We start from the raw sequence: 60948 nt of genomic DNA on the forward strand, positions 1-60948 counted from the left end.
AAGCTATGAAACTCCTTTTCTTTAGAACTTGATTGCATTTCATTTCTTGCACTTCGTATTCTCTTTTTATCACTTCAAACCATCATCAATCATCCAATTCTCTTCTGAATTTATGCCATTTGATGATTGAATCATTAAACCTATAAAAACATGAAGTTTTCACCATAAAAATCCATAGAAATGCAATTTTTACCATTTAAACCACAAAATGCATATTTTTACTAGAATCTTAGTTAATTAGCTATAAAAGTTGTTAAAACACACCAAAACTAAATAATAGAACACACTTAAAACACTCAAAATATGCACTTATCAAACTCCCCCGCACTTGAATCATTGTTTGCCCTCAAGCAATCAACACATCTCCAACAACAATGATTCAAGAGGTGAAACACTATATGCACTTTTTCAAATTAAATTCCTCATAACTTGGTAAACAATCATTATGCACTTGTTCCATTTACACTAAATACTTATAATATCAAGTAAAGGAAAGATAATTATGGCCTAAATTCAACAAGTTAAACTTAATCTCTCACCCTAATTTAATTTCACAAATAAGCAAGTCATATAGTCAATTTATAGCTTTCCTCCTCCCAAAATCATCTCTTTTCTCAAAATGTTTAACAAGAGGGTTTTACGGCCAGATATCTTACTTAAATAGTGAAAACGTCTTTTGACGCAAAGATCGACACTTTTAGGTGAAGAACTCCGGTTACTCAACATTTCACTTATTTAAATTGCTATACATACTCTTAATTCAATTACTTTTTTACGCGAATGTCGACATTTGTAGATGCCGACCCCGGTTACTCGGTACATGAATCATTGGAGTAGAACAAAAAATACTCTTATTCTTCTTTTTTGTTTTTGATTTTTTTTCTTTTTTTTCTTTTTCAAAATTAAAACAGGGACTTTCTTGTGAATGGGATTCATTTGGAAAAGAAATGGGGTCTTATTGGGCAAGTTCTCTTCCCTAAACTCATACACCCTTCTCAGCTAAAGCTATTCTTAGCCTCATGCCAAACATACTAATATATGCATCCAACAGAATCACTTCACCATCCATTTTTTCAGCAACGACCTGAAGTAACAATGACAGAGACTTTAATTTGGACACGAGATAGTGATAGAAGCAATGGAATTGATTGGGGCTAGTGTCACATTTACTGACTCGTATACCTTACATATATAAAGCGTCCAAAGCCTTGTGAACAGTGCAGGATGAGCCGGTTATGCCATTATTTCTCTGGCTTTGAGGGGCCTTTTGGTCCTTTGATGATGGGTGCCAGTGGTTTCGTTGTACATTCTCACTTATGTCCAGGTGGCTCTCTTCTAATTTATGTCCGTGATTCTTGTGACTTTGAGGGGCATTTTGGTCTTTTGGTATTGGATGGCAATGGTTTTGCTGGAAATTCACTTGTGTCGGACTGTCGGAGTGGGTTATCTAGTAATTTTCACCAACTTTGAGGGCATTTGGTATTATTAGTGGGGTAACAAATTTTTTGGAATGGTTGGTGTGCGTTTAATTTCCTTCTTCAGGTGTGCGTTTCCTTTTGCGAGCAAAATTCATATATATCAGACTGGCTTGTGGTTAACTGTCCAATTGTACGAAATATATTACATTAAAATTAGAACCATCAAATTAAAATTAACTCCTCTTACCAACAAAAAAAATTAAATTAACTCCGCTTGCGAAGTTTATTGCATGGAAATTAAGACTGCTTCACAAATTAAGATTAGTGGTGAGTGGGCGATGTAACCTTGCACTTTCTGCAAGCTGTTGCCCGGTTGTTTCTTCAGTTAAAATGGTTAGAGGGTCCACCTGTTTTGCAATATATATATATATAAGGATCCCCATGTAAACACTTTTTTTTTTTTTTGCAAAAGGATAAACTTTCGTCATAAAAAAATGCAATTTAAGCAATGGATTATAGTTTTTGAACTTTTACAGTAGGCCCAACTTTTTTCTTTCGAGCATGAAAAAATGATTCAATAAATACATATTTTCTAACCCTAAGCACGAGTTTATCACCCCATTTGGTAGAATAGTTCCACCAGTTATTTTTTAGCATTTTATTCTAACCATCCTTAAACACAAGTTGATTTGGAATTCACTATTTAAAGTTTCCAACTATCTCTTGATTTTGAATACCACTTTTATTAAAAAAGAAAAGAAAAAGAGAAAATCACCTATTTTAGCACATGATTAGAGCTGTTAATCGAGTCGAGTATTTGGCTGCCGAGCTCGACTCGAGTTTAATTCGAGCCGAGCTCGACTCGAGCTCGTTAAGAAAACGAGTTTTAAAATGTGTTCGAACTCGGCTCGTTAAATGTACATGTGGCTCGAGCTCGAGCTCGAGCTCGACTCGTTTATCACAAACGAGTCGAGCTTCACGAGCTCGAGCTCGAGCTCGTGCAAATTAACATTAATAAAAATCTATAATTTTTAATTTATATAATTTTGATTTCTAAAATGACAAATATACCATTCATTAACGAGCTCTAACGAGCTACTCGAGTATCAAACGAGCCTAACTAAACGAGCATGTTTTGAGCTCGAGCTCGACTCGTTAACCAAAATTAACGAGCCGAGCTCGAGCCTTAACGAGCCGAGCTCTAACGAACTTTCGAGCTACTTGATTGGCTTAACAGCTCTACACATGATTTAAGAACACAAAATAACCTATAATTTTGCAGCTTATGATATAGATTACCAAAAAAAAAATCATCAACCAAGTAAGAGAAAGAATCATCAAATAATTAAGAATTATAAATCCAAAGAACCTAGAAAGTAGAAAAGAAAAATTTTGAGCTCAAGAAATTATTAGATATTGTATATAACTAATCCATTATCTTAGTGAAAATTCAAAGAGCTTCTTCCATACTCCTCGTACTTACCACATAAAGTGTTGCCTCCCATACAAATTATCAAAATCTCCAAAAAAAAAAAAAGAGATAGACAGCCTAAAAAAGGGAAGAAAGAAAGAAAAATAAGAAAATATGTATATTCACCCTTGCAATTTAAAGTTGTTTAATATTGAGAGTCCATGATCATTTTCAATAGATGATGTTCTGTCCAAAGAAACCATTGGCGCTTCCTCAATTCTTGAGCACTTTTAATCTATCAATCAAACAATCATCTGAATTGCAACAAAAAGAATAGGATCCAATATGAAATCTTGATTAGGAGACATGTATAGCCATATGCCTTTTAGTTCTACCTAATTGTAGGCATTAATTACTTATTTATGCTACATTAAGAATGTTAAATAATCATGCCTTTTAGTTCTGTCTAATTTTAGGCATTACTTACTAATTAATGCTATATTAAGAATGTAAGATAACCTGATTTCAAAGTCGTGTTTATTTGTGCAATTAGGAAAAAACACATACTCACACGCATGACTACTATATCTAACAAAGAAAAAAAAACACACAAACATAACAGCAAAATAATGAGTTTCAACTACCTGACGCTATGTGTCAGGGCTAAAAAACTAGTATAATATAAGTTGCCGGAGTTGGAGCTAAAACATATGCTTGGTAGGTCCAGGTTGTGATTTCGTAAGCCATGAAATAATATGCACAGTTTTTTAATGGATATAATTTTCTTCTTCTAATTGAATGAATTGTTCTGAAACAATATTCGACGGATAAGAAAACTGAATAGTTTACTGTTTAGGCTTTGTTTTCCAATATCATGTATGATCATAAATCTTAGCATGTGTCTCAACATTGGATTCACTTAATCATGTTGTCACTAGTTTCATAATTGTAATTTTATGCAGTTAGACTCCCACAGCAAGGCAAATGCCCGGCAATTTTCATTCCCCAGTTGAAACATGTACAAATGATTCGAGTTGTTTGCCAGTAGTAAACAGAATATTTTCTTCTGGACTTATTTGAAACGTAAGCTACACAAGGCATTTTTAGTCAAGAGTAACAAAAACCAACAAGAATTGGTACTTTTGTTTTCTTAATCAATCCCATACTTCTTATTTAATGTGAAAACATACTGATAAACCTTGCAAGGATCAGCGAGGGACTTTTGACACATTATCCCTTTTCATGCACTTTTTAGCCCATGTCACAATCTTGGGGAACTCTGTGACGCCCCCACTTCTCCCTAAGGCGAACCAGAGGGTATCCGTGGGACGTCTGCCCAACTCTCGCCAGGACTCAAGCAGTTCCCATTCAAGCTTAAAGCAAAATCATTCAACAACACTAGATAAGTAAGAAAGTGCGGAAAACTTCCAAACTTAACGATATACATAACGCTTATCCAATCATTACATTAAATTCCCAAAAGGTACATCAATATCCAAAATATACTACATCCGGGTACATCAAATATCCAAACCACATATTAGGTTTCCGAAGTACAACCAGTAAGAGGTCTAGCCTAAAATATATTAAAACCCTAAACCAGAAGTGTATCAAAAGAGTTCCTCCAAGTACCATTCCATGCCAAATTCTGTTAAGGAAAACAAATCTACAGGGTGAGCAAAACGCTCGTGAGGCCAAGGACACACATGCAATCACATAGTCCAAATAACAAGCCCAATTAACAGGTCAAATAATAAAGTACAGTAATTGCCAATTCAAATGAAATGTAAACAGAAACAATTCAAGGATATGGTAGCTTTCAGGAGCTAAGTTCCACTTGCATTGCCAGGGCCATTCGTATACCTTCCCGCGATGACTCTCCGTCAACCGGGTTCGTATTTCCAATCCGTAGTTCTCCACTTACTTCCCTCCATCCATCATTTCACCCCCTCGGATCCGTAACCAACAGGCATGTAAAGGCGATACTATACCAGTATGTCAAGCAAGATCTCAAAAGATCAAGCTTCAGGTCCCAAGATTTACCAAGTTCTCCTGACCAAGACCTCACGATTGGCTGCGAGATTACGAGGTATAACCATTGGGTTTTGGGCGTCCCCACAGGTCAGGTTTTCAGAAACAAATCAAGTTTTAGTCGATGGGATTTTCTTTGCATTCGACTTTAGGTCATGCACATGTAAAATCCATCAATTTCATGTAATTCATGTAGCAAGTCATGTATTGATCCAAGTAAAGGAGATAAAGTGCGGTAAAGTACACACTTTCCCCAACAAGTACAGTTCAAGTAACGACAGGTTCAAGTAGAGTTCATGTAGGCAACAAATCTCAAGCGAAGTGCAAGTAAACATGCACTTGACACTCATCAAGTCAATCAAGAAGAAATGTTACTTGAAGTTCAAGCGTCTACCGTAGGATCCTCTGGAAGGTCCTCGTGCGAGCCTGAGTAATTAATAGTGAAAATCACTTAGAAACCCCATTTATCAAGAAAGTTTGCACCCTTGTGCAATTCTAGAAAATTTTACTAACAATGAGCCTAAATTACTCACAAATTAAGGCTCAAAAGTGGAGTTTTAAAGTGCAAGAGAAATCAAGTTTTCATCTTTAAAATCAAGTATAAAACGTTCAGGTAATATCAAAGGAATAAAGAGTACTTTTAAAAACTCTATTTCCTTGAAATTTGGAAATTTTCAGTTTTGATATGATACATTAGAAAAATCGTATCTCACGTTTTACAAGTCAAAAATTGGAAAAATTGGTACCGTTGGAAACCTCTTCCAAGGTACTAAAAGTTCCTAGAATACACTTTTCTAAGATTCCAAATGGAAAATATTCAAAAATAAGCTCAAAGTCTCTGTTTTGATTTCTAAGGCAGATTTAGGTTGGTTTTTGGCCAACTTTGAAAATTCGGCAAAATTCACTTGATTGGAACTAGCTTTTGAAATTTGGAAATATTTTAGAGTCGCAATTCAAGTTTACAACAAAATAAGCGGAATGAGAAACGGAGTTTTGAGTACTAAGATATGGCAACTCAAAGTTACCAAAATTCCCTTGCGAAACATGGGTTTTCCAAACTCGAGTCATGAAATTTGGTAATTTATTTGAGCCATGAAATGGCCTCGGAATAACACCATAATTAGCAGTATAATACTAACATATAAGGGTTGTCCCTCTATCAAATTTCATGGAGAAATAACTTCGGAAAGGTGGTCAACCCAACAACCCAAGTTTCGAAAATCCTAAGGCAAAACTGTCTTGAGTTGTTTTTTTGTTTTCCATTCCAACCATTTGGCCAAGGAAAATCTTTCAAACATGGTTCATTTGTATAGGAAAAACCTAAAGAACATTCATGGTGCATTTGGTAAGTGTTTTAACTCCAAGAAACTCAATTGGCAAGTCCAAACCAAGTCTATCATCAATTCTGCTCAAAATTTAGGGTTTTCAAGGACAGGGCAGGTTTCGTATTTTGATCACAAATCACTCAATTTTACTCAGAATTGAGCATGGCTGGTGGAATTGGAAAATAGATTCATAAGGCTATAATTTCACAGAAGAAATTATTTTGAAAGTCAGCACACAACTAGCTCAAATTCGAGCCTCAAGTTGTAGCTTCTGAACTTCATTCTAGGAAAACAGAGAAACAGGACAGTCATCTTTAAACGGTTGATACGGGGTACTCGGGTGGAATTAGGGGTTGCATTTTACACCAAATGAAAGCTGGAAATGTCTAGTTTCCAGTGCCACAAATGGCACTCGATTCCGACATCGGAGCGATGAATTATAGCCAAAACAAGATGGCTGTCTAATAGTGACGGGAATCATTTCCCAGTTTTGGCAGATTCTAAAACTCAACATGCACTCACCCAAATCACGTAAAATTTTGAGGAAACTTTAAACACAACCTATATTTCACATTTGCATCAGAAACAAGTCAACTGGACTTCAAGAAAATACACTAAAATGCACGAAAATAGCAGGGCAGAAACGGCATCTTCACATGCAACACCTCATTTGAATTCCTTTTCATTTTTGCCACTTAACTCTACTAAATTAGCACTTAATCAACACAATTAGCATCCAATCCTATCAAATCAGATCATCAAAGTCATTGTGGGATTTCATAGAGCCCACTCACCAATTTACCAACAATTTAAATCTGCCCATGAGAATTCAAGAGCTCATGAGTGTAATTTAGCTTCCATAAACCAAGAATTAAGTAGTGGATCATTACTTACTTTCTTAGAGAGCCAAGACAGAGATTTTCGGTCACTTTGAGCTGGAGGAAAACCGTGAGAGTTAGCTCTTTTCCGAGCTTATCTTGATCACCAAATGATTTGAGGGTTGCATGTGAAATTTGGAGGAAATTGAGCAAGGAATTGAGGAGAGAAGGTGGAGGAATTTTCTGGTCTAGCTCTCCCTTGGCTGCTCAGCTGTTTGTGCGTAGGAAAGGAAGGAAATGCTGATAGCATGAGCTTCTAATGGTAAGTTTAAACGTGTGGCTCAATTGTACTCAAAGCTGTCCACTAACGTAGTGCACGTCCGCGTGCGTTTCGGGCTCGATTCCTCGCGAGTTTATTGCACTAGTGCACTAAACCTCTAATGCACTTGCATTTATATTATTATTATTCACTCTTAATAGTCCCAAAATAATGGCCTAAAGTTCCTCAATTACTCGCGTGCGTAAAGACTCGTATTTCCAATTGAAGCGCGAGATAATGAAATTTCTAAGAAATTCCTATGACGGTAATATAACTAACTAACCTTTGAACACTTAAATATAAAAATACCTATTTTGAGACTAATGCACAAGTCTCCAATTTTTCTAAGGTTATTGTATTCTCGAATCGATTATTTACTCAAGTCGCGTATTTACTATTTTCACTTAACGAGCCTTCATAAATTAAATTTCGAAGCGAGTCACTTTAAAAATATAACTAAACTATGGATACATTTAATTAGGCCTAAAAAGGATAGAAAATAATAATCAGAGCATTTGGCCAAATAAATAATTAAATGGGTTAGAATTTGGAGTTTAAATTAAATAATTTTTTTTTGAGTCTTTACAAACTCAGTCTCTATCTTAAAATTTCCAAGAGTCTGTAGGCATGAAACCAAATATAGAGAGGTATTTGAGCCACATCTAAGTATAAGGCTTATCTCCAAGTTTTCCTTCCAAAATTTTGTAGATCTCTATATGAATTCCTTCTTGGCTGCCTCCTGCTCCTCTCCCTTTGTAGCCCAAGTTATTCTTCCTACATTATAAGCCTGGGCAAATATGAATCTGAGAACAACACTACTAATAAGCTAAAGTTTTTGCCTTAAAAAAAGAAAACTCTAGTGTTTATCCCTACAGTATAAACCTGCGCAAATGTGAATTTAAGAACAACACTAGTAAATGGTAATAGATGTAAATCATTGTGAACACAACATTACCTATCAGAGATGAAAGTAGCTTTAAACACCTCAAATTTGGTGTTATAAAAAAGAAGGGCATAGTATCAGTCAAACAGTAAAAGCTTAGGAACATTTGCTATCTATATGGAAGCTCACAAAAAAATAAAAATAAAAAAAAATCAGTGAGCTATACCATATACTGAACAATTGTACTAAGAGGTTCACAAACGGGCTTTCCATCATGGATCAGAACTGGGATTTTCTTGTGAACAGGATTCATCTGGAGTAGGGCTTCTGTTGTTGGAGTCTTCTCCTCTGTATTCGTACTGCACACCCTTCTCATCTAGTGCTCTTCTGACCCTCATGCCAAAAATACTAGGATAGTCATCCGGAAAGACAACTCCACCAGCCATTTTTTCAGATGATTTGCATCAAAATAAGAGAAGTTACAGGATTGATTTGGTATGAACACTTGCATAATTTGTCAACTGTATAAATTTTAGTTCATATGTCAATTTTATAGGTGATTAGAGCATTACTTGATGGATTAATTTTTTAATTCGTTGAAATTTGAAAGGGTTGTTATCTAGTGTAATTTAAGTAAACTAAAAAAAAAGAGACAGAATACTGGCATCTGAGTACTTAAACTATATTTCAACTACTGTGCAACATTTTGACTAGGCAATTCTCTATCTCTATGGTTAGAACTTAGAAGTTGGAACTCCGCCTTGTCCTTATATGTGCATAAACTATGGAATACAGTACGAGAAGCCAGAGAGTTAGAGCTGTACCACACTAAGATCGCGTTTGGTTCGCACATTGGAATCGGAATCGGAATCGGATTCGGATTCGAATTCGAAATCGGATATCCTGGGTTTGGAATGAGGTCATACATTCCAATACATTAGTTTGGTTCAAGTATCTGGAATGTGTATCATTATTATAGTTGATGTTTGGTTCGTCGACTCTTTCGAAATGGAATATAATAAATTATTATAAACCACATCATAAATGATAGTTATTGACTCTTTGTAAATGGGATATAAGAAATTTTCACTAATTAAATATATCAGTATAAATATATTAGTAAATTTAGTCTAACTGATTAATAATTTCTATTAGTAAATATGTATAATTGATAATATTAATTATATTACATAAATTAATATACATTATATAATACATATAACTAATAATATTATTATTATAAGTTTGTAACTAATTAAATTAAATATTATATATATAATTAAATATAAATATACAAATGTTATAATATAAATATATAATTATAATTATATAATATATACAAATATTAATTATATAAATATAATACATATTACATATTAAATAGAGTTATTATTATATATTATTATATTTAAAATAATAATTATAATTATAATTGTATAACTTATTAATATTACATACATGTATATATTATAATTATATGCACTATAATATACATTTATAAATATACATATATATTATAAATATATTATTATATAATATTAATAAATTTATAATATATATTATATAAGTATAATTATAATATATAATATAATAATATCATTATTATAATTTTGTAACTAATTAAATTAAATATTATTTATATAATTAATTATAATTATATGAATGTTATACTATAAATATATAATTATAATTATATAATATATAAATAATAATTGTACTAATATTTTATATAAATATAATGCATATTAATTAGATATAGTTATTATTATATATTATTATATTTAAAATAATAAATATAATTATATAATTATATAATTTATTAATATTATATACATGTATTTATTATAATTATATGCACATATAATATACATTTATAAATATACATATATATTATAAATATATTATTATATAATATTAAGAAATTTATAATATATATTATATAAATATAATTATATTTAACTAAATAATTATAATATATGTTTATATAATATACTAATATTATAATAAAATATATAATTATAATAAAATTTTATAATTATAATATTATATATATATATATGTATATATTATAATATAATATAAATATAAATATAAATATATAATATATATAAATATTACTTGTACTAAATATTATGTAATTATAAGATTTTGGAATCACGCTTGGGTTTTGGACAAAACCCACCATTTTACTAAGGAATGGAGGGATGCCAAATTTTTAGAAATCATTCCAAAATTTCAATTCCCATACCAGTGAACCAAACGCCAATTATGGAGTTTATTCCATTCCTTCATTCCGATACCCTTTTACCAAACGCCCCCTAATACTTGTTCAAGATATGGGTGATGCATTTCAATTATCTTCCTTAAACTCTTCAAACAGCTGACAAACCGATCGAGTCCAAGAAACTATGCTTGAATCCCTCCTTCTCCCTGCTATTCCAGCCCCTTCCCCTTCCCACCAAAAAAACAAAAGAGCCTAAAATAAAATCCACAAAGTTAATTTTGAATTCTGAACATTACCTTGGACCGAGTTGTGAATTATATAGAAGATAAATGAAAGGCCACAAGAAAGCCGAATTGAAAGTTCAGTACAAGTGCATCTCGACTACAAAACCAGAACATCTTTGGTCTCCCAAATAATTTTCGTGAATAATCTACAGGAAGAAAATGGAACAGTGTGTGGTAATCTATTCGATCCCAAACATCTTCTTCAGAAAAAGGACAGTATCATAAACAGTGTGAGGATCAGAAAGAGACTGGGACACACTCTCCCTCTGCATACAAAATTTGGCCCAAGCCACAAGCTTTGGACATTGGCTCTCAATCTTGAAGTTTCCACAGGTCTCAAAGGCATAAAACCAACTGTATAGAGGAATAAGAGCCACATCCACGAGCCCAGAAGTTTCAGCTCGGTTTTCCCCCAAGTTCTCCTTCCAATATTTTCAGAATCTCTATGAATTCCTTCTTGGCTGCCTCCTGCTCTTCACCTTTTATTGCCCAGATCCCTCTTGCTGGATCAAAAACCTGCATTTTCTCCATTAGTTAGTCAAATTTGTTTCTTCTTGCATAATGTAACTTTTAGTTATATTCCATTTCACACCTAACATTAGTTAGTCAAAAAAATTTTCTTTTAATTCATGCAGAATCTAACTCCAAAAAGAAGACTTTCTCCGGAAAAAAAAAAAGAAAAATATAAAATTCACACAGAAATCTTGCAGGGTACCTTCTTGTCAATAAAGTCAGCCCCGAACCTTGCTTGAGCCCTCTCATAAGGATCAGATGGTTCCATTGGATTCTTGTCATGCCATACCTCATCTATGTACTGGACAATTATAAGGGACTCAAGTATTGGCTTTCCATTATGAATCAAAACTGGAACTTTCTTGTGAATAGGATTCATCTCAAGAAGAAGCAGGCTCTTGTTCGTCAAGTCCTCTTCCTTGAGTTCATACTTGACACCCTTCTCGGCTAGTGCTATTCTGACCCTCATACTGAACATGCTCGGATAGACACTCAACAAAATCACCTCTTCACCAGCCATTTTCTCAGAGGATGGTATGAAGCAGGAGGAGGAGTTCTCTCTCGTTTGCTAGTTTTTTTTAAAGAAAATTGATGGTTGACCACAAAAGAAGTGTGTACAGATTCCTGTTTTTTTTTTAATAGTAGTACATTTAGTCGTCATGGATTTTATTATTTAAGTTGAACGAGTACCATGAAATGGTACCGGATCATTCCTGGAACCTTCGAGCTCCACGCCCCAAGTCAGTGAGCTATTTTTATGAGTTGGTCTAGAGATTTACAGAACATTTTTTTTGCAAATGAAGTGCACATATTGCACAAGTCAATAACTAAGGAATAAAAGGAAGGGAGAGAGTTGAAAAAAAAAAATTATCTAAGGAGATGATATGCAATATATGGGAAAAGAAAGTAGTATCACATTAACATCATTTGGACATTGTACGAACACTCTGCTTAACTAAAGACAGAGACAATTGTCCTATAAATTTGTGGAAGAAATTATACATATAAACAGCCTATCCATGAAATCCTAGTAGTAGTAGTAAACATCATTTACTACCAGTCCAGGATATCAGGAAGACGATGCTAAATCTCTTTTATTCTCCCAAGCCAAGCAAACAAAACTAAAGGATTCTAAGACAGATCTACGAAGCCCAAAAAAAGCAAAGCAATCCCAAATACATATTCATGCGTAGACTTTATTCGATCCTCCATGTAGGCAAAAAGTTGAAAGAGACTTTATTCGATCCCAAGCTTCTTCTTCAAGGACACAACAAATTCGTAAATCTTGTGAGGATCAGCAAGGGACTTGGAAACGCTCTCCCTCTGCATGCATCTTTTGGCCCATTCCACCAGCTTTGGACACTCCGTTTCTGTCTTGAAATTCCCAAAGTTCTCATAGGCATGGAACCAACAGTAGAAAGGAATCAAAGCCACATCCACATATCCAAAGTCTTCCCCTCCAAAGTAAGGCTTATTTCCAAGTTCTCCTTCCAATGTTTTCATAATCCCTATGAATTCCTTCTTGGCTGCCTCCTTTTCTTCTCCCTTTGTGGCCCAGATCCTCCTTCCACAATCATAAACCTGCATTTCACCTTAATTTTCTCAGAAAAAAATTGAACAGAAAAATCCCTCCTTAACATAATATTTTTATCCCATATCTAACTTGTCCTGCTTGCTTATGTTGTTTGCCTAAAATAATCTAGTGAAAATAGGTTAAGAAATGCTTAGTTCCACGACTAGACGATCTTGGTAAAGACAGTAGAAATGCTTGCCCGAATAACTGATTGAACAGCAGTTGACAAAATTAGAGTTTCCATAAGAAAAAAATGTTACCTTTTTGTCAACGAAGTCAGCCCAGAACCTAGCTTGAGCTCTCTGGTAAGGATCAGATGGCAGCAAGGGATTCTTGTCATGCCACACTTCATCTATGTACTGAACAATGATAAGGGACTCGCAAACAGGCTTTCCATTATGAATCAGAACTGGGATTTTCTTGTGAACAGGGTTCACCTCAAGAAGAAGTGGGCTCTTGTTAGCCAAGTCTTCTTCTTTGTTTTCATACTCGATGCCTTTTTCGGCCAGAGCAACTTGGACTCTCATGCTAAACATGCTCCCATATGTACCCAACACAACCACCTTGTCACCGGCCATATTTTCAGATGATATTCGAGCAAAGCAAAAAAAAAGAAAGGATTTTTTCGCTAGAGGTGATGAAAAGAAAGCTGAATTATGGGCAATAGTAGCAGTTTGTTAGCAACTAGCAGGTATAAGAACCGGGGTCTTGCATTTTATAGTGAATGAGAGGCTGGTGATGGCAGCATGAAGGAATAATGGTTGGTAAGTGGTAGATTGTACCAGGACACTTGGGTCCTCTGCCCTTCAGCAATTTAGGCCACAAGTCAAAATGCAGGTTTTTTTTTTTTCAAGCAGTAGGGATAGGATTCAAAGGTAAGGGAAGGAAGATTAGAACCAGAATTTTTAAATCTTGAGAAAATGAAGGGTCTCTTTTTCATGTGTTATTAATTAGATCTTTTTTGACTCTTTAATTTTTTTTTTAAGATTCTTGAAAGCCACTTTAGGAATTTACAACCTATACTAGCACGTTTTTGGTTTGATATATGCTCAAATTTTTAGCATGTAACTTAATTTATTTATAATATTTTGAATACAAAATTAACTTTCCTTTTCCAGTTACTCGCTAGAAATTGATAGAAAGTCCACGAGATGAATAATATGTGCCTAATTGCTGTTTACTCACAATTTTGTGGCCTCCCACCAATTGCTACTTTTAAATCCAGTAAGTACTTATCGCATTCGTGTGATCTAATGGTTATTCAGCTTTCCTCGATTTCTAGAATTCGATTGCTCCTGTACCCCTTTTCCCCCATAGTCGATGTATGACCAAAGAAAAAGAAAAGTTGCAACATTGTCTCTACGACAAAATATTAAAACCTTTTTGGCTTGTTATTTTTAAATTTCTCTAAATTTGAATAAATATTTCGAGATAAATACAATGCCATTTGACTGCCGTCCCCAACCAAATCAAAGGTGGTAGAGGATTCTAGAACTCAACAAATAAATATTATTTATTTGTGCTAGAATATTCGTTGTCTAGAACTTGTTCTAGGATGCTTGTCTTGCTTTCTTGTTCCTAATCACACAAAATTACGCGACAATTTTTGTAGTCACAATTCCGCCATTATCTTCTCCATTAACGAATCAGAAGATTCTGGTAATTTTAAGTAAAATTATTCCCATTACCAGTTATTTCAAACCAAATCAGCGGCCTGGTGGAAATTAAACTGCTAAATATTAAAACACAAACTAAGAAATTAAGGAACAAAAACTTGCGTCCACGGAAAAGGTTATGGTCTCTTTTTCTTGATTGTCTGCTTAGTAGCTGCTGCGGCTGGTCCCTAATTATTAGGTTCCCAAGTTTTTAGCTAAGTGCTTACGCAGAGTCTTAAGGAATTTGACGCCACTCCTTAAGTAATCACATTCAAGCTTTTGTCTTTCCCTCTCTCTCGCTCCTTTTTCTGTTCCTGGTTTGCACATTATTTAAGTTGAATAAGAAAAAATATGAACATAGACAATTCAACTAATATGAACATAGACAATTCAACTAAACCACGAAAACAAGAAAAGAGTACCCCACCACATCTTATGTCTAAATTGGTCCGGACAATGGGTACTAGAATTAATTTTTTTATATACCGCCAGTATATAATTGTTTTTACATCAACAAATTTACATCATATCACATTATATAAATTTAAATTTAAATTTACACTGTTAGCACGTAAAAAATTAATTCTATATATGCTCAAAAGCCATCATTTACCTCTAGCTCTATCCCTTCTATAGGGACAAAAGTAACTCGATTGTAAAGGTCAAAATTATGTTAATGTATCAAAAGGTTGAGTTATGTATATATTTTAAAAATTATAAGGGGATTATATGGTAAAACACTAAACTATAAGAGAGATGTATGGTAAAACATAAATCGTATAGGATTAAAATGTCATGCATATTATGTATATATATTTTAGTCATTTCAACCACTTTAGTTTCTAAATAAGGGTATGATAGGTCACAATTTTGTTATCTATTTTATAATTAATTTCCTCCTATTACCTTATTGAATGTGCATTAATTAGCAGATTTTATTCATTTTTGGCATTTGTGCTTATTGCAGAGAGTTGGAACAAAATATCATAAAAAAGTGCAAATTTGTCAAGTTGTACACCTTCGGGTTAGTCAAATTAATTTTGACGATAGCCAGCATGAAGAGTTGGAGTAGTAAAAGGAAACAAGAGTCCAAACGGAGATGGTATTCCTTATCCAGTGATCAACTGCGCTAGACGAGGAGCAATTTTGGGGGACTCTCCTTTTTCTTCTTTTGGTAGTTTTCAAAAGAGGAGGGAGGTTAACAGAGACTAGGAGTCTTCCCTTTTATTCCCCTTAGTAGCCGGATAGGAAGGAAAATTATGTAGGAAGAGGCGGTCCGACAGCTTTGATTTTTCTTTCTTTTGTTTTCGTACTTTGTCGGCTAGTTCTTCTGGGGGGTTGACTATTCATTGTTTTTGGGGGACTATTCCATCATTTTTTTCATTATATTCAATTGGAGGAAAAATGCCTTCACCATTTACTTCGGCAATTTTGCATAGGATCCCCTCGACAGAGATGAACTAAACTTTTATTTCTAGTCAAGGAACAACGGAGGATTTGGTTCAGGTTAAATTGTGAGATCTAACTGATTTTACTTTTTCCTATTATTTTCTAGTATTCGTATATTTCCTATTTTATTTTTTTATTGTTATTGTATTATTCAAGTATTATGGGTCCAGATGTTAGATTAATTCAATAACCTAAAACCAATTAGAGTAATTAAATCTGTAATTGTTTAATTATTCTAAATTAGTGGTAACTGATATAATCGGGATTATATTAGGAAAATATACGGGCTAATTTGTAAACAACCCTCGTAGCGTGTTGTTTATGTAGAACAGGATTTTTCTAAATCTTAAAGCAATTGTGAAATTGAATTTTACAGTCGTACCTAGGGTTATTTTGCAATTAGGACAATAACTAACGGTCTTACCTTAACTATCGATAATTAAGGAGAAATTGATTGTCATCACTTGTTTGACAATTATAACTTTTTTATCAGTTTATATATGAATTATTCTTGCATCGATGATCAATTAGGAGAACCATTTCCGAAATTGCTTCTTGACTAGAGTTTGTCAAAAACTATTTGAGTTTTTGCAATTTGCCATCTAATTTTTATTTAATTGCAATATTCGATTAGCATAACTTATTGTTAATTTCTATAAAAAAAAAAAAAAACCCCCCCATTGTTTGTTTGAACTTCAAAAGAGGCAAATATCCCCAATCCCTATGAATTCAACCCTACTTATCACTATCTATAGAAATTATATTTTGTTTGAGCAGACATTTATTATTGCACAGGCTCGACAACCTGTCAATTTTTGGCGCCGTTGCCGGGACTGGTGTTAGTTAAATTTGTTTTTTTTTAAGTTCATTTTCGTTTTAATTTTCTGGTACTTTTCTAGTTTATGCTTTGTTCTTCTCGTACAGGTGAATTAATTTTCGATCCTGAAATAAAGAAAACTGCACGCCGAACATGAAAAGAGACCAGACAGCTCAGAGAAGAGCAATCTAGTGCTGCATCTCAAAGACTTGATCCAGAAGTTGAAGCAACAAATTCGTTTGGTGATACTTCGAGTGACTCGGATCAAGAAGAAGTCACTATGGCTAATGCACGAACACTAAGGGTGTTGGCTGCTCCTAATTTAAATCAGCAGCCCTTATGCATTACTTTTCCGAATTTAAATGATAACACTCAGTTTGAGTTAAAATCTGGTCTAATCCATCTTTTGTCATCTTTTCATGATTTATCAAGTAAGAAGCCTCATAAGCACTTGCAAGAGTTCGATGTTGTTTGCAACATTATGAAACCTTCGAAAATCACGGAAGAACAAATAAAAATGAGGACATTCCCTTTCTCTCTTAAGGATTCAGCAAAAGACTAGTTGTACTACTATCTCCAGGTAGTATCACCACTTGGGAGCAGCTGAAGAAAAAATTCCTGGAAAAGTATTTTCCTGTATCTCGAACTGCAAGTCTGAGGAAGGAAATATGCGGTATCAAGCAACATTCAGGAGAGTCGCTCTATGATTACTGAGAGAGATTTAAGAAGTTATGTATCAGATTCCCTCAACATCAAATAAGTGTGCAGTTGCTCATTCAGTACTTTTACGATGGGCTACTTTTCAAAGACAAGAATATTATTGATGCTGCAAGTGGAGGGGCGTTGGCGAACAAGACTCCTCGAGAAGCGTAGTTGTTAATTGAAGGAATGGCCGAGAACTCATAATAGTTCGGTATAAGGAAGGATATCTCGATACGCAAAGTGAATGAGATAAAAACATCCTCTATCCAACAGCAGTTATCCGACTTAACATCTTTTGTTATACAATTGGCTATAGAAAATACACCACAAGCCAAGGTGTATGGAATTTGCACTGCCATGGGTCGTTCTATAGAGATGTGATTCAAGAAAAGAGTGTGAAGAAAGTAAACATAGCTGGTCATATGCCCGCACCAAGAAAGCCATATGATTCGTACCCTAACATGTACAATCCGGGTTGGAGAGATCACCATAACCTCAATTATGGGGGAAATAGACAATCAAATTTTGCACCGAATAGACAGCAAGGATATCAACAGTAATACCAACCTCGACAGCCACCACTTCCTCCAAATTCAGGCCCGTCTTTGAAAGAAATGTTGAAACAATTAATTGCTAGTCAACAAAAGATGAAATCTGACCTATAAAATATAAGGAATCAAATGGGTCAGATGTAAGCGATACAGAGTCAGAGTAGTCAGATGGCAATATCAATCAACCGTCTGGAGTCCCAAGTTCATGAAAAATTGTTGTTTCAACCTGAATTGAACCTAAAGAACGTAAGTGCAATGACCTTAAGGAGTGGAAAGGAAATTTAGGGATTCGAACTCGTGATTCCAAAGGACAAGGATGAAGAAAAGATCGAGAAAGGACTTGAGGCAGAGGACATAAATGGCATAAATCCAGTGATACTCCTTAACCCAATCATTGAACTTAAAGCTAATCCGCTTCCCTTTCCTAGTAGGTTGGAGAAACCAAAGAATCAAGACAAGGAGAAAGAGATCTTGGACGTATTCCGCAAAGTAGAGATCAACATTCCTCTGCTAGATGCAACCAAACAAGTGTCGAAGTATACAAAGTTTTTGAAGGATTTTTGCGTCAACCGAAGAAAATTGAGAGGAGACGAAAGAGTTATTTTGGGGAAGAACGTGTCAGCGGTTCTACAGAAGAAACTTCCACCGAAGTGCGGAGATCCAAGTATGTTCATTATCCCCTGTAAAATAGGTAATACTTTGATTAGAAATGTCATGTTGGACCTAGGAACATCAGTAATGTCTAAATCTATCTATACTTCTTTGAACTTAGATCCGTTAAAAGAAACTAGGATAATAATCCAATTAACTGATCGAACGAATGCTTATCCTGATAGGTTGGTCGATGATGTGTTGGTTAAAATTTCTAACTGATTTTTATGTACTTAACATAAATAATGATCATTCCCCCGACCCTTTACCTTTGCTATTAGATAGACTCTTTTGTTCACAATCCAAACTAAAATTGATGTTAATAAGGGTACCTTGTCCATGAAATTTGATGAAAAAATTATTCATTTCAATATCTTTGAGACCATGAAATACCCCTCGAACTCTAATTTTAACTCTGTTTTTTCTATGAGTGCTATTGACTCAGCGGTGCAGGAAGTGCTTGAAATTATTGGCAGGGATGAGTTAGAAGTTGTTTTAACCAAGTACCTCGAGTTAAACACAACTCATGAGGAAGAATTGAGTAAAGATCTGAAAAATACAATTGGAGCATTGCAATCGTTGCCAGTCAAGACGACGAGGTATGAGCTCGCACTTATTTTCGTGCCCAAATCTCACCAAAGGGTATTACCGTCTGTGGTGCAGGTACCTGTGTTTGAATTAAAATCTCTGCCAAAGCACTTGAAATACGCTTACTTGGGCAAGAAGGAAATGCTTCCATTGATTATCTCGACGCGACTGTTGGAAATCCAAGAAGAAAAATTAATCCAAATTCTTAGAGATCACAAGCAAGCAATAGCATGGACTATCACCGACATTAAGGGCATCAGCCTCTCTGTATGTATGCACCGAATAAGGTTCGAAGAAGATGCCAAATCTATACGGCAAGTTCAAAAGATGCTCAATCCCCTTATGATGGAAGTGATGAAGAACGAAATACTAAAGCTGCTGGATGTGGGGATCATATATGCAATATCAGATAGCCCATGGATGAGCTCGGTACAGGTAGTTCCAAAGAAAGCAGGAGTGACAGTGGAGGCCAACCAGAAGGGTGAACTCATGCCAATACACAAACCCACTGGATAGCGGCAGTGTATCGACAACCAGAAATTAAACGTTATCATGAAAAAAGACCATTTTTGACTTCCTTTTATTGACCAAATGATTGAACGATTAGTTTGTTGAGTTTACTATAGTTTTTTAAATGGGTTTTTAGGGTATTTTCAAATTGCAATCGCACTGGAAGATCAAGAGAAAACCACCTTCACGTGCCCATTTGAAACTTTCGTATACAGGCAAATGCCTTTCGGATTGTGCAATGTTCCTGCAACATTTCAGAGATGTATGGTGAGCATTTTTTCAGAATATGTTAAGAAAATTATTGAGATTTTCATGAACGACTTTAGTATATATGGTGATAGTTTTGATAATTGTCTAGATAACCTGAAATTGATCTTCTTGAAATGTATATAAACTAATCTCGTGTTTAATTGAAAAAATGTCATTTTATAGTTGAGTATGGGATAGTTCAAGGTCACGTAGTGTCTTCTAAGGGTATTGAAATTGATTAAATTAAAATAGACATTATATCTACCTTACCTTACCCCGCGAGTGTGCGGGAAGTGCATTTTTTTCTTGGACATATAGGTTTCTACCAAAGGTTCATAAGGATTTCTCAAAGACTGGAGCTCCTCTGTTCAAACTCTTACAAAAAGATGTGGCCTTTCAGTTCAATGTCGAGTGTAAGAGAGCATTCGACAAGTTAAAGGAGTTGTTGACATCATCACTGATCATCCAACCTCTTGACCGGAATCTCTTATTTGAGATCATGTATGATGTTAGTGATCATGCAGTGGGAGTAGTGTTAGGGCAGAGAATAGGAAAAGCAACTCACGTCATCTACTACACGTCCGGAACCTTGAGTAGAGGTCAATTGAATTACTCCACTACTGAGAAGAAAGTTTTAACAGTTATTTTTGCTTTAGAAAAATTCAGGTCATATTTATTAGGTGGTAAAGTTATTGTATTTTCTGATCATACAACATTGAGGTACCTAATAACCAAGAAAGATGCAAAATCGAGGCTGATAAGGTGGATATTGCTCTTGCAAGAATTTGATCTGGAGATAAGGGATAAAAGTGGTTCGGAGAATTTGGTAGCTGACCATTTAAGTCGCATATCAGTTGGAGAGGAGAACGTGCCATTGAAAGATACATTCCCTGATGAACAATTATTTTCTCTAAATTCTAAATTGCCTTGGTATGTTGATTTAGTTAATTACCTAATAGTTGGCAAATTACATGCAGGTTGGTCCAAAGCAAAAGGGGACAAGTTAAAGAGCGATGCTAAATACTACATATGGGACAACCCGTATCTGTAGAAGCATTGTGCTGATCAAGTAATGCGAAGGTGCGTAAGTGAGAATGAATATCACTCAATCTTAACTTTTTTTCATTCTTTTGCCTATGGAGGTCACTTTGGACCTAAGAAAACAGCTCGTAAGGTGTTAGAAAACGGGTTCTACTGGCCTTCACTATTTAATGATGCCTACATGCTCTGTAAGTCGTGTGAAAGATGTCAAAACATAGGTAATATTTTTCGTAGAGATCTGACGTCTCAAATTTCAATGTTTTTTGTTGAAATTTTTGACGTATGAGGGATTGACTTTATGGGCCCTTTTCCCATGTCGTTTGGTTTCTTTATATCATCTTGGCAGTTGATTATGTTTCTAAATAAGTGGAAGTTAAAGCCACCCGGACTAATGATTCAAAAGTGGTTTCATATTTTATTAAGTCCAATATTTTTGTGCATTTTGGGATGCCAAGAACCATTGTTAGTGACAGGGGGATGCATTTCTACAATAATACCATAGCTACACTATTTCGAAGGTATGGTGTGCTCCACAAGGTCTCAACATCATACCACCTTCAAACCGATGGCCAAACCGAAGTATCGAATCGAGAAATCAAATCTATCTTAGAAAAACTGGTGTGACCCGATAGGAAGGATTGGAGTCAATAGTTGAAAGATGCACTTTAGACCTATTGAACGGCGTATAAGACTCCTATAGGGATATCACCCTATAGATTAATATTCAAGAAGCTGTGTCACCTCCCAATGGAATTTGAGCACAAGCCCTTATGGATGATAAAGCAGTGTAATATGAATTTAGAGGAGACTGGTGCTCATTGAAAGTTGGACTTGCAAGAATTGGAGGAGATCCGGAGAAAAACATATAAGAATGCATTAATTTACAAGGAGAGGAGTAGGGCGTTTCATAACCAACAAATCTCTAGGAAGACCTTGAAGTTGGTCAAAAGGTTCTCCTACACCAATCCAAGTTTAAGCTGTTTCCAGGTAAACTGCGCTCCAGAGGGATTGACCTTTCATTGTTACTCATGTCTTTCATTATAGTGCAGTAGAAATCCAGAGCACTAAGATGGCCAAAAAATTTGTAATGAATGGACACCGTCTTAAACACTATTACGAGAGCTTTGCAAGTGAAGAAGTGAAGGTGATAGATTTGGACACGCCAAATTGCTCCAATTGCTAACATCTAGCCATGTCTAACCAAAGACGTTAAAGAAAGGCGCTTTTTGGGAGGCGGCCCAATTTCTTTCAGTTGTTGTTCAACTTTAGTTGATAACTTCAATATGTTTTCTTAAAGTTTTTCCAAATTTTTGATTTAATTTTTTGTTTCTGATGATTAGTAGGTGTTCCCCTGACATAACGCGCCAGCATCAACAGGGCGCGTGGTAATGTGCAACTCCCAGGTGCTTCATCAGAAAGGTTTCAACCCTCATAACGTGCCTGCGTCAAGTCACCTAAAGAGCTCTTCCTTCGATGTTGGAGCGGACTGACCGACATGCCACGTCCATGTCAACAAGGCACGAGGTAACTTTTAATTCAACGATTCTTCATTAGAAGGGTTCTTGCTTTCATGATGTGCCTGCGTCACCTGGGCGCGTGGTAATGTGCAATCCTCAAAGTCTTCATCAGAAAGGTTTTCACCCTTATGACGCGTCGGTGTCAACCGGGTATGTGGTAACTTTGAACTTAACAGACATTTATTAGAAGGATTCTTGCCTTTTTGACGTGCCATATCATGTTCGAGGGAAAGGCATGTATAAAAAATAAATAAATAAAATAAAATAAATTTCATTTAAATTCAAATCTTTAGATTCATCTCTATATAAAAAAAATTGCAACCTATTTTGGTTCTCTTTCTTCGTTCTTTCTTTTTCCTTTCTTTCTCTTTCTTTCTTTCTTCCTCCCCTGTCTTCCCTTTTCCCTTTTCACCCGAAACCCACAACTGCCGCCACCACCGTCTTTATTGCCTTGACGTCCGTCGCTGTCTTCCTTGTCACAACTACTGCCACTGCTGTTCTCCATTGCCTTGCCCACCATAGCATGGACAACTACCGCAACAACTGCCGCGCTGTCCGCCGCTCCCCTCGTGTACCTTTCTCGTCGCGTGCCTCCACTGTTGTTGCTCCGTTACTGTTGTGCCGCCACGTCTCTCTCTCTCTCTCTTGCGGCATCCGATGCACGCCACCACAGCTTCGACACACATCGCGCCCGACCCATGGCCGTCTGCCGCCTAGCTCCGTCGCACGCCGCTGCACGCTGCTGCCTCAACCACCAACGTGCGCCACTGCCAATCCCTCAACCGCCACACTTCATTATCTTAGAGGTAGAGGTAATCCACTTCTTTCCCTCCTCAACTAACTCTCTGGAGTATCAAATTTTGAAGTATTATTTCTGGAAGTAATTATTTGACTCAATTGGAAAATACTCTGTTGAATTATACCGAATCTGGGAGTCATTTAATTCTTTATTTAAACTGCTGCGTTGTTCGAAAATTTTCTGATATTGTGGTTCGATAAATCTGCATTTGACTATTGAATTGGGAGACACCAGTGGCCCTTGATTTGGTTGTTGAAACCGGTTGAATTAAATTGCATTGTTGGGAGTGTCGCGCCCTATTTTTTGGGAAAAAACTGAAATTACGATTACGGGTTTATAAAAATGAAGTTTTTGATTGATTTTCATTGAAAACAAGTTTTTGATTTTTAGAAAATAAATAAAGAAAATGGGCCTAAATGGGACTAAAAATACGACGATTTTGACCCAAAAATAATAGTTTAAAAAGGTTTTTAATAAAAAATAGGAGCCGCCACTTGGTATTGAGTTAAGGTGTACCAAGTCACCTAAAATGAATTTTCAAAGAAAAAGTAGAGAAAACCCTTTTTAAATGACTTCAAGTCTACAAAAATCAAGAGAAAAGGGGTCGGGAGTCACATTTGAAAAAAGGGAATGCAATGATAAAATCCAAGGCACCCTTTCAACCTAACCAAAGCCAGTTACGTAATTTAATCAAAAACTTTTCTTATTTTAACCTAAGAATTTATCACATTTGGATATCACTATATGGATGCAAAATCTAAATCTAGGAGGATATCGGGGGGTCGGAATATCTCTTCAAAACTTGATTGGTGCAAATCACATTAATTGTAATGCCCAAGAGTGACTCTTCGAAGAGGTCACGAACATGCAAAATATGAGACTCGAAAGAAAGAAAAGAAAAGAAAATAATAATATACATGACCTAAAGGAATGCATCATAACGGGTGTGGGGGCTAAAATTCGTGACTCAATTTTTCCTTTTATAGAGGGAATACGAGCGTGCTAAAACTAGAAAAGTCACACTCGTTCATATCCCATATTCGAGAGATATTTCCTATCTAATCAAGCAAAAATGTACTAACCTAATTCTAATTCTTAAATGGAATGCAAGTCCTAAAATGCCATGTTCCACATATAGAGGTAAGGAATATACATATAGGGAAAATATGGATAAGGGATGTACATAAGGGGGAAATATCATGCAAAAATGGTAAGGACCCTAAAAGATAGAAAATATGTATGCAAATGTAATGATTATCATACAAACATGATTTAGCACGTGAATGGTCCCTAAGGGTCTAGTATTGGACTAACCCATGTCTATAAGTTCTCATTAGCGTTGGACTAGTGAGAAATTAGAAAGGAGGGCCACAACTAATATTGGACTAGTATGGAATCGGGAAAAGAGGCCACAACTAGCGTTGGACTAGTGTGGTGGCGTCATGCATTTATTACAATCAAATAAATCATATAAAACATAATAAAGCAAATAAACATATAAATTACATATAGCACATAGCACATAAGCATGATATCTAGATAAGACCCTAAGAAAGCGAGTAACACATAAACACACAAGTATGTAAAGCACACAAAGCAAATAAAGCAAATAAAGACCTAACTATTACATTCGAAGAGCCCTAACTACAATCTAAAAGGGGGAAGAATTAAATAAAAAGAAATAATAACCTAACTATTAGAATTTTGGCATTTAATGCCTCTTAAATAACCGAAATTAAAAAATGAATATACAAGATTAAAACCAATAAAGTGAATAAATAAATAAAATAAAATAAAGAAACACATTCAAAAGTATGCAATTAGACACATAAAATTACATAGGAACACATTGGGTCAAATAAAATCAAAATAAAGAAGTAGAGCGTACCTCCTTTGAATTGGTTGTCTAATGAAATGTAATTTTCTTATTTAACCTCCAAAACAATAAAACGATCAAGGCGTCACTTTAATTAACAAATAATCACAAGAAATGGAAATAAATACGAAATTGAATTAATCAAATCATTTAAATAAAAATAAACAACCCGTATTCAATAAATTAAAACAAATAAGGACCCAATTGAAATAATTAAAGAAGTTTGAGGGATCAAATTATTATTATTACAAATATTAGGGGTCTAAATGAAAATAATAGAATTAAGGTTTAAGATAAAGTCTATCAAAACTAAATGCTAAAATCTATAAAAATGAATGAAAACCCATTTGCTATAGTTAAACAATAAAATTACCCCAAAATTCTACTAAAATTCAAATCAAGATTATAAATCTATCAAAAAAATTGTTAAGCCTTCAAATTCATCCTAAAATTCACTAAAAATCTATTCAAAAACCCATTAAGTCATATCAAAGAAAAATAACATTTAAAAAGGACCAGATTGGTTGAATTTTTAATTTTATGGGCCATAGTAGAATAAGGAGAAAACTGAGGGGTCAGGCTGCAATTTTGGAAAGCTTTTCATGCATGCTTCGCAGAAGCTATTCTTCTTCTTCGCTGTTTCTGGGTTCATCCGAAACAAGCTTGGAATCTTATGCAGCAATTTTAACAACAAATCCAATCTCAAGTCCTTGTCAAATTCCCAAATCCATCATCAAGATATGATGCTAAACTCATAAAAGGAAAAATCTGAGCTGAGGAACTTGCAAGAACCCAGGTTCGTTCATTGGTTTCAAGTTCTGGGTTTTCATGTCAAAATCAAACAAGCACCAAACTCTCAAGCCAAACCAACAATCAAACCCAAATCTTGTACTTTGCCCTCCTAAGAATTCTCAGACCCAAATTACACACACAAACAGGAACCAAAAATGCAACCTTTAGTTCATCAGATTACATATGTGAGAAACACTATCTGTTCATGGCCTCTCGATTGAATTCTTAGTTCAGATTCACATTAAATGAACAAAGGGCCGGCACCAAGCCTATCAATAGCACAACAACATCCCCAAACATACCCACAGTCATCGTCATCAGGCATGAGCAACAACTAAAAACTTAGAAAAGGAAGAAAATCATGCATCAGTGACTCAAATCTCTATGAAAATTGTATTAAACCAACATTGAGAGGAATCCATGATTACTTGAGAGCACTAAAGCCGCTAGATGATCGTGAAATGCCCCAAGAAACGAGCGGTTCTAGAAGACGCAACCCACGAACTGTTTTTGCAAAAAATTTTCAGCCTTGATGAAGGCGCTACTTTGGGCCGAGATTTCACTTTCTTAGAGCCGTTTCCTCCCAGGGCTTTGTGAACAAAATTTCTCCTAATACCTCTCAAGAAGGTGCAGAACCCACGAAATCACTCAAAAACTAGAAATCAGAATCAGAAGTCAATCTGGAAGAGGGCTGGTCTACCAGCCTAGTACCAGATTTTCTGCAACTTTTTCCTTCTTCCTTTTTCTCCAGCCAGCCCGAAGCTCCTTCCTTCCTCTTGTTTTCATTTTTTTTCAGATTTCCCCCAAGCTCTCTTTTTTCTCTCTTGGTAGCAGCCCCCCTTTCTTTTTCTTCCCTGGTTTTTCTCCTGCCCAGCCCGTAGCCTCTCCAAGCTTTTTCTCTCCCTCCAGCTCTCTTTCTTTCTTTGTTGTTGCTTCCTTATCCCAGAAACCCTCCTTGTTCAGCTGTTCCCCCCTCTTTCTTTCTTTTTTTTTGGATTTCTCCCCATGAAACCTGTAGTGGGGCAAATATACACCTGACACGTGTCAGGTTGGCATGCCGCGCACACCAGGTCGGCAATATGGATCCCGCAGCTCGGTTCACCCCAACTCGGTACAAAGGGGCCTGCTCGGGATAGACAGTCGTCTCACTTTACGATGGGCCTACTGGGCCGCCGCATCCGAACTTTTAGGGGCCGCTATGCAAGAAGACTCCGAACCCTAAGGGGACTTTGACTCCCATAAGGAAACTACAACTCATTTAGTCCTATATATACGACGCTACAAGACTACACAAAGTACGCATACACACGCCAATTACAAGTACTTTATACTACTACCCTACCCACAAGCTCAACTGACTTGACCGTCGGAGCTATTCCGGGGACTCTAGTCCCGTCATTGCTCTTTCTTTACAGGATAACCAGTTCGGTACTCCACTCTCGGTTCGGCTGCACTCATCCAGCTCAGTTCGCAGCAGCTCAGCTCGGACCGCGTTCTTGGCCGTTGCATCAAAACCCTTTTTCTTTTCCTCTCTTAAAACCTCTGTTGCCGAAACCCTTTCTGGTTTTCTTTGCTCCTCCCCGGTGCAGCCTTCCCTTCCTTGTTTCCTCTCTACTGCCCGAAAGCTCTCTAGCTTTCCTTCTTGCCTTTGCCCGTAACTTTTCTTTTCCCTCAATCTCCTATCTCTTCTTGGTTTCTCTTTTTGGTTTCCTACCCTTTCTCCTCCAGCCCGTCACCCTCCGCTCTCTCTCTCGCTTGACTTTTTCTTTCTTTCCTCCAATCCTTTATTTTTCTTTTCTTGTTTCTCCTTCTTGCTCTTGCCTTGTTGCCCATGGCCTATCCCTTTGCCAGATTTCCCTCTTTTTTCCAGAATTTTCCTAAGTCTCCAAGTGTCTTGCCACCTACCCCGCTTTGCATGTGTTGTCAACCAAGAATGAGGACATTTGTCCTATTTACATGCACTCTACTTGTCTAATATCCACCTAATACACTTGTCTAATGATCCTCTAATACACTTATCTTTTTATTTTCATTTATTTATTATATATTTTCCAAAAACAATTTAGGTAAACAAAATAAATGTTAATTCCTAATTGCAAATGCATTGCACAATTTTCATTTGTCTTAAAAAAAATTAAGTCTAAAAAGATTAAAGACAAATTTTGAATTTTTTGTGAGAATTTTTTTCTTTTTTTTTAGAAATTTAATACAAACATACCTTAAAAATAAAAATAATAAACCTAATTTATAAAAATAAAGAAAAATGAACATTAACTATCAATCAAAAAATAAAATAAAATAAAACAAGAATAAAGCTAATATTGAATAAAATAAATGAAATTTTAGTGTCTACAGGGAATAATCTTCCTATTGACTGTGTGTTGCGATTTTGCTTGGATAAATTGTGCAATAATCTGTGCTTATTGAGTTGATTGCTGCATTGGACATAGTTACAACCTCTAGATTACTTGCTTCATATATTTGGTGAAAATTCTTGGTGAAAATTCTGTTTCTCTTGGTGATTGTGCATGGTAGACACTATGGTTAAACAAATATCCACTTCTAAATCTCGAACCCCTAGACCTCATCCCTCTACACCCCAACCTACCATTCCTGTGAATGAACCTACCAACCAACCTTTCTCTTCAGGTGTACGAAAATGCCTCGGTAGGGGTAAAGGAGTCCACGTGGCTATGCCCACACACTTTGAAGGTCATTTAAACTTCAGTAAGGCTACCGATAAGCAGCGATATACTATGTGTTGTTAGCGGCGAATTATCCCCTGCAAAAGTAATGAGAAGCTTACCATGGATGTACTGCGTATAAGGGAAGAGGTTGAACGGATGTTTACCGCCATTGGTTGGCGATCTTATCTTGATATTTTTTGCCCCACCTTTGTAGAACTGGTTAAAGAGTTTTACTCTACTTTTGAGTTTGACCTGCCTACAGGGTATACTGTAGACACCCCAAATGTGATTCACTTTCGACTAATGGGTCAAGAGTTCCATTTCTCCATTACTCAGTTCAATTTGGCATTTGAATTCATTACTCGGGAATATGCTGAGACTAGGGAGTACACTGAGAGTGGTTGTGACTACAAAGAATCATTTTATTCTCACTACCCCGATATTTGGAAGGAAATGTCTGTTGAAAGCGACCGTTATAACCCTTCTAGATCCAGGAGTTCTTATCTTAAGGAACCCAGTTCCCGATATATTCAGCGCTTCTTAGCTTACAGTTACTCGGGTCGCAAGGATAGTTCCGGTATACTTTCGCGCCCTGAGTTCTTCTTTATCTGGTGTATGAAGAACAATATTAAGGTAAATTTGGGGTGTTGGTTGGCATCTCAATTTAAGGCAGTTTTGGCCAAGAAAAACAAACCCTTGATACTTGGGTCGTATATCACATGCCTGGCAATCTAGTTAGGGGTTCTTAATCTCCAAAACCACAATCTCCATTTGGCCTTTGACATGAAATTTCTGGATGACGATTGTCTATTAAAAATGGGAGTTATAAAGCGGGTTCATGATACCCTCTGATTTACACTCCTGGGACTCATTCGAACACCAGGTCATCGCCTCTCTACACGACCAGGGTCCTCTTCAGCTCCTGGATCTACTAATGACACTGTCGGACCTTTCTCTTCTGTACCTCCTCCACTGCTGGCCTCCGATTCTGAGTGGCAATACCTGCGAGAATAGGTTCATCATATGGACGAGCGGGTAATGAATATTGCTGATCAGGTGGCCCAGATGTCTCAGAATTTGGCCGCCTACTTCCACCATGTTGGCTTCACTCTGCCGTTCCCACCTATTCCACAGTCGGTTGGGACCCTCCACTACGTATTCGGGGAAGTTTCATTGTCCTATTTGCTTTATTTGCTTTATGACCTCCATTGAGGACAATGTTGGATTTAGGTGTGGGGGAGCTGTGGTACATCTAGTATTTTTAGTTTTTAGATGTTTTTCCTTTATTTCTTGTTATTTGTTCTGTTTTTCATTTATTTTCTTTTCATATTTATTAGTAATTAGCATTTCTGTGACTGCCAAGGATTGATGATGGTTGGCTGACTCTAATTCTCCTATTATCAAATTTTAGTAATAAAAGTGTATCAAGTTAATTTGGTTAAATCCAAAATATCTCTTTGGTGAATATCGATGCTTTTGTGATGCTTACAATTTTTGGTTAACTTTTCTCAACATAGAGAATAACTGCTTGACATTTTACTTGCAAATTGGTCTAATTATTAACCTTAGTTCTCCATGTATGAGGAAATGAGGCTAGCTGCTATTATTTTATGTGATATCTTGAGTTATTTTGCTGCCTAGTTATAAATAAATTTGGCTGTACTCTCCTAGTTATTACTGCTAAGTAACTAGGGGTCTACACCAAAAATGTCAATCCTTGCGTCAAAAAATAGTAATTTCTATGAGTACATGGTCTTATAGCGACTACAGCTGAGTAATCGGGCTCTTTCATCTGACAATGTTTGAGTTCGCGTCAAAAGGTTCTAATGGCTAGAGACTAAATCTATTATTATTACTATCTAGTCAAAAATATAAAAAATGTGAAAGTTGTGTAAATGTGTGATTAAAGTTAGCCTGTTGATCTATGCGTCTAATGTTGAGATTTTGGTTAATAGTTGGACCATTTACTGATAAATGTTGATCGACCATTCCTTTTTCTTAGAATAGTTAGCCATAAATTGGAGGAGCTTGCATTTTAGAAGCTAACCGAGGTGATGTTTCTTGGATCTTGACCATTGATGCTTAATATGTGTTTTCTCGGTATCTTGGCAATAAGGTAGATGGAGTGATAGCCATTATCAGGAATTGATGTTGGTTTGCTATTCTCATGTTTGAGGACAAGCATGGTCTAGGTGTGCAGGGAATTGATAAGTCGCAATTTTTTCATTTATTTTATAATTAATTTCCTCCTATTACCTTACCAAATGTGCATTAATTAGTAGATTCTATTCATTTTTGACATTTGTGCTTATTGTAAGGAGTTGGAACAAAATTTTTATGGAATTTTGTATAAGGTATTTTTGACATTTTAGGTGACTCCATTAAGAATGATCATTTTGGGTGACTCCATTAAGAATGATCATTCCCGTCACTTTGACATTTTAATCCAAATCATGAGAGAATTATGTATAGCTTTTGAAACTATAGGGGGATTATGTAAAAAAAATGCTAAACTACAAGAGGGTAAAGTGAAATTTGCCCTTTTACATTCGAGTAACTAAGGGCTTTTTTTAATTTGAGAAAAAACAGCCCATCAACCAACTTAATTAGAGTAGCACACAATTAGTTGTAATTGTTGGGTTTGATAGAATTCAAAATCTCAAAAAAGTGAGCAACCCATAAAAAAAAGGGTCCAAGCTCCAAATCAAATTTTAAAAACTGGACTTGACCGGTTTGGCTGATTCATTTGGCTTCATTCCGGTACAATGGTTTTGACTGATTTTTTTAACTTTTATGGTTTCTCATAGAATTGGATTGATATTAGGGTCAATTCACAGTTTGAGCGATTGAATTGGCCAGTTCGATTCGGTCCTTAAAACACTACATGTGATTTCAAAAGTTATGCATAATCTTTTGCAATTTGGATTTAATGTCAAAATGACATAAATAACCCACTATAATGGAAAATACGAAAATATCGATATTACCTTTGTTCAAAAATCAAAATGACTAAAGTGATTAAAATATATAAACATAATATGTATAACATTTTAATCACTTATGATTTTGTGTTTTATCATATAATCTCTAATGGTTTAGCATTTTATCACATAATACTCTTGTGATTTTCAAAGTAGATAGATAATCTCCTTATAGTTAACAAATAATTTTCAAATTTACATAAGGATACTTTTGATATTTTAGTTGACTCCGCTATGAAATGCAAATTATAACATTTTGATACTTTGGTTCAAACCATTAGAGAATTATGCATAACTTTTAAAATCATTGAAAAATTATTTGAAAAAGTGCTAAATCATAAAGGACTAAAGTATAATTTAACAAGGAAAGGAAAAATCTCTTTTCTAACGGAATAATTGGATGCTTAGCGTCAGCCTTCACATTTCCAACTTCTCCGATGTTATCTTTAAACTACCTTTACATTAGAAAAACATTTTGAGATGTCATAATTGCGGAGTACTGTCGGGTTGACTGTTCCCAGTTAGTAGAATCCGTGAGAGGAACGTAGATAATAGTAGAAATTTCTTTCGAAATTTGCCAACCGTGTTGCAGAGAAACACAGTCAGTCAGTGGGACATGCAGCAATTAACTCATGCTGTTAACAAAACAAAACAGAACAAAAAGATGTACGAGCAAGTAAATTATCAATTTATTATAAGTAAATTAGATATAACCTTCCAGTGATTTTGTCTATTATCACATGATCTTTTTAACATTTCAAAATTTTCATTTTACTCCACTATGATTTTATGTAAAGTAAAAATTTGATGAAAAGTAGCCTATATAACGCCGTTAATTTAAATACCAATAGTGCCTTCATATTAATACTAAATCAATCAATGACTTAATTGCCTTATATAAAGTATATGGGGATTTCATGGAGAAATACAAAAAATTATGGAGGGTAAAATGGATATTTATACAAATCATAAGGGAATTACATGGAGATTAAAATTTTATCACACATTTTTAGAGTGCATTTGATATAATGCCGTAATTAATTGTGTATTCCGTTCATTTTTCACTTTATATAAAACCATTGGGGGATTATGTAGCTATTTTAAAACCTAAGAGGGATCATCTGGCATTGTGTAAAATCATAGGCGGTTATAAGTAATTTATTCAGTTATTATTCATAAATTCGGATTAGAAAGCACTTTACATGATGCTGTTGTAAACAAAGCATATAATGACGGATTAAATCCGAAGTTGTAATTTTGGTGTGTACATTAATTTTGCGGCATGAAGCAAAAAAAATCTTCACTTCTTCTATACATAATAAAATTTCAATAATTGCTTTGGCTGCTGGAATCCAAGCACCAGCAATAATAGTCAGACCTCGAGCCCTCTAGCCATCCTCTCACGCTCGTTCTGCCGCCATGATGCAAAATTGTTGCGCTTCTATAGGTCAAATGCAAGAGGGTAGTCCTCCATATCGTGATACTGTGATCTCATTCTCATCTAAAGCCACATTGTCGCAACACAGCCTTCATAGGGATCTTGCGGGCCCATTTAAACGTCATGGCTGCCACCCAAAAAAAAGAAAATTTCACTAGGAGAGTCCCAAAAAATGATGATGTCCTTCTTGATGTAATGTACTACTAATAGCCAAAGTTAATTAAGTTACTTACCAAGGTATGCTTTTGTCAAATACTTGAGCGACTTGCTAAGGTTTCTTGTTTTCATAAGTGGTGGATATTTGGCCGTGTCCCTGCCAAAAAATTTCATAGGTGTCAAATTCTTTCTCTGCACTTTTTTGAACGACATTGCATCCCTCAGAAATTCTGGTCGTATTCCAGTTGCTTCATACCTGCAGAAGAATTTTTCACACTCCAAAGTCAGTCTCTAGAGTGCAATTCACTTTCTATGTGCCTATATATGTAGGATGTGAATTTGGACAATCTTTTTGTTGCGTCATTACCTATCGTTTGTGACGGGAAGTTGTGGTTGGACGTATGTATGAAGGATTTTCCTTTCATACTCATCGATGGGGCAAAACTCTTGCACACGGATCTAAAGAACCATCACTGCCACCTCCAACCATTTTGCAAGCCAGGGCGACCAGCCTTGCTCTACAGTTGTCAAGCCTGAATTCATCTTGTACGCCCAAATTAGCCAGACTGTTAGGAAATTGGCTTAATTTCTTTTAAACAGATTTATTAATTTGTGCGAAAGTAACTAGTTTCGTACTTGGTTTTAGTTACTTGAAATTGTAGTAAAAAAAAATTCCTATTTTGTTTAGGATTTAGAGATTATTTCCTCTTCTGTAGAAGTTTAGAAATTAGCACTGTTTCTTGTTATTATTTGGGTTTTGACTAGGTAATGCTCAGTATAAATAGGTGGGTTAGCATACTACAAAGAGACACACAAGAGCACACAAGGGTGACATGTAGCCTTATACATGGAGGGAAGATAAGAGATGGTATTTAAGGGTTGGATTTGGTTTCAAGTTGTATTCTTTTATAGGATTTTTCCTCTCATAATAAAGAACGAATTTCTCTCCGTGGACGTAGGTTTAATGATAGAGTCGAATCACGTTAAATATTATGTGTCATTTATCTTTTATACTTGTGGATTGTTTCTCATTAAATTATTGTATACTTGATATTTCAATAGTCATGTGTTCCGCGCTTCGATTCTAACACAGATGGACTAGAACCCCCTAAAAAAAACGGTCCAATATGTTTTACTACTGTTGTGTAATGGAAATGTGAATATATAACTGTTGAGTTTAATTGTTGATCTATACATTGTTTGAACGTGAGAATTGGCATGTTTCCCTGTGATTCCAGAGTGCACTGCGACTGCTCAGGACTGCGACGCAAAGGTCACATTCCCGGCCCTTGAAAATCCTCTCACACTCTACTTTCGGGTGCGGCCCTGATTTTGCAATTCAAGTCGAGCTAAACATTATTGTAAAAGCGCGACTTATTTATCCTTTCAGTTATTAAACTACAACAAACTCTAAACTTAATCTATCTGGATTACGTGTAGTAGCTTGTCCTACACAAGAATTTGCCAATATAATTGACGAGACAAAAGATTAATTATATTATCATATGGTCATGAAATCGACCACAATTATATTCTAACACAGTTTGCAGGCTCATTTTTAGATGCAAATCCAATTTCCATCATCTAAGCTTTGTTGACATTTTTAACTCTCAAGTAAGCTGCACGTTATTTTTCTCTCAACATCCTATTGAAGACGATCTTGAAGCCATCCTCTCTGTGCTAGTCTGTAGCAAAACTAACAAAGAAAATAAAAAGGCTATGTCAAGAAAAGGAAAAGGCTGAAGTTGATAGAATAGGTTATCAAAAATTTCTCAAGATGCATTCTGTAAATGTCACAACATTTGCAAGATATAGAGAATAAACCTGTATATTGTTAATGGAACTCAAAATTCAGAGTTATTGCAACTGGTAACAATGAAAAGAGAAGGGAAAAAAGCTCATTAGCCAACAAATTAGTTTTAATAGAAACAGGTAGATGGGACAAAAACTTGTAGTGATCATAATTATTTCTCCAATGTCTAAGCAATTCATTTGGAGATCAAACCTGAATTTTATAGACAGAAGCCAAAATTCAGATTTGTAGGGAATCTGGGCTATGGTAAAGGGTGTTAATGTAGATGGGAGGAAAAAAAAGCCTAATTTCAGATTTATAGGGAATCTGGGCAATAGTATGGATTGTTAATGCAGATGAAAGATAAAACCAAAAAAAAAAACAACTGCATAAGGGAAGGTAAAAGGCTCATTATAAAATATACCACTGCGCCTAGGCCAAGTTGAAGTGAGCATTAGGGTAAGTTTCACATAACCCATGTGCTTTTGCACAATACTAGGTGACTCTATTAAAGATTAACAATGGACAAAACAGGACACTGCAATTGACCAATACTCGCTCTAAAATTGTGTGTGATGAAATTATAATATATTCACATAATCTTTGATTTTGCACAAATATCGACTTAACCTTCATATAATTTTGTATTTACCAACATAATTCCCCCTTCTAATTTTATTCAATGTCGTTAGACCCTTAATAATTAAGTTAGGTCAATATTTGCATTTCAACTAATGGCATTATAGATATTATTTTTTTCATTAAATTTTTGCTTTACATAAAATCACATTATATGGATATTTTGAAATTTTAGGAAATTAATGTGGTGTCATGGAAAAACACATGGGTTTATGAGTAATTTAGCTTAAGAATTATTGTAAAATCATGATTTAATCATATCACATAAAATCACATTGTATGGATATTTTGAAACCTTAGGAAATTAATGTGGTGTCACGCAAAAGCACATGGATTTATGAGTAATTTACCTTAAGAATTATTTTAAAAAGCACGATTTAATCATATCATATCAGTTGATAACTTTAAGATATTTTGTACTTATCTATCTTTATTAAGGCTCTACCGTGATTTATGAGTAATTTACCTTAAGAATTATTTTTAAAAGCACGATTTAATCATATCATATCAGTTGATAACTTTAAGAAATTTTGTACTTATCTATCTTTATTAAGGCTCTACCGTGCACTAAGTTAAAAGTTCGACCATTGCTGGTGTATAAGAAGTGAAGCACCGTTCTTCCCTTCGACAAAAAGTTCAAAGGGTGCAGTAGTGCACTTAATTGGTTTAGAGATAAGTTCTCTCCCTCTAACCCGCATATATTGCCTGGTTGGAATCCGCCCTTCCCAAGTAGCGTAGGATTAAGATGAAATTCTAATGACTGGAAAAAAAATCTGTCTGTATTAGGTGTAGTAACTTGTACTACATAATATTCTGTCAATATAATTGCTGAGTAAAACAATACATTATTCATAATAGGTTATCGTATTCCACCATAATAATATTCTAATACAATTTGCGTGCTCATTTTCAATCACCTAAACATTTTTGTCTTTTTTAACGAATCCCTTCAAGGGATTGGTTTTGCGGTTGACATTAAGGGGCACTTGGTTCTTACTTTGGAATTGGAAAGGGAAATAGAATAATGGATAGAGGGCCTACTAATGAGGGTTTTGGTCAATTTCTCCCAATTTAGTTAGGAATCATGAATGGCCAAATTTTAAGGCATGATTTCTTTTTTTTTTTTTTTTTTAATAGAAATAAAACAAGTCAATTTATTTACTTTAATGCTGCATGATTTCAATATTTTAATTTCCATTATACTGGACCAAGCGTGCAGTATTGGAATTATTGTATTTCCAAGTACCAAAACCCCTAAACCAAGTGGCCCCTAACATTTCTGGCAACGTTGTATTGGAGATACGGTTTCCATTAATTGAAGCAATCGACTTTGTATTTGTTAAACAAGAACTTATGAGAATGTCAAATTATTCAGCCTTCTCGGATATTATACCAAATCTTTTTAGTATTAGTTTAATTATTCAACAAACTACTTGTTTTATTATTATTCAATTGTGGTTTCGGATTGTTAGTATGATTTGATAGTTTAGTTCTAACTTCAAATTAGATTTTGTCAGTGAATGGTCTTATATAAAGACCTTTTCTGGCTTGTTAATGTATCATTCCTATCAATAAAGTCACCTCCCAGTTTCGTTTCGTTTCGTTTCGTTTCGTTTAGTCGTCTGTCTTTTCCTCATTTGTCCACAGCAACGTTGCGATTTAGCTCTGATTCATAACTTGGGTTGTTTTAACATATTACTTGAGGGCCTACAGGCCATGGCAACCAGTACTCCAGTTAACATCCCCTCTAAAATGAAGGCCTGGGTTTATGGCCAATATGGGACACCCGAAGATGTCCTTAAATTGGGATCCGAGGCTGATGTTCCTGACCTAAATGATGACCAGGTTTTGATCAAAGTAGTTGCTGCATCACTGAATCCAATCGACTTCAAACACATGCATGGTTATTTCAAGGCCATTGATTCTCCACCCCCAGTAAATACCTTTTTTCATTTTTTTTTCAGCGGAAAATTTGTTGTTTGTTTTATTTACTAGGTAGTCCTTGTGTAGATTTACTGTTCCTTTTTTTTTTTCAATCTGGTAGACTGTTTCTGGATATGATGTTGCGGCTGTGGTAGTTAGAGTTGGAAGCAAAGTGAAGGAAGTCAAGGTCGGGGATGAAGTATACGGATACATTCACGAGCACGCTTTGTACCCAATGGGATGTGGGTCACTGGCGGAGTACACTGCAGTGAAGGAGAAGGTACTAGCTTTGAAGCCAAAGAATTTGAGTTTTGCAGAGGCAGCAAGCCTTCCTGTTGCTGTTGAAACAGCGCATGGGTGCCTTGAAAGCGCTGGGCTTTCAGCTGGTAAATCACTTCTTGTTCTGGGTGGTGCCGGTGGAGTTGGATCTTTTATCATTTAGGTATTTCATGTGTTTATTTTTACCCTTAATTTCCAATACTTTGAAACACCCTAGAAAAATCAGATGTAGTTGATCATTTCCAAAGAATTAGTGATAATTATTGAGGATCAATAAACAACTACTGGTAGCAGTACTGTGCTAAGCCATTCTTGGCAGAGACAAAGAAATGTTTGTAACTTTTTGTATCAATTAAAATTTCATATTTGGCTAAACCTTCGCAGAAATTTTAGGTTTGGCTTTTGAATTACTAGACAAATTGAAAAGCAGTTCTGAAGGTTAACCTTTGATTAGAACCCGACGATAAATCATTTTACTACCTAAATTCATGCATGACTGAAATGATTTCTTGATCTGAGGCAGCTGGCAAAGAATGTGTTTGGTGCATCCGAAGTGGCAGCAACTTGTAGCGCTGGGAAACTGGAGTTACTTAAAACCGTAGGAGCTGATTTGGCAATCGACTACAAAAACAACAAGTATGAAGATTTGCCAGAGAAATTTGACGTGGTATATGATACCGTTGGTAAGAACTAAGAACGAATCCCTTTCTCTCTATTTTGGGCAGTAGATAAAAGGTTCTGCTGCTAGAAATTAATTTTGCAATGTGCGAAAATGAGCAGGTGAGAGTGATACGGGTATCAAGGCTTTAAAAGAAGGCGGAAGGGTGGTGACAATCGCGGGGGACGGATCGGAGGTTCCTCCTGTTTTCATGTTTGTGGTCACTTCAACTGGCTCTGTCTTTAACAAACTCAAACCTTTCACAGAGGAGGGGAAGCTGAAGCCGGTGATTCACCCTAAAGGTCCGTTCCCATTCTCTAAAACCATTGAAGCATTTTCTCAGACGGGATCCTCTGTCCAATATATCTGTCCATTTTTCTTTTCCAATACAAAACTACGTAGTTTTAATTGCTAATACTATTGATATGACACATAAAATTGAATGCATATTTAGGGAGTGATTAAATTTGAAGAACTTTTAAAGTTGAAGAGGTTGAGAGATTAAATTTCTATCATACTTTTAGCATTAAACTTGATTCCAGTATTTACATTTATCCCCCTTTATCATCAATAAAATTAAAATGAGATTCAATAAAAAGGCAGAGGAACACGAAGTAAAATTGCAAAGGCTTGAAAAATAAAAGTAAAATTGTAATTAAAAGTGTAGTGTAAAACCAAACATTATCTTAGTTTTTGAACATATAGGTTAATACAGAAAAATATTAGTTTTAGTGAGAAAAGGTAATTCTAAAAATGTATTACAAATTGGGATAATTTCAGAAACCTCCCCTGAGGTTTCTGACAGTCTCACTCACCTCCTCTGAACTTTGCAAAATATCATATACCTCCCTTGTCAGATTATTAGGCTTATTTGTGATATCATTGATGATGAATTGATAGATTTACCCTCATAACTTATGATATATTTTGAAGCTATTTTGATAGAATTAGTTAAATGACTAATAGAGATATAACTTTTGATATAACTTATGATATACCTTCTATTCCACTTTATACTTTTTATTCGTAGTACAATCACCAATGAAGTGTTTAGCACTAGTATTACCTTTCTCTTAAGTCATGTATTTCATGTTTTTTTTTGTAAGACAATTATCTCGTGTAACTCATTACTTATATTTGGGTAAATTTGGTTTTCAAAAATTCAATGACGTAAATTGTATATTACATCATCTCATAAAGTGATGCGACACAATTTGGGTTATTGAATTTTTTGAAAATCAGATCTACTTAAGTTCTGGTATTCAAACGAAGCTTATTGAATAAATTCGACTAACTATAGTGTGAATTAATTTTGTTTTAAAATAAATCTCAACTAAAGTATCTAGCACTAAATGAAATGAAGTATCTTGCTACTTCATTTCATTTTCCACAGAGAAAATCGCAAAAGAGTTCTTAAACTATTGAGAATTTGGTTATTTGATCGTTACACTATTTATTTAACTACAATTGCCATTCACTCAATTAACCAAATAGTGAAAAAAATTTTGTGACTTAACTAGTAAAAGTTTATACTTTTAATCACTCAAATAATATTTTTTATGACTTAACTAATAAAAATTTATACTTTTAATCACTCAAATTATAAAACTATACATTTTTTTTTATATCACCAGAAGTATGTTTCAATTAATTGAATGATCATATTAGCTAAATAAATGTCTAATAGCTAAAACAAAAAAATATAAATAGCATTGTAATATTGTTTGAAGAAACCATCTGCATTTGTCTCTATCTAGTTCAACTTATTACTTCTTTTTTTTTTTTTGCTTTTGCTTTAGCTCAAGTTGTGGATAAGCAAAAAGGGCATATGTGGAACACAAATATCATCTCACTCCTAAAAATATTTTTTTAATGCTCATTTTTCTGACATGGGATGATCTTGTTACTCCAACTATAAGTTCAGGGGAGGTATCTGATATTTTGTAAAGTTTAAGAGATGTGAGTGAGACTGGCAGTAACCTCAGGGAAGGTTTCTGAAATTATCCCTTAAAAATTAGTTTCGGTGAGGTTTTATATGACTGGAGCAATGACCTATTTTGATGGTGACTTGTGACGTTTACGTCCTTAGTCAAAAAAGTACTTGGTAGATTATTCAAGATGTATGAAAATTTTTCAAAGTGTAAGTAAAGTAATTTTGTCAAACCAAAAAAAAAACAGAGAGAGAGAAAAATGTTTTGATATTCAAATTTTGACACATGAATGGCTTTTGTTCCCAAACTTTAGATAAAAACAAATATGGTATCTAATCTTTTAACTTTTGAACACATTTTACATTTAATACCTTTAATCGATTTTTTCCAAATTGCTATCAGAAAAAATCATGTGATACTCATATATCCACCAATTATTGTATAATAAAATGCCAAAAAATGTAAAATTTAGTCCTTGAACTTCATGTCTGATATTTTTCTTTTTGTTTTAACATTTTTAATACAATAGTTGCCGAACATGTGACTATTACGCTCTTTTAGTTGCAATTTGGATAAAAACTATCAAAAATACTAAATGTGCTCAAAAGTTGAAAATTTGGATATCAAATTTGCTTTTGTCAAAAGTTTGAGAACTAAAACCGCTCATATATCAAAATTTAAATACCAAAACTACATTTTTGTCAACCAAAAAATAAATATGCGGAGGGTAACTACTATGTCTTAATCATGTCTGTCACCTTTGCCATCATAGTGGAAGAACGGGTGAGAAGCTAGGTGATTCTCTTGGACTTCTTGACTACCATTTTCGCTACCAGAGTCAGAATTGCTCTAGCAGAGAAAGAAGTCAAGTATGAATCCACGGAAGAAGATCTAATGAATTTACAGAAAAGTCCGTTGTTGTTAAAGATGAATCCCATATACAAGAAAATTCCAGTTTTGATCCACAATGGAAGACCTTTTTGTGAGTCCCTACTTATAGTTTAGTATATTGACGAGGTATAAAAGGGCAAAGCTTCCCTCTTGCCCTCTCATCCTTATGACAGAGCTCAAGCTAGGTTCTGGGCTCATTTTCATTGACAAAAAGGTAACAAATTATGATTTTTTGTTTGCAGGAATACGTGTATGTAAGTTCATGATTTCATGAGTGTCATGTTACCTATTGCAGCTAGACGGTTTTGCTCGTAAAATATGGTCGACAAAAGGAGAAGAGCAGTAGGCAGCAAAGATTGGCTTCATAAATTGCCTAAAGCCGCTGGAGGAAGGAGCTTTAGGAGACAAGCCTTATTTTGGAGGTGACAATTTTGGATCTCTTGATGTGGCTCTTCTTGGAAACTATAACTGGTTCTATACCTATGAAAAATTTGGTAAATTCAGTACAGAAGCCGATTGCAGAGGTGTATGGAAAGGGACAGTGTTTCCAAGTCTCTTGCTGACCCCATAAAGGTCTATGAATCTGTGTTGCTGTGGCAAAAGCTTCGTGGACAGGAGTAACATGGAGAAGCTAGCTTAATTACGTTGTTATGGGGATTTATGTCGGACTATTTTAATTTCATGATCCATTTGAAACTAGAGTAGATAGATAGATAGATAGATTTGAAGGATAATACCTCGTTAAGTGTGATTATTTGGAGAATTTTGTGTATTTACAGTTTGCATTACAAGTGGATTAGGATGTAATAACCCTTGTGCCACAATAATCAATGCTTTCGTGTTCCAAGTAGTTTTAATTCAATTGTAGCTCGTAGATCAGACAAACTTTGATGTTCATACTAGCTTCAAATCTAGATCTCAAAGAAAAGCTCAGATGGTTAACAGGTCAACTGATGCATAAAATAGGCATAATGAAAGATTGTTTCAGGTCAGAAACTCGTTGCCATACCAGCAAAACCAAGTTTTAGCTTCAATTATTTCTTCATAGCTCTTCTTGAATGCAAATGGCCCTAGTAGCAGACAGCTTGTTTACTACTGATCCTGATGACAAAGTTAAGAAGTAACCTAACCTGTGATCTGATGAAATCAAGGGAATTTAGGCAATAAAAATCAAACATGTAAATAATAAAAAAGATTTGCAATCCAGTGAGTGCTCTAAAGTCATAAACCTTTTCAGGATCAGCAAGGGACTTGGACACGCTCTCCCTCTGCATGCACCTTTTAGCCCAAGCCGCAAACTTTGGGCATTGTGCCCCAATTTTGAAGTTTCCACAAGTCTCATAGGCATGGAACCAACTGTAGAAAGGAATCAAAGCCACATCTACATATCCAAACTCTTCACCACCAAAGTAAGGCTTATCTCCAAGTTCCCCTTCTAGTACCTTGAGAGCCTCTATGAATTCCTTCTTGGCTGCCTCCAGTTCTTCCCCTTTAGCGGCCCATTGTAACTTTTAGTTATATTCCATTTCACACCTAACATTAGTTAGTCAAAAAATTTTTCTTTTAATTCTTGCAGAATCTAACTCCAAAAAGAAGACTTTCTCCGGAAAAAAAAAGAAAAATATAAAATTCACACAGAAATCTTGCAGGGTACCTTCTTGTCAATAAAGTCAGCCCAGAACCTTGCTTGAGCCCTCTCATAAGGATCAGATGGTTCCAATGGATTCTTGTCATGCCATACCTCATCTATGTACTGGACAATTATAAGGGACTCAAGTATTGGCTTTCCATTATGAAGCAAAACTGGAACTTTCTTGTGAACAGAATTCATCTCAAGAAGAAGCAGGCTCTTGTTCGTCAAGTCCTCTTCCTTGAGTTCATACTTGACACCCTTCTCAGCTAGTGCTATTCTGACCCTCATACTGAACATGCTCGCATAGACACTCAACAAAATCACCTCTTCACCAGCCATTTTCTCAGAGGATGGTACGAAGCAGGAGCAGGAGTTTTCTCTGGTTTGCTAGTTTTTTTTTAAAGAAAATTGATGGTTGACCACAAAAGAAGTGTGTACAGATTCCTCTTTTTTTTTTAATAGTAGTACATTTAGTCGTCATGGATTTTATTATTTAAGTTGAACGAGTACCATGAAATGGTACCGGATCATTCCTGGAACCTTCGAGCTCCACGCCCCAAGTCAGTGAGCTGTTTTTATGAGTTGGTCTAGAGATTTACAGAATTTGTAAATGAAGTGCACATATTTCACAAGTCAATAACTAAGGAATAAAAGGAAGGGAGATAGTTGAAAAAAAAAATTATCTAAGGAGATGATATGAAATATATGGGAAAAGAAAGTAGTATCACATTAACATCATTTGGACATTGTACGAACACTCTGCTTAACTAAAGACAGAGACAATTGTCCTATAAATTTGTGGAAGAAATTATACATATAAACAGCCTATCCATGAAATCCTAGTAGTAGTAGTAAACATCATTTACTACCAGTCCAGGATATCAAGAAGACGACGCTAAATCTCTTTTATTCTCCCAAGCCAAGCAAACAAAACTAAAGGATTCTAAGACAGATCTACGAAGCCCACAAAAAGCAAAGCAATCCCAAATACATATTCATGCGTAGACTTTATTCGATCCTCCATGTAGGCAAAAAGTTGAAAGAGACTTTATTCGATCCCAAGCTTCTTCTTCAAGGACACAACAAATTCGTAAATCTTGTGAGGATCAGCAAGGGACTTGGAAACGCTCTCCCTCTGCATGCATCTTTTGGCCCATTCCACCAGCTTTGGACACTCCGTTTCTGTCTTGAAATTCCCAAAGTTCTCATAGGCATGGAACCAACAGTAGAAAGGAATCAAAGCCACATCCACATATCCAAAGTCTTCCCCTCCAAAGTAAGGCTTATTTCCAAGTTCTCCTTCCAATGTTTTCATAATCCCTATGAATTCCTTCTTGGCTGCCTCCTTTTCTTCTCCCTTTGTGGCCCAGATCCTCCTTCCACAATCATAAACCTGCATTTCACCTTAATTTTCTCAGAAAAAAATTGAACAGAAAAATCCCTCCTTAACATAATATTTTTATCCCATATCTAACTTGTCCTGCTTGCTTATGTTGTTTGCCTAAAATAATCTAGTGAAAATAGGTTAAGAAATGCTTAGTTCCACGACTAGACGATCTTGGTAAAGACAGTAGAAATGCTTGCCCGAATAACTGATTGAACAGCAGTTGACAAAATTAGAGTTTCCATAAGAAAAAAATGTTACCTTTTTGTCAACGAAGTCAGCCCAGAACCTAGCTTGAGCTCTCTGGTAAGGATCAGATGGCAGCAAGGGATTCTTGTCATGCCACACTTCATCTATGTACTGAACAATGATAAGGGACTCGCAAACAGGCTTTCCATTATGAATCAGAACTGGGATTTTCTTGTGAACAGGGTTCACCTCAAGAAGAAGTGGGCTCTTGTTAGCCAAGTCTTCTTCTTTGTTTTCATACTCGATGCCTTTTTCGGCCAGAGCAACTTGGACTCTCATGCTAAACATGCTCCCATATGTACCCAACACAACCACCTTGTCACCGGCCATATTTTCAGATGATATTCGAGCAAAGCCAAAAAAAAAAAAAAAGAAAGGATTTTTTCGCTAGAGGTGATGAAAAGAAAGCTGAATTATGGGCAATAGTAGCAGTTTGTTAGCAACTAGCAGGTATAAGAACCGGGGTCTTGCATTTTATAGTGAATGAGAGGCTGGTGATGGCAGCATGAAGGAATAATGGTTGGTAAGTGGTAGATTGTACCAGGACACTTGGGTCCTCTGCCCTTCAGCAATTTAGGCCACAAGTCAAAATGCAGGTTTTTTTTTTTTCAAGCAGTAGGGATAGGATTCAAAGGTAAGGGAAGGAAGATTAGAACCAGAATTTTTAAATCTTGAGAAAATGAAGGGTCTCTTTTTCATGTGTTATTAATTAGATCTTTTTTGACTCTTTAATTTTTTTTTTTTAAGATTCTTGAAAGCCACTTTAGGAATTTACAACCTATACTAGCACGTTTTTGGTTTGATATATGCTCAAATTTTTAGCATGTAACTTAATTTATTTATAATATTTTGAATACAAAATTAACTTTCCTTTTCCAGTTACTCACTAGAAATTGATAGAAAGTTCACGAGATGAATAATGTGTGCATAATTGCTGTTTACTCACAATTTTGTGGCCTCCCACTAATTGCTACTTTTAAATCCAGTAAGTATTTATCGCATTCGTGTGATCTAATGGTTATTCATCTTTTCTCGATTTCTAGAATTCGATTGCTCCTGTACCCCTTTTCCCCCATAGTTGATGTATGACCAAAGAAAAAGAAAAGTTGCAACATTGTCTCTACGACCAAATATTAAAACCTTTTTGGCTTGTTATTTTTAAATTTCTCTAAATTTGAATAAATATTTCGAGATAAATACAATGCCATTTGACTGCCGTCCCCAATCAAATCAAAGGTAGTAGAGGATTCTAGAACTCAACAAATAAATATTATTTATTTGTGCTAGAATATTCGTTGTCTAGAACTTGTTGTAGGATGCTTTCTTGTTCCTAATCACACAAAATTACGCGACAATTTTTGTAGTCACAATTCCGCCATTATCTTCTCCATTAATGAATCAGAAGATTCTGGTAATTTTAAGTAAAATTATTCCGATTACCAGTTATTTCAAACCAAATCAGCGGCCTGGTGGAAATTAAACTGCTAAATATTAAAACACAAACTAAGAAATTAAGGAACAAAAACTTGCGTCCACGGAAAAGGTTATGGTCTCTTTTTCTTGATTGTCTGCTTAGTAGCTGCTGCGGCTGGTCCCTAATTATTAGGTTCCCAAGCTTTTAGCTAAGTGCTTACGCAGAGTCTTAAGGAATTTGACGTCACTCCTTAAGTAATCACATTCAAGCTTTTGTCTTTCCCTCTCTCTCGCTCCTTTTTCTGTTCCTTGTTTGCACATTATTTAAGTTCAATAAGAAAAAATATGAACATAGACAATTCAACTAAACCACGAAAACAAGAAAAGAGTACCCCACCACATCTTATGTCTAAATTGGTCCGGACAATGGGTACTAGAATTAATTTTTTTATATACCGCCAGTATATAATTGTTTTTACATCAACAAATTTATATCATATCACATTATATAAATTTAAATTTAAATTTACACTGTTAGCACGTAAAAAATTAATTCTATATATGCTCAAAAGCCATCATTTACCTCTAGCTCTATCCCTTCTATAGGGACAAAAGTAACTCGATTGTAAAGGTCAAATTATGTTAATGTATCAAAAGGTTGAGTTATGTATATATTTTAAAAATTATAAGGGGATTATATGGTAAAACACTAAACTATAAGAGAGATGTATGGTAAAACATAAATCGTATAGGATTAAAATGTCATGCATATTATGTATATATATTTTAGTCATTTCAACCACTTTAGTTTCTAAATAAGGGTATGATAGGTCACAATTTTGTTATCTATTTTATAATTAATTTCCTCCTATTACCTTATTGAATGTGCATTAATTAGCAGATTTTATTCATTTTTGGCATTTGTGCTTATTGCAGAGAGTTGGAACAAAATATCATAAAAAAGTGCAAATTTGTCAAGTTGTACACCTTCGGGTTAGTCAAATTAATTTTGACGATAGCCAGCAGAAGAGTTGGAGTAGTAAAAGGAAACAAGAGTCCAAACGGAGATGGTATTCCTTATCCAGTGATCAACTGCGCTAGACGAGGAGCAATTTTGGGGGACTCTCCTTTTTCTTCTTTTGGTAGTTTTCAAAAGAGGAGGGAGGTTAACAGAGACTAGGAGTCTTCCCTTTTATTCCCCTTAGTAGCCGGATAGGAAGGAAAATTATGTAGGAAGAGGCGGTCCGACAGCTTTGATTTTTCTTTCTTTTGTTGGCTAGTTCTTCTGGGGGGTTGACTATTCATTGTTTTTGGGGGACTATTCCATCATTTTTTCATTATATTCAATTGGAGGAAAAATGCCTTCACCATTTACTTCGGCAATTTTACATAGGATCCGCTCGACAGAGATGAACTAAACTTTTATTTCTAGTCAAGGAACAACAGAGGATTTGGTTCAGGTTAAATTGTGAGATCTAACTGATTTTACTTTTTCCTATTATTTTCTAGTATTCGTATATTTCCTATTTTATTTTTTTATGGTTATTGTATTATTCAAGTATCATGGGTCCAGATGTTAGATTAATTCAATAACCTAAAACCAATTAGAGTAATTAAATCTGTAATTGTTTAATTATTCCAAATTAGTGGTAACTAATATAATCGGGATTATATCAGGGAAATATACGGGCTAATTTGTAAACAACCCTCGTAGCGTGTTGTTTATGTAGAACAGGATTTTTCTAAATCTTAAAGCAATTGCAAAATTGAATTTTACAGTCGTACCTAGGGTTATTCTGCAATTAGAACAATAACTAATGGTCTTACATTAACTATCGACAATTAAGGAGAAATTGATTGTCATCACTTGTTTGACAATTATAACTTGTTTATCAGTTTATATATGGAATTATTCTTGCATCGATGATCAATTAGGAGAACCATTTCCGAAATTGCTTCTTGACTAGAGTTTGTCAAAAACTATTTGAGTTTTTGCAATTTGCCATCTAATTTTTATTTAATTGCAATATTCGATTAGCATAACTTATTGGTAATTTCTAAAAAAAAAAAAAAAAATCCCCCATTGTTTGTTTGAACTTCAAAAGAGGCAAATATCCCCAATCCCTATGAATTCAACCCTACTTATCACTATCTATAGAAATTATATTTTGTTTGAGCAGGCATTTATTATTGCACAGGCTCGACAATCTGTCAATTTTTGGCGCCGTTGCCGGGACTAGTGTTAGTTAAATTTGTTTCTTTTTAAGTTCATTTTCATTTTAATTTTCTGGTACTTTTCTAGTTTATACTTTGTTCTTCTCGTACAGGTGAATTAATTTTCGATCCTAAAATAGAGAAAACTGCACGCCGAACATGAAAAGAGACTAGACAGCTCAGAGAAGATCAATCTAGTGCTGCATCTCAAAAACTTGATCCAAAAGTTGAAGCAACAAATTCGTTTGGTGATATTTCGAGTGACTCGGATCAAGAAGAAGTCACTATGGCTAATGCACGAACACTAAGGGTATTGGCTGCTCCTAATTTAAATCAGCAGCCCTTATGCATTACTTTTCCGAATTTAAATGATAACACTCAGTTTTGAGTTAAAATCTGGTCTAATTCATCTTTTGTCATCTTTTCATGATTTATCAGGTAAGAAGCCTCATAAGCACTTGCAAGAGTTCGATGTTGTTTGCAACATTATGAAACCCTCGAAAATCACGGAAGAACAAATAAAAATGAGAACATACCCTTTCTCTCTTAAGGATTCAGCAAAAGACTAGTTGTACTACTATCTCCAGGTAATATCACCACTTGGGAGCAGCTGAAGAAAAAATTCCTGGAAAAGTATTTTCCTGTATCTCGAACTGCAAGTCTGAGGAAGGAAATATGCGGTATCAAGCAACATTTAGGAGAGTTGCTCTATGATTACTGAAAGAGATTCAAGAAGTTATGTATCAAATTCCCTCAACATCAAATAAATGTGCAGCTGCTCATTCAGTACTTTTACGATGGGCTACTTTTCAAAGACAAGAATATTATTGATGCTGCAAGTGGAGGGGCATTGGCGAACAAGACTCCTCGAGAAGCATAGTTGTTAATTGAAGGAATGGCCGAGAACTCATAATAGTTCGGTATAAGGAAGGATATCCCGATACGCAAAGTGAATGAGATAAAAACATCTTCTATCCAACAGCAGTTATCCGACTTAACATCTTTTGTTATACAATTGGCTATAGAAAATGCACCACAAGCCAAGGTGTATGGAATTTGCACTGTCATGGGTCGTTCTACAGAGATGTGATTCAAGAAAAGAGTGCGAAGAAAGTAAACATAACTGGTCATACGCCCGCGCCAAGAAAGCCATATGATTCGTACCCTAACATGTACAATCTGGGTTGGAGAGATCACCATAACCTCAATGATGGGGGAAATAGACAATCAAATTTTGCACTGAATAGACAGCAAAGGTATCAACAATAATACCAACCTTGACAGCCACCACTCCTCCAAGTTCAGGCCCGTCTTTGAAAGAAATGATGAAACAATTAATTACTAGTCAACAAAAGATGAAATCTAACCTATAAAATATAAGGAATCAAATGGGTCAGATGTAAGCGATGCAGAGTCAGAGTAGTCAGATGGCAATATCAATCAACCGTCTGAAGTCCCAAGTTTACGAAAAATTGCCGTCTCAACCTGAATTGAACCTGAAGAACGTAAGTACAATGACCTTAAGGAGTGGAAAGGAAATTCAGGGATTCGAACTCGTGACTCCAAAGGACAAGGATGAAAAAAAGATCGAGAAAGAACTTGAGGCAGAGGACATGAATGGCATAAATCCAGTGGTATTCCTTAACCCAATCATTGAACTTAAAGCTAATCCGCTTCCCTTTCCTAGTAGGTTGGAGAAACCAAAGAATCAGGATAAGGAGAAAGAGATCTTGGACGTATTCCGCAAAGTAGAGATCAACATTCCTCTGTTAGATGCAACCAAACAAGTGTCGAAGTATACAAAATTTTTGAAGGATTTGTGCATCAGCCGAAGAAGATTGAGAGGAGACAAAAGAGTTATTGTGGGGGAGAATGTGTCTGCGGTTCTACAGAGGAAACTTCCACCGAAGTGCGGAGATCCAAGTATGTTCATTATCCCCTGTAAAATAGGTAATACTTTGATTAAAAATGTCATGTTGGACCTAGGAACATCAGTAATGTCTAAATCTATCTATACTTCTTTGAACTTAGGTCCGTTAAAAGAAACTAGGATAATACTCCAATTAGCTGATCGAATGAATGCTTATCCTGATAGGTTGGTCGATGATGTGTTGGTTAAAATTTCTAACTGATTTTTATGTACTTAACATAAATAATGATCATTCCCCCGACCCCTTACCTTTGCTATTAGGTAGACTCTTTTTGTTTACAATCCAAAATAAAATTGATGTTAATAAGGGTACTTTATCCATGAAATTTGATGAAAAAATTATTCATTTCAATACCATTGAGACCATGAAATACCCCTCGAACTCTAATTTTAACTCTATTTTTTCTATGAGTGCTATTGACTCAGCGGTGCAGGAAGTGTTTGAAATTATTGGCAGGGATGAGTTAGAAGTTGTTTTAACCAAGTACCTCGAGTTAAACACAACTCATGAGGAAGAATTGAGTAAAGATATGAAAAATACAATTGGAGCGTTGCAATCGTTGCCAGTCAAGACGACAAGGTATGAGCTCGCACTTATTTTCGTGCCCAAATCTCACCAAAGGGTATTACCGTCTGTGGTACAGGCACCTGTGTTTGAATTAAAATCTCTGCCAAAGCACTTGAAATACGCTTACTTGGGCAAGAAGGAAATGCTTCCATTGATTATCTCGACGCGACTGTTGGAAATCCAAGAAGAAAAACTAATCCAAATTCTTAGAAATCACAAGCAAGCAATAGGACGGACTATCACCGACATTAAGGGCATCAGCCTCTCTGTATGTATGCACCGAATAAGGTTCGAAGAAGATGCCAAATCTATACGGCAAGTTCAAAGGATGCTCAATCCCCTTATGATGGAAGTGATGAAGAACGAAATACTAAAGCTGCTGGATGTGGGGATCATATATGCAATATCAGACAGCCCATGGATGAGCTCGGTACAGGTAGTTTCAAAGAAAGCAGGAGTGATAGTGGAGGCCAACCAGAAGGGTGAACTCATGCCAATACACAAATCCACTGGATAGCAGCAGTGTATAGACTACCGGAAATTAAACGTTATCATGAAAAAAGACCATTTTTCACCTCCTTTTATTGACCAAATGATTGAACGATTAGTTTGTTGAATTTACTATTGTTTTTTAAATGGATTTTTAGGGTATTTTCAAATTGCAATCGCACAGGAAGATCAAGAGAAAACCACCTTCACGTGCCCGTTTGAAACTTTCGTATACAGGCAAATGCCTTTCGGATTGTGCAATGTCCCTGCAACATTTCAGAGAAGTATGATGAGCATTTTTTGAGAATATGTTAAGAAAATTATTGAGATTTTCATGAACAACTTTCGTATATATGGTGATAGTTTTGATAATTGTCTAGATAACCCGAAATTGATCTTCTTGAGATGTATATAAACTAATCTCGTGTTTAATTGAAAAAAATGTCATTTTATAGTTGAGTATGGGATAGTTCAAGGTCACGTAGTGTCCTCTAAGGGTATTGAAATTGATTAAGTTAAAATAGACATTATATCTGCCTTACCTTACCCCGCGAGTGTGCGGGAAGTGTATTTTTTTCTTGGACATGTAGGTTTCTACCAAAGGTTCATAAGGATTTCTCGAAGACTGGAGCTCCTCTGTTCAAAATCTTACAAAAAGATATGGCCTTTGAGTTCAATGTCGAGTGTAAGAGAGCATTCGACAAGTTAAAGGAGTTGTTGACATCGTCACTGATCATCCAACCTCTTGACTGGAATCTCTTATTTGAGATCATGTATAATGCTAGTGATTATGCAGTGGGAGTAGTGTTAGGACAGAGAATAGGAAAAGCAACTCACGTCATCTACTACACGTCCGGAACCTTGAGTAGAGGTCAATTGAATTACTCCACTACTAAGAAGGAGGTTTTAACAGTTATTTTTGCTTTAGAAAAATTCAGGTCATATTTATTAGGTGGTAAAGTTATTGTATTTTCTGATCATACAGCATTGAGGTACCTAATAACCAAGAAAGATGCAAAACCGAGGCTGATAAGGTGGATATTTCTCTTGCAAGAATTTGATATGGAGATGACGGATAAAAGTGGTTCGGAGAATTTGGTAGCTGACCATTTAAGTCGCATATCAGTTGGAGAAGAGAACGTGCCATTGAAAGATACATTACCTGATGAACAATTATTTTCTCTAAATTCTAAATTGCCTTGGTATGCTGATTTAGTTAATTACCTAATAACTGGCAAATTACATGCAGGTTGGCTCAAAGCAAAAAGGGACAAGTTAAAGAGCGACGCCAAATACTACATATGGGACGACCCGTATCTATAGAAGCATTGTGCTGATCAAGTAATGCGAAGGTGCGTAAGTGAGAATGAATATCACTCAATCTTAACTTTTTTTCATTCTTTTGCCTATGGAGGTCACTTTGGACCTAAGAAGACAGCTCATAAGGTGTTAGAGAGCAGGTTCTACTGGCCTTCACTATTCAAAGATGCCTACATGCTCTGTAAGTCGTGTGAAAGATGTCAAAACATAGGTAATATTTTTCATAGAGATCTGACGTCTCAAATTTCAGTGTTCTTTGTTGAAATTTTTGACGTATGAGGGATTGACTTTATGGGCCCTTTTCCCATGTCGTTTGGTTTCTTTATATCATCTTGGCACTTGATTATGTTTCCAAATAAGTGGAAGTTAAAGCCACCTGGACTAATGATTTAAAAGTGGTTTCAGATTTTATTAAGTCCAATATTTTTGTTCGTTTTGGGATGCCAAGAACCATTGTTAGTGACAGGGGGATGCATTTCTACAATAATACCATAGCTACGCTATTTCGAAGGTATGGTGTGCTCCACAAGGTCTCAACATCATACCACCTTCAAACCAATGGCCAAACCGAAGTATCGAATCGAGAAATCAAGTCTATCTTGGAAAAAATGGTGTGACCCGATAGGAAGGATTGGAGTCAATAGTTGAAAGATGCACTTTAGACCTATTGGACGGCGTATAAGACTCCTATAGGGATATCACCCTATAGATTAATATTCGGGAAGCCATGTCACCTCCCAATGGAATTTGAACACAAGGCCTTTTGGACGATAAAGCAGTGTAATATGAATTTAGAGGAGGCTGGTGCTCATCGAAAGTTGGACTTGCAAGAATTGGAGGAGATCCAGAGCAAAACATATAAGAATGCATTAATTTACAAGGAGAGGAGTAAGGCGTTTCATAACCAACAAATCTCTAGGAAGACCTTTGAAATTGGTCAAAAGGTTCTCCTATACCAATCCAAGTTTAAGCTGTTTCCAGGTAAACTGCGTTCCAGAGGGATTGACCTTTCATTGTTACTCATGTCTTTCACTATAGTGCAGTAGAAATCCATAGCACTAAGATGGCCAAAAAGTTTGTGATGAATGGACACCGTCTCAAACACTATTACGAGAGCTTTCCAAGTGAAGTGAACGTGATACATTTGGACACACCAAATTGCTCCAATTGCTAACATCTAGCCATGTCTAACTAAAGACGTTAAAAAAAGGCACTTTTTGGGAGGCAGCCCAATTTCTTTTAGTTGTTGTTCAACTTTAGTTGATAACTTCGATATGTTTTCTTAAAGTTTTTCCAAATTTTTGATTTCATTTTTTGTTTCTGATGATTAGTAGGTGTTCCCCTAACATAACGCACCAGCGTCAACAGAGCGCGTGGTAATGTGCAACTCCCAGGTGCTTCATCAGAAAGGTTTCAACCCTCATAACGTGCCTGCGTCAAGTCACCTAAAGAGCTCTTCCTTTGATCTTGGAGCGGATTGACCGACCTGACGCGTCAATGTCAACAAGGCACGAGGTAACTTTCAATTCAATGACTCTTTATTAGAAGGGTTCTTGCCTTCATGATGTGCCCGCGTCACCTGGGCGCGTGGCAATGTGCAATCCTCAAAGTTTTCATCAGAAAGGTTTCCACCCTTATGACGCGTCGGTGTCAACCGAGTATGTGGTAACTTTGAACTTAACAGACATTTATTAGAAGGATTCTTGCCTTTTTGACGTGCCATATCATGTTCGAGGGAAAGGCATGTATAAAAAATAAATAAATAAAATAAAATAAATTTCATTTAAATTCAAATTTTTAATTTTTAAATCTTTAGATTCATCTCTATATAAAAAAAATTGCAACCTATTTTGGTTCTCTTTCTTCTTTCTTTCTTTTTCCTTTCTTTCTCTTTTCTTTCTTTCTTCCTCCCCTGTCTTTCCTTTTTCCTTTTCACCCGAAACCGACAACTGCCGCCACCACTGTCTTTATTGCCTTGACATCCGTCGCCGTCTTCCTTGTCGCAACTACTGCCATTGCTGTTCTCCATTGCCTTGCCCACCATAGCATGGACAACTACCGCAACAACTGCCGCGCTGTCCACCGCTCCCCTCGTGTACCTTTCTCGTCGCGCCGTTACTGTTGCGCCGCCACGTCTCTCTCTCTCTCTCTTGCGGCATCCGATGCACGCCACCACAGCTTCGACACACATCGCGCCCGACCCATGGCCGTCTGCCGCCTAGCTCCGTCGCACGCTGCTGCACGCCGCTGCCTCAACCACCAACGTGCGCCACCGCCAATCCCTCAACCGCCACACTTCATTATCTTAGAGGTAGAGGTAATCCACTTCTTTCCCTCCTCATCTAACTCTCTGGAGTATCAAATTTTGAAGTATTATTTCTGGAAGTAATTATTTGACTCAATTGGGAAATGCTCTGTTGAATTATACCGAATCTGGGAGTCATTTGATTCTTCATTTAAACTGCTGCGTTGTTCGGGAATTTTCTGATATTGTGGTTCGATAAATTCTGCATTTGACTATTGAATTGGGAGACACCGGTGGCCCTTGATTTGGTTGTTGAAACCGGTTGAATTGAATTGCATTGTTGGGAGTGTCGCACCCTATTTTTTGGGAAAAAAATGAAATTACGATTACGGGTTTATAAAAATGAATTTTTTGATTGAAAACAAGTTTTTGATTTTTAGAAAATAAATAAAGAAAATGGGCCTAAATGGGACTAAAAGTGCGACGATTTTGACCCAAAAATAATAGTTTAAAAAGGTTTTTAATAAAATATAGGAGCCGCCAGTTGGTATTGAGTTAAGGTGTACCAAGTCACCTAAAATAAATTTTCAAAGAAAAAGCAGAGAAAACCCTTTTTAAACGACTTCAAGTCTGCAAAAATCAAGAGAAAAGGGGTAGGGATTCACATTTGAAAAAAAGGAAGGCAATGATAAAATCCAAGGCACCCTTTCAACCTAACCAAAGCCAGTTGCGTGATTTAATCAAAAACTTTTCTTATTTTAATCTAAGAATTTATCACATTTAGATATCACTATATGGATGCAAAATCTAAATCTAGGAGGATATCGGGGGGTCGGAATATCTCTTCAAAACTTGATTGGTGCAAATCACATTAATTGTAATGCCCAAGAGTGACTCTTCGAAGAGGTCACGAACATGCAAAATATGAGACTCGAAAGAAAGAAAAGAAAAGAAAATAATAATATACATGACCTAAAGGAATGCATCATAACGGGTGTGGGGGCTAAAATTCGTGACTCAATTTTTCCTTTTATAGAGGGAATACGAGCGTGCTAAAGGTAGAAAAGTCACACTCGTCCATATCCCATATTCGAGGGATATTTCCTATCTAATCAAGCAAAAATGTACTAACCTAATTCTAATTCTTAAATGGAATGCAAGTCCTAAAATGCCGTGTTCCACATATAGAGGTAAGGAATATACATATAGGGAAGATATGGATAAGGGATGTACATAAGGGGAAAATATCATGCAAAAATGGTAAGGACCCTAAAAGATAGAAAATATGTATGCAAATGTAATGATTATCATACAAACATGATTTAGCACGTGAATGGTCCCTAAGGGTCTAGTATTGGACTACCCCATATCTATAAGTTCTCACTAGCGTTGGACTAGTGAGAAATTAGAAAGGAGGGCTACAACTAGTATTGGACTAGTGTGGAATCGGGAAAAGGGGCCACAACTAGCGTTGGACTAGTGTGGTGGTGTCATGCATTTATTACAATCAAATAAATCATGTAAAACATAATAAAGCAAATAAACATATAAATTACATATAGCACATAGCACATAAGTATGATATCTAGATGCAAGACCCAAAGAAAGCGAGTAACACATAAACACACAAGTATGTAAAGCACACAAAGTAAATAAAGCAAATAAAGATCTAACTATTATATTCGAAGGGCCCTAACTACAATCTAAAAAGGGATAGAATTAAATAAAATGAAATAATAACCTAACTATTAGAATTTTGGCGTTTAATGCCTCTTAAATAACCAAAATTAAAAAATGAATATACAAGATTAAAACCAATAAAGTGAATAAATAAATAAAATAAAATAAAGAAACACATTCAAAAGTATGCAATTACACACATAAAATCACATAGGAACACATTGGGTCAAATAAACTCAAAATAAAGAAGTAGAGCGTACCTCCTTTGAATTGGTTGTCTAATGAAATGTAATTTTCTTATTTAACCTCCAAAACAATAAAATGATCAAGGTGTCACTTTAATTAACAAATAATCACAAGAAGTGGAAATAAATACGAAATTGAATTAATCAAATCATTTAAATAAAAATAAACAACCCGTATTCAATAAATTAAAACAAATAAGGACCCAATTGAAATAATTAAAGAAGTTTGAGGGGTCAAATTATTATTATTACAAATATTAGGGGTCTAAATGAAAATAATAGAATTAAGGTTTAAGATAAAGTCTATCAAAACTAAATGCGAAAATCTATAAAAATGAATGAAAACCCATTTGCTATAGTTAAACAATAAAATTACCCCAAAATTCTACTAAAATTCAAATCAAGATTATAAATCTATCAAAAAAATTGTTAAGCCTTCAAATTCATCCTAAAATTCACTAAAAATCTATTCAAAAACCCATTAAGTCATATCAAAGAAAAATAACATTTAAAAAGGACCAGATTGGTTGAATTTTTCAATTTTATGGGCCATAGTAGAATAAGGAGAAAGTTGAGGGGTCGGACTGCAATTTTGGAAAGCTTTTCATGCATGCTTCGCAGAAGCTATTCTTCTTCTTCGCTGTTTCGGGAGAATTCTTAGTTTATGATGAAAAAAAAAGGCATTCTGCAACTGGGGCGGTTTTTCGAGATTGTTCTTGAAATGGGGTCTTCGCATTCGTGGAATGCGAGCTCGGTGAGCTCGTATTCCGCCAATGCGAGGTCTGTAAAAAAAAAAAAGGACCAGAAAAGTGAGTCAAAGAAGCAGAACGCAATATCGAAACAGAGCTGTCGAACAGCACAACAAAGAAAACAGAGCTGGGTTCTGCACATCGAAGCATCCAAAGACCGGAGCTGGCCACCATTTGTCCTATTTTGTGCTGCCCAAACGCCGGACGGTAGAAATAGGAGGAGCGGCGCCACACGGCTGAGCGGCGCCACCATCTCTGTTGTTCTGCTCCGCCGGAAGCCACGCCTCATTCTCTTTCTGCCTCGCTGAAGCAAGCCCTCCAGATTGCAGCCGGTTTTCAGAGCTTCTTCAACCACCAGATTACCGACCCATTTGCCCCTTTGCCCACCCACCGCTGCCCCATTGCCGACCCAACATTTGCCAGCATTGTCGTCCCATTGCGATTGCCAAACAGCATAAAGGTGAGGCTTTTCCATTTGCAATGCCTCACTTATAGCATTTTAAGTTTAATTAATACTTGAATCCAACGGCAAGTTCAGATTTGTTGTGAAATTTCGGTTTAAATTTGATGTGGGTTGTGCTTATTTTTGCAATTTTTGTGGTGGATTTGAGGATATACGTTACATTTTTCGAATTCTTGCAATTTTTCTGTTTCCAATTTGTTGTAGTTGCGCTAATTGTGTCCGTGTGGACAGTGGAGCTGGAAAAAGAAGGAAGTAGTTTTTTGACAAATATTGCAAAATAGTTTAAAGCTAAAACCCCTTTAAGGAAAAAGTCCATTTAATTGTTTCAACTTTTTTTTAAATTTTTTTTAAAATTAGAATGAAATTTAGGTTAAACTTATTTTCTGTACATCTAACTCTAAAAAGAAAAGTGGTGCTAGTCTCATTTTATTGTCTACGGCGGATAGAGAGCTAGTGGTACTACGAACGGATTGGTGTTCATGATTTTTTCGATAAGGCATAGGGAATGACTAAATGTTTAAATAACGTTTTAAAAAAAAGTCTATTTTTTTGTGTTGAAGAAGATAAAACAAAAAAAAAAAGAAAAAAGGGGCAAGTTCCATTTAGAATAGAAAATGGGTTCTAATTAAGAGAATTAAACATGAGATGCAAATGGGAAACGAATTTCTCTAGGGCGGCTATGGGTAAATCGTACATTAGAGTTGTGTTCCTAGAGAAGATTTTAGAAAAATAAGGGCCTTGAACTAAAATGGAAAAATAAATTTTGCTAAAATTACAACATATATGTTAGCGTGACCCAAAATTTGATGCCGAGCATTGAAGTTGTCTTGGATGCATTTCCGTTGCTTTAACAGTCTTAGCATGCCATTTAATTATTTTTTATATACATTTAGACACTATTGTCGTACTTTAACAAGTGTATATAAATATATTTGACAAATACTTATTTTTCACTAATGTAGTTATCAAAGCCATTTACAATAATTAGTACTTTAATACGCCCTGTATAATTTGAAATGATAATAATTACAATAATTAGTACTTTAATATGTCTTGTGTAATTTAAAATGATAATAATTAATCATCTCTGACTATTTTAATGTACAAAATAATTCTCTAAAATGCTAAGCACATAGTAGACAAAGTCTCTAATACTCAATGTGGGGGCAAGGGTTATGTGCCAAATTTGGGTGGCAAGTGCCCACTTTTCAGTTTTTGTTTTTAAAATCTATTTCACAGCTGTTATTTTTGGTCGAAACACTATCTACATTGGACATTGTATGTTTTGCAATTGGAGTTTAGAAATTTTATTGACATTATGTAGTTTATAGATTGGAGCTTTTGAATTTCATGGATATTTGGATTGTTTGACAGGGAGTTTTAGCCCATTTAGAGGGAAGACTTTGTCGAATTTTTTGTAGAGTTTTCTTTGTGAGGGCAACTGACTATTACAAATACATGTCGCAACTTCTGTTTTTTTAAATGGTTTTTTGTTGTAAATTATTTCTTCATATAGGTACATACAAGGTTGGTGACACAAGCTTGGGAGGTTTAGAGGCTGGGGTTGGTACCTCTTGTGACGACCCCACTTCCCCCTAAGGCGAACCAAAGGGTTGGCGGGCCGTCTGCCCAACTCTCGCCAGGACTCACGCAAGCATTCTAATCCAAATCCTTCCGAAGAATAACCTAATCTATTACAAAACAGTTTTCCCCGAATAGGATCATCCTTAAATCTACATTAACTTCAGAGATAGCAGTGATAAAAATAACAAATCGAGGCTCTTAAACGTCCCACGTGCTACGTACCAAACCGGATAGATAAATACATAAATCCCTATTATAAACTTACAAGCCAAGCAATCGAATTAGGGTTTACACATTTTCCAGCTTCAAGTGGCAATCCAAAAAAAATGAAAGTACATTATCCCAGATAACATATTACAGCCCACAAAATAAGTCATAGTATTCAAATACATTCCAAAAGAGAAAACATAAGTAAGCATCCAAGCTTTCAGTTTCCAGAACCTGTTAAGGAAAACAATAAACGTGGGGTGAGCCAAAACTCAGTGGTGCCCCAAAACATGCAATCACATAATATCAAACAGCGATTAATAACTTGGCAAATTTAAACAGTTAGGAAAGCGTATAACAGCACAAGGTAGGATACATGGGCTCTCAGGAGCCATTTCCCTTGCTTGATCACCATTTATCGTAGTTGACCCTCCGTCAACTCTCACTACTTATAATCCATGTAGAGCGTCTTATTTTGATACCTAACCCGTCACCATTCATACCTCTGTCCCGGGCCCGCTCACCGACTAAGGACGCAGTATACTCGAGATATACCCGTAGATGATTGGTCGAGGGATTCACCCAACGACGTTATTGTAGTTAGATTCATGCGTCGAGGGATTCACCCAACGACGTAACTACATTTAGATTCATGGTAGTTGGGTTCAGAAGTCGAGGGATTCACCCAACGACGCAACTACATTTAGATTCAAGGATTCAGGAGAAAAATGTTTTTGCACAAGTCACCACTCGACCGGCTAGTGCGATAAAGTACACACAGCTCACTTCGATGGATCAAAACCATTTTTGCAACTTATCACATATCGAGTCAAGAAAGTACTTTAACCAGGTAAGCATAGAACAGGCAGGGACACTCACCAAGAGTGGAGTTCAGATATCAAGTTGGGAATCGAATTCCGCGTCCTCGCAATATCCTAAAAACCAAATTTTGAAACTATAAGTTTCTATTCAGTTTTTAAGCTTATACACATCGAGATATACCTAATATACCACTAGATTACTTCCCTTAGAAAAATTAAGAATCCACTTAGGTTGAAACTTGACAAAAGTAGAAGAAATGTTTATTATAGTTTTCCTTGAGATACTTTTCCTTATAAAAGGGTATCCAATATTATTTTCTTGAAATAAGTCGACAAACCTCTTAAAATCCACGTTAGGAAGTTACTTTGAACATTTCTTTAAA

General features: G+C 35.6%; 3 protein-coding genes, 1 long non-coding RNA gene and 4 pseudogenes across 4 annotated transcripts; 3 read left to right on the plus strand and 5 right to left on the minus strand.

Annotated features, from left to right (window-relative positions):
- Positions 1-10721: 10721 nt before the first annotated feature.
- Positions 10722-11947, minus strand: LOC113698101 (probable glutathione S-transferase; annotated as a pseudogene).
- A 171-nt stretch (positions 11948-12118) lies between these two features.
- LOC113698099 (probable glutathione S-transferase parC) lies at positions 12119-13600 on the minus strand. The gene is made up of 2 exons (XM_027217783.2): positions 13060-13600; positions 12119-12807 (listed from the first exon to the last, which is right to left on the minus strand). The coding sequence occupies exons 1-2, from the start codon at positions 13375-13377 to the stop codon at positions 12463-12465; spliced, it is 663 nt and encodes a 220-aa protein (XP_027073584.1). The 5' UTR covers positions 13378-13600; the 3' UTR covers positions 12119-12462.
- A 4541-nt stretch (positions 13601-18141) lies between these two features.
- Positions 18142-21022, plus strand: LOC140010692 (uncharacterized). Its single transcript, XM_072058009.1, has 5 exons — positions 18142-18219; positions 18283-18637; positions 19070-19693; positions 19859-19989; positions 20303-21022. Exons 1-5 carry the CDS (start codon positions 18142-18144, stop codon positions 21020-21022), a joined length of 1908 nt encoding a protein of 635 aa, XP_071914110.1.
- An 11968-nt stretch (positions 21023-32990) lies between these two features.
- Positions 32991-36387, minus strand: LOC140010693 (RNA exonuclease 4-like; annotated as a pseudogene).
- A 1018-nt stretch (positions 36388-37405) lies between these two features.
- Positions 37406-39054, plus strand: LOC113699897 (2-methylene-furan-3-one reductase-like; annotated as a pseudogene).
- A 2173-nt stretch (positions 39055-41227) lies between these two features.
- Positions 41228-42014, plus strand: LOC140010694 (probable glutathione S-transferase; annotated as a pseudogene).
- A 379-nt stretch (positions 42015-42393) lies between these two features.
- On the minus strand, positions 42394-43416 carry LOC113699898 (uncharacterized). Its single transcript, XR_011817563.1, has 2 exons — positions 43026-43416; positions 42394-42904 (listed from the first exon to the last, which is right to left on the minus strand). It is a non-coding gene; the product is annotated as an uncharacterized lncRNA (long non-coding RNA).
- Positions 43417-43708: 292 nt separating this feature from the next.
- LOC113698170 (probable glutathione S-transferase parC) lies at positions 43709-45010 on the minus strand. The gene is made up of 2 exons (XM_027217880.2): positions 44650-45010; positions 43709-44397 (listed from the first exon to the last, which is right to left on the minus strand). The coding sequence occupies exons 1-2, from the start codon at positions 44965-44967 to the stop codon at positions 44053-44055; spliced, it is 663 nt and encodes a 220-aa protein (XP_027073681.1). The 5' UTR covers positions 44968-45010; the 3' UTR covers positions 43709-44052.
- Positions 45011-60948: the final 15938 nt, after the last annotated feature.

This window comes from Coffea arabica, chromosome 7c (assembly GCF_036785885.1).
Source record: "Coffea arabica cultivar ET-39 chromosome 7c, Coffea Arabica ET-39 HiFi, whole genome shotgun sequence".
Lineage (NCBI taxonomy): Eukaryota > Viridiplantae > Streptophyta > Magnoliopsida > Gentianales > Rubiaceae > Coffea > Coffea arabica.

Excerpts from the sequence above, each read along its gene's own strand:
- LOC140010692 (XM_072058009.1), top strand. The coding sequence starts at position 18,142 with ATGGCAATATCAATCAACCGTCTGGAGTCCCAAGTTCATGAAAAATTG. Across the intron at positions 18,220-18,282 it reads CTGAATTGAACCTAAAGAAC|GACAAGGATGAAGAAAAGAT; the intron begins GTAAGTGCAATG and ends GTGATTCCAAAG. Across the intron at positions 19,694-19,858 it reads AGTGGAGGCCAACCAGAAGG|GGTATTTTCAAATTGCAATC; the intron begins GTGAACTCATGC and ends ATGGGTTTTTAG.
- LOC113698099 (XM_027217783.2), bottom strand. The coding sequence starts at position 13,377 with ATGGCCGGTGACAAGGTGGTTGTGTTGGGTACATATGGGAGCATGTTT. Across the intron at positions 12,808-13,059 it reads CTGACTTCGTTGACAAAAAG|GTTTATGATTGTGGAAGGAG; the intron begins GTAACATTTTTT and ends GGTGAAATGCAG.
- LOC113698170 (XM_027217880.2), bottom strand. The coding sequence starts at position 44,967 with ATGGCCGGTGACAAGGTGGTTGTGTTGGGTACATATGGGAGCATGTTT. Across the intron at positions 44,398-44,649 it reads CTGACTTCGTTGACAAAAAG|GTTTATGATTGTGGAAGGAG; the intron begins GTAACATTTTTT and ends GGTGAAATGCAG.